The sequence below is a fragment of the Helianthus annuus genome, chromosome 13, assembly GCF_002127325.2.
Source record: "Helianthus annuus cultivar XRQ/B chromosome 13, HanXRQr2.0-SUNRISE, whole genome shotgun sequence".
NCBI lineage: Eukaryota > Viridiplantae > Streptophyta > Magnoliopsida > Asterales > Asteraceae > Helianthus > Helianthus annuus.
In genome coordinates, this window is record NC_035445.2 from 81139557 (window position 1) to 81211645 (window position 72089).

Sequence of the window (72089 nt, forward strand, 5' to 3'; positions counted from 1 at the left end):
TTGGATCCCGAGACGAGTCACACACTCTATGATGGACAATGGATGATGGTGGTGGATGATGGTGTTATGGTGGTGGTGGGTGGTGGGTGAAGTGTGAGAGAGGTGGTGTGCCAAGGGATGAGTTGAAATGTCTCCAAGCACTCCTATTTATAGGCTGAACAGAAGCTCGGGCACGGCCCCGTGCCCGCTGGGCACGGCCCCGTGTCCATCCTTGTCTCTCTCCTCATTAATTGTAATTCGCAATTACAATAAATGCGCCTGCAGGAGTCTGACCATGCCCCCATGTCCGTTGGGCACGGCCCCATGGTGGGCAATAGAAGCTTCTAAAGGTTTGTCTTTTCTGCTGCTTCTTGGGCACGGCCTCGTGCTCGCTGAGCACGGGGCGTGTTCAGTCTTCTGTGTTCTTGGTTTTGCTTGGGAAGATGCTGTTGAGGGGCCGGGCATTCCACTTTTGTTCCTTTTCTTGTATTTATTTTAGATTTTGTTGTCTTTTTGCTTCTTTTGTTAATTTGAGCTCATTTAATCCTGAAAATACAAAAGGAAGACAAAAACACACTTTTTCCAACATTAGTACTAAAAAAGGGTTAGTTTTATGCCATATTCGATATAATTTATATGTTGCATTTTGCGCATATCAGTTGTGGTTAGCTGTGAGTGGAGATAATGGAGCAATGAATATCCTACGATTGTTCATCGTGGAAATTGGTTGGGCAAACATGGCGCACGCTGATCGGTTGTAGGCAGTTGCCATTTGTACTAGCGCATTACCATGAGCTTGTCCATGTTGCACGTAAGTGGTTAGGTCTCATGCATGAGTCTTGGAACAGGCTGAGTTTTGGCGGTTAAGTTCCTCGCCTTTAGATGATTTTTTCAGGTGTGGCCCTGCTTTAGCGGTGCGCACGGTCGTGTGGGCTACTATAAAATATTCACCTTTTGATGTGACTTTTGTTGGTTAGCATATGGTGCGCTAACGGCGTTCAACCCATTAAAAGAGTTGATGTTGATGTGACGACAATCCCTACCACGCGTCCGTGTCATCGGGTTCTCCGTTGTCGTAATGTGCAGCCATTGGTGGTCATAGATGCATATGCGGATGTTATGCCACCTTAGGCGAATGTGAAACCGCTGGTGGTTATACTAGTCGTTGTTATTAATGATCCGGTTATAGCAATTATCGTTGCAATCGGAAAGAATGACATGCAATGCACCCCTGCAGAAGTGCTTGCTATGCTCAGTGACCTCAGGAGGGTGCTTAGACCGCTATTTATGTTCCCCACAATGTTTTTATAATTTTAGGATAAGTACTTGGTTTTTCATTAGTGGTTGTGCATCTATTACCAAGATACCCACTGGAATAGTAGTGGTTGAATACATCTATTACCAAGATGCCCACTCTTAGCGCTGTGTAATTTGATCATCTGACTTTGTTATTATGAAAAATATATCGTGTCAGAGTTGTTTTTTACCGTGATATGTAGTTCAAATGCGGTGGTAATATTGTGTACCGTAATATGCAGTTTAAATGTGATGGTATGTTGTGTTTACAAATGTTTATATGAACACTTGTAGATATCAGAAAGTGCTTTATAACCCGCGCGACGTTAATGAACACTTGAACAACAAAGTGCTTTCTACGCGCTTGGCGTGAGTGAACACTCATTGAGATAATAACATGCTTTATACGCGTTAGGCGTGAATGAGCACTTTATGTAAGCTACTACGTGCTTTTCCTGGACGCGCACTAGCATGTGGAATGCTTATAGTAGGTGGCATGTCTGTTTACCTCGCCGACTGTGGCGTGAGGGTTTTCTTCCATGTCGCAAACTGGTGTGGAGAATACATATCCGAATTAGTATTTTTCCTGTCGCATAGCGTGTGGAATACTAATTCGAATAATCAAGTATACTAGTTTTGTCGTGCGTTTGTCTTGACTACCAAATTGCATATGCGTGTCAAGTGGTATAGTCGTAGGCAAAATGATGTGACAAGTATAAATATTGTCTAGCGTATTGAAACATCAACATTATATAAGAACCGATGCGGGTTAATGTGTCGTGGATATCACCTTAATGGGCAGCCTGAGAAAAACTGATCACTTTTAAGGCGTAATGGCGCTATACCCTGCTAGTCCCCCAGTTTAGTGCTGCTAAAGTATGTTAGTAGCATTGAACTTGATAGGTAATAAAAAGAAACAACAAGTAAATATATAACTTTATGGCGTATTCCATCAAGCTATCAAGTTATGTGAGAGCACCGTATTTAAGGATGAGATTAAGGACCTGTCACCCGTAAGCCTTGTGCGTAGATGCCTAGCTAGGCCCGCGTGTTTGAATAAGGATTATTCGATGTATAGTTTAGCATGTGTAAATATTTTGATCATGTCCACTCATAGCTGTGTTGTCCCAAGCGGATTACCCGGTTCAACGATGTTAAGCATGTTAGGACTTAAGTGATGATATAGGCGCATACGACATGCCAGATAGCCGATCGAGCGTTGCCCAATGCATGTGTGGGCAATGAAATCTTCCGACGATCACGTTTGGGATTTCGTATTTTGCGGTAGCATTGTCATGTCAGGTTATATACAGATCATCATATAGATATATGTATATAGTCAAGTGAACCAAGGGCGTGCAATGAGATGCGAAGCGCGTGTGAACAAACAAAAATGTATCGCGCAACTAAATATAGCAATAAAATAGGATTGTACCTGGAATTGTGTTCCGAAATATATATATAGCTCAGCTTAGTGAACTGCAACTTAGGTCTATCCTTACCAAAGTATAGCTTGGTGAAGGCGTAAACGGCGACAAGAAACATCTTACAAGTAAGAAGGTTTGACAAGAAGTCGTCCAACCGAAATCTCATTGTTAAAGAAGGGTTATCAGGTGTGCGTGAAGGTCCATACTCTGTAAATTGTGAAAGCAATTTTGACCTTTAACGGTTACCTTGCACCATGCCAGTTTCTTTTTATTGCTGCTAAATAAATGTCAGTAACATTAAGCTTGAATAATAATATTAAGCAATGATACTAGTATTCGTCGTAAATATCGCTAGGTTAGTAGTCGTTAAAACGATGAACTGCTAACCGTGTCGTTGAATTAGTTTCATGTGCTAGACTTTAGCCAACTTGTTTTTATTGAAAGAAGTATGTAACACCGTCTTTCTAAATGATTCACGTGCTCTGGCCAAATAAATGGGTATTGTCCATATGTTTAATCAAATTGAATATATGCCCACGATGTGGAAGATGATGTGGATGCTGGGGTGGTTACACAACACCCCAAGTCCTGGTTAAATGAATATATGCTATGTTTAAAAGTAGTGCAACAACGGCTGTACGATCTCGTTCCATGAGGCATCGGCACATGTAAAATGTGGTGTAATATAAATAGGAAAACCTTGGACCATTATAAGTGACCTGGTTGAATTAAAAGCTTTAGTAACACAAATTAAAGTGATACGCTGGTGTATGTGCGACATACACAAGTGGGCGAGTGGCGACGTAGGCGCTACAGCGGTGGCGTGACTAAATGTGCCACAACCCCATTTATAATAATAGGCAAGAAGGTTGGAAGGTCTATCTTTATGTATGACAACTGAGAATTTCCATCGGGTACTCTCGTATTCTGTTGTAAGATAAGTTTATAAGCGTGACTAAGGGTATGACTTAGGACGGTGCTCACAGGAGATGGCGCGAGCAAGGAAAGTATCCGCCGGAGACGGTAGGGGAGAATGAAAAAATCTGTCGGAGTGGCGGGTAGAATGAAAGCCTCCGCAAGAGGCGTGGGTGGACAAAGATGTCCGTTGGAAATGTTCCTTGGTAAATAAAAGCTTCCGCCGGTGGTGGCGGGTTGAATAAAATCTTCCGCTGATAGTGGCAGGTAAAATAAAAGCTTCTGCCGATAGTGGCGTGTTGGGACGACCTCGTAGCCCAATCGGTAAGGTGTCTAAGAGTGTGCTGATTAAACAGCGAATCTCGCTTGAGAGTGCCATATAGTAAGGCGTATCGAGTTTCCGCCAATGCTTGAGAGGGGATTATCAGGCCAAAAATGGCAAAAGAAGTGCGCGCCAGGAATGGTGCGGCAAAGAAAGTCATCGCTGGAGTTAGCGTAATCATGAAAATTGTCCGATGCTGATTGTGGTGGTGTGGATAAAAGATTCTGCTTGAGTTTGGCACGTTGAGGAAAATCGTCTGCTAGAGGTGGCGCGACCAAGGAGGTTGTCCGCCAGGGGTAGCGCGACGAAGGAAGTTGTCTGCCAGGGGTGGCGAGACAAATAAAGTTGTTCGCCGGAAGTGTTGGTTTTGTGTATCCATAGTCCACGATATATGAATAATTTTGACCCTCCATATGGTGTTGCACCATGATAGTCCCTCAATTTATTGCTCGTGTTTATCGAGAAGAGATATAGAACTGTTTGCAAGGGGTTTTTATTTAACATTATTGTTAAATCATTTCTTTTAAAAACTTCTCTCGTGATAAAGCAGGAAGATGTTGTGGAACATACAAATTTTTAAGAATAAAGCAAACTTCTTCATACGTTGTTGTGTTGTTTGCATCGGAAACCCAAGAGGTGTATTAAAATTCTCAACAGGTTATGGAAAAGAGAAGCATGAAGTTTTAGAACCTGGTAAACCGGATTAGGTTGGTTCTTGTAATGAAACTTTGGTTCAACTGAAGAAACCCAGCTCCTTCGTTGTGTGAAGGCAGATGGTGCGGGGTAATGTCATCGGTTGACAATGATCTGCGCGGGTCTCGGTAATAATGCTTCAACGCGGGCGATGGAAGTTGTTAAACTGGTTCACATCTTTGTAAGCTTATCATGTATGATGTGTGTACCACTATATCACACATGACAAGGCATGCAGTAGAAGGATGTAGGGGCGCGCGAATCTACAAAGTTTTGTTTGAGGTTGGTATCTGTTTTGACTCATGGGACAGACATCAGTGCCGCCATTGCCAAGCCCTTGGTTAATAAAACCGGCTCAAGGAGGGCCGGTAAAGATTGAGGTGGTAGCCCGCCGAGGATGACGGGATGAGATAGCCGGAGGCGCATCTTGGGGTGCGCGGTGGCAGGCTAATGTACCCGTTGAGTATAGTCGGTGCAGTTTATGTCCACATGCATGTGGCGGAGAGGACACCACTACAGGTGGCGAGCTTCTATTACGCGTGCCGACGATGTGAAGCGGTTGCCCACCCCTGGTGGCGGGAGCATGAAGGTGGTCGTTGGATATGGCGCAAGTGTGAGGATATCCACCAGAGGTGGTGGACTCCTGATTTGGGTGACCCCGTGAAAGACTTTCCGTAGGAGAGGAAGTGAGTGAAAGGATTGTTCGTCGTCGATGACGTGTATCTATGCGTGCCAGTGACACCCGCTGACGGATGGCGAAAAAATGGGTGACAGGAAGGCGAGTGGCGTGAAGGCCTGTGGGCGTGAAGACTAAAAGGGCGGAGAACTCCTTTTTGAGGGGGTATAATCAATATGACGGAAAAACATGGATGCAAAGGTGTAAAATTGAGAGCATCTAGAATACCTCGTGCATCACGCCAATGTCAGGAGGACAGTCGCCCGCTGATACGGTGATCCGCATGAGTAGCGTATTGGAGGGCTGATGTGTGTAAAATGCAACATATAAATTACATCAAATAAGGCATAAAACTAACCCTTTTTAAGTACTAATGTTGGAAAAAGTGTGTTTTTGTCTTCCTTTTGTATTTCCAGGATTAAATGAGCTCAAATTAACAAAAGAAGCAAAAAGACAGCTAAATCTAACATAAATACAAGAAAAGGAACAAAAGTGGACTGCCCGACCCCTCGACAGCATCCTCCCAAGCAAAACAAGGAAGACAGAAGGCTGAACACGCCCCGTGCTCAGCGAGCACGGGGCCGTTCCCAAGAAGCAGCAGAAAAGACAAACCTGTAGAAGCTTCTATTGCTCACCACGGGGCTGTGCCCAGTGAACACGGGGGCGTGCCCAAAGTACTGCAGGCGCATTAATTGTAATTACGAATTACAATTAATGAAGAGAGATAGTGTAAGACAGGCACGGGGCCGTGCCCAGGCCTCTGTTCAGCCTATAAATAGGAGTGCTTGGATTTATTGCAACTCATCCCTTGGCACACCACCTCTCTCACACTTCATCCACCACCATCACAACACCATCATCCACCACCATCATCCATTGTCCATCATAGAGTGTGTGAGTCGTCTCGGGATCCAAGATTGATCGTAAGAGTTCTTGACAATCAAGGCCATGTTTGCCTAAGTCTCTTACATCACTTGGTGAAGACAAGTGTTTAGTATAATACTTTTTATTTTTAATCTTTTGCACTTCTTAATTGGTTTTGTATTAATGACTTTAATAACTAGTTGCATATGTTGAAGGTGATTCTTCCTTATCGTTTGTCCGTGGTGTCTTGGCATTATTTTACTGTCTATATAAAATAAAAGATTTTCACCATTCATATCTCCACGGTCTATATGGAGGTATGTTGGCTACCTGGTCGGGGGTTAATGGAACGGTTTGGTAAGGGTCTTGCCCTTGTTCAGCGTTTAGAGGTCCTGCAAGGGACCTGGGTCAAATTTAGTAGGACCTCCTTCAATACCCAAAGGTATTGGATGGCGGGGGTCCAAACTCTTTGATCCCCTCATAAGTTAACTACTATTAATACTATAACTCGGCAATTTAGGACTGTATCCCTGCTGACTCAGACTACTTAGTCGAGGGTAACGTCACCTCCAAAAGAGGGGCCTACCATAATTTTGCGTTAATAACTTAATTAATTATCTTTCAATAATCCGACCCTTTAGGATTGTATCCTTGCTGACTCAAACTACTGGGTTGAGGGTAACGTCGCCTTCAAAAGAGGGGCCTACTACAATAACTAAGATAATCTCTTAAACAAGTGCAAAAGTGCGAAAATAATCAAAGGTTATACTAACACACGAGTCGGATCCAAGTGATTCATCTTGTCTATCTGTTTTTATTTTTATTTTACTTTTCAGCATTTAGTTAGTTTTATTTTCTTAGTTTAATAATCTTTTTCTAACATTTTGATTTGATTAGACGTTGAGGATAAACCGGTACTAAAAGCTCTTGTGTCCTTGGACGACGTCGGTATCTTACCAACACTATACTACGTTCACGATGGGTGCACTTGCCCATATGTGTGTTTAGTGTTATTAAATATCGTGTTTTATAAATTTAATACTTGGCTAAAAAGTGTAAAAAGGGCTTAAAATATATATCTAAAATATATTACACTATACACGCATCAAGTTTTTGGCGCCGTTGCCGGGGACACAAGGATTTTAAGAAAGCTTAAAATCGACGGCCTAATCAGTTTTTCAAAACGCGCGCACATTTTTCTGCATTTTAGTTTAGTTTGCATTTACAGTAGCCTAAACACGGGGCCGTGCTCACTGAACGCGCCCCCGTGCTGCGTATTTTTAGTTAGATACCCAGATACAGAGTCTGAACACGGGGTCGTGCTCACTGAACACGCCCCCGTGTCCAACGAGACCAGTAACTTTAAATAAAAACGCCCAGATACAGATCCTGAACACGGGGCCGTGTCCACTGAACACGGGGCCGTGTCCACTGAACACGGGGCCGTGTCCAGCCTCTGTTTCCGTCTTTATTTTTGTTTTCTGGTCCCGAGACTCAGTTGTGGTCTGTTGAGTGATTCTTATGGATCAATACTCAGGAGGCTACAACTACACCTATGAGGAGGATGATTATATGAGAGACTATTGCTAATTGTGGAAACCCGCACTCGGTACAATATTGTAATTATTTCAACCATCCGCTTCATACAACCATTATGAGGAACCCAGGTACGAGCCATCGACTTCATACACATCCTATGAAGACCCAAGGTATGAACCTCCTCCCTCATACTCATATTTTGATGAACCAAGATATGAGCCTTCATACTCATACTTTGAAGAGTCAAGAAATGAGCCACCACCTTCATACACTTATTATGAGGAATCATGGCATGAACAACCCACCTCATATGAGTACTATGAAGAACAAAATTACGACCCTTATCCATCATATGCTTACAATGAAGAACAATGGTGTCACACCCCGACCACGTAGAACATACAAAACGTGGCGGAAATGTCGGGGAGTGTTGTAACAGAATTAATTGTTTCAAATCCATGGCAATTGAAGTTTCGTTTTATTAATCAAACATGAAAGTTTACATTGTTTTAAACAAGAACCAAAGAGTACATAACATAAATTAACTAGTTCTTGTCTCGTTTTAAGTCACTAAAGCACAGGTCCGCCTAAGTATGTCTTGATAAGTCCTATGCATCATATCCTGAAACACATGTGAAAATAGGTACGTCAGCATAAAAATGCCTGTGAGATACATAGGTTTTGTGAAAATAGAATTCATGACTTATGTTTAAGAAAATGTTTAGTCATGAACCTTGTAATTTGCTTTGTCTTGTAAATCATTTGGAAAGCGATAAGATCAGATGATGTGTATAAATAAATATAAGGTTAAATGAATAACCAAGTAAAATGAGTTTGTATAAGATAAGCTGTTTGTAAAACAATGTCTTGTGAAAAGTATGTTATTTGTATAAAATGTTATATGTCTCAAATTGATATGATTCAAATAATGCTACGATATGTAATACCATACAAGCACTTATATATAGGAAGTACCAGCGGCGTATCCACCATGCTTGTATCATATTACACACGCCTCGTTACTCAAATCATTTACCCAAATCAACCATCAATGTAAATTGTTCATGTACAAATCAATTGTCAAGTGTTATTGTGTAAACCATATCAAAATGTCCATGTCTAATGTATATGTTTCAAGCGAGTCATGTAATGTGTATATCAATGTCAAAATGTTTATGTCTAATGTAAATCATAATTTGTGTATATGAATGCCAAAATGTTTATGTATGGTAAGTGAAATATATCAACTAAACCATATGTAAATGCACAAAAACAAGATATTGAAGTAAAACATGGTTTAAATCAAAGTTAAGTTTTGTGTAATAAATGCATGCTATACTTATATAAACATCTATGCGGTATTGTGAAAACGCATACATTCAAGCCTTTGTGACTGTAGTGATAGACCATTAAAGAAATTAAAGGTCTATATGTGTTATGTTTATCGAATTCGGTCATTCCTTCCAATCCAAACAAACCCGGGATTTCAGGAATGGGAGTTGTCAAGTCCTATGTTACCATTACCTACTAACGAGTAGCGTAGCTAATGTTAATGAATGTACATTGTATCATTTGAACAAACCAAATATCATACCAAAATGTGAGCATGTGATGAATAAATGTACTAAGTATGTACACAATGGGCATACATAGCATAAAATGTAATGTAAAATAATGTACTAAGTACGCACACAATGGGCATACATAGCATAAAATGTAGTGTAAAGCAATGTACTAAGCATGCACACAATGGGCATACATAGCATGAAAATGTATTGTAAATCGATTGTACTAAGTATGCACACAATGGACATACATAGCATAAACACAAATGAAATCATGTACTATATATGTACTAACGAACATAATAAGCATATGGTATGAAAACATTGAAAGCATAAAGTAACAAGTAGGCACATGTGTTCCACCCCAAAACAGTTTGGAAAACAGTAAAAGAGGGGTTCAATGTACTCACCTGAGATTGCTTAGAAGTCCTTGTGTAATAATCACACAATGCTAGAGATCACGGAATATCAATCGGCACCTAATAGGTAGCTATATTAATATACCGGATCTAAATCGGAAGATTGGATAGAATGAGGGTTCGTAAACCAAACGAGTATAGAGACTCGTGTAATATGGTTTAACAAGGCCTACATTCTAAAATAAAACCTATCCTAAGTGCTTACGACCCATTACGACCCGTTTAGGTAGCTTATGCTACTTTAACGCGTCGTTCGCGTAAAACGCGTTCGGAACGCCTAACTAGCCCTATGATAAGTAAAATATGCCTTAACATGTCTAATATTGTTACCAAATCAGTTTAGATACCAAAAGTTATGTTACATATGCTTAAAATGAATTTTGGCGTAAAAAGGGTATTTTGGTAATTTACCTAAGGCATATAAATTACCTATCACACAACTACTTAAACGAAGCGACCATAAGGTATAACCTCGGAAGGTTATTCCCTATATACTATGGTCATCTAATGTGTTTGGTCGGATCCTAAGGATCGACCAAGTGGGTCGGGTTCGAAAGTATAAGCGATTGTTTAGATCGCTTACCTTACGACCCTATATAAGCACTAAACTAAAAGTGACGAGCTAAGCATGTTAGAACATGCTTAACTAAGTTTAGAAAACAGCTTTGGCATCAAAACAAGTGGTTTTGATACCTATGAGTAGTTTGGTTAAAAATACACAAGAATGCGTATTTTGGCCGAAACTACGACTCGTCACTGAGCCTAGATAACGTGGTGATCAGTAGGTGTAGTCACTAGGGACTATAACCATCGTGATCACACTCACGTTATGAAGTTCAAACGAACTTCGTGTTGACCATAGGCTGGTCAACGCAGAAAGTCAAACATAGTTTGACTTTAGGACTAGAAAGCGATTAAAAGAACGAAAGAACACTTACGAAGGGTCCCCGAAAACTAATCTCGATCCAGGAGCTCAGGTATGAAGCAAAGGCATCAACTTAGAGCTTTAGATAAGATTTTGTGGGTTTTAGCACAAATGGGGGGGTATGTATAGGAAAAGCAAGACCGTTAGGATCGTTTCTTGAATATCGTGCCTTGATCTCATTCGTACACTTGTTAAGATGTTGTGGTATCAAAATATGACCTTAACCCCAGAGATTGTGAAGAGGCATTGCCCCTTGGATGCTTGAAAGGCCAAATTTTGCAAGAAAAATGAGTTTCTGCATCTGCAGGGCTGACGCGGCCCGCGTGAAGATTTAGACAGGGCTTACGTGCCCCGCCTGGGAGTCCAGATCAGAAAATAAGTTTCAGAAATGACAGTTTAGGTCCCTGTTGTGGTTTAAGGCCATTACCGACATGTTTAAGGCCCGTAAACCATCTTTAAGGCCCTAAATTGATGCCTAAACATTGAGGACATGAAACATGCTCAAAAATATGTCAGATGTTGGTTCGTTTGGCCGTACGATCGCGATGTTCGGTTAATTACGACGGAATGCGCACAAGCGCGAAAAACGATCCAAATGACGCGACGAATGGATTTTTCTCATGCCAAACACTAAGGCATAATATAAGGATGCTTACATAAATTTTTGGATGTTCGGATGTATTCAGAACGTAAGTTATGCGCGAAAGTGCAAACTTGTGCACTTTTTGACACTTTTAGTCCCTGAATGACCCAAAAGTTTATTTTAGCACACCGAACACCTCAAAGCCTATTTCTAAGCTTTGTAAAGGATGTTTAAGGTGTGTTTAACTTATGGTCATGTTCCGTAATGTCTGTTTTAGTACGAATCGTCATACTTTCGCAGTTTGTCAAGATTAGTCCCTGTAAGCGAATAAACTTGTTTTTGCCATACCAAAGCCTTCAAAACTTATTTCTAAGTTATGTATAGGTTATTTAAGGTATTTTGAGTATATGATGATGTTCCAGAGTATTTGCCGCATTAAACTGGTTATATTTACGCATCAGTGCGCGTATAACCTTCTAGAAAGCGATTTAGAGCCCGAAATCGAACAAGACTTGATATGTGCAAATGATACACATATTTGTACAAATCCCAAGTATGAAATACAATATCTCATTGGTTCGGTATTTGTTTGATGGTCGCAGTGACCCAGGTGTCACAGTCTCCCCTACTTTAGGAAATTTCGTTCCGAAATTTATTCAGAGGAAACTTGTGAGAGTTTAAAACATGAAGTTGAAAAGATTCGACAACATTGGTTAGGGTTCTGAACTTCTAGTAACTTTAATAACATCATGCTAGCAATGTAAGAGGGATACTTATATACAAGTATATGAAGCGTCATTGGTGCGTCCACCGTACCTCCATTACATCGTTCTCATTTTGTTATTGTTGTTACTATCGGTTCTTACACATAATAAATCTTACTGGGTTTCTGTGCACCAAATTTCATAATTATGTACGCGTCCATAATTACACAATTCTTTGCATAGTTCACTCAGTCTATTTTATAATGTGTAGGGGAAAACCAAATGAACAAACCCTGTGATGAATGTGACTAGACCACCATAGGGTCCCTTTTATTAAATCAATAAATGACTTTAATAGACAACCAAGGAGTCTTTTCAGCTTATATCATCACATGTCATTCGTAACCAGATTTTTGAATCAATCTTTTTGACTCGACCCCTAAAAGGGTCTCTTATGAATCAAGGAGTGGTACTATATAATCCAAGGGTCTTAACTATTACATAGAAGCCCATTAAGGATTTAAGGTAGTACCCTTTTTTTTTGAATATCCTACTACGAATCCCTCATATGAAGATATGAAAAATTCTACGAGGATTTGGATAACGAATATCCAGAGTATACAAAAACACAAAATGCATAAAAGAAAACACAAAGTGCATAAACACATAGTCATATAACCACAAAGATTGTTTATTTGTTAATTTGTTTTGTTGATTGCGTACATGCATTTAAAGCACACTAGGAATCCATTCCGTGGATCTCATTTGGTACTTTAAACATTTCTAAGAATCTAACTATAAAGATAGAAAGATCTTTCAAAGAGAAAATTCGATTTCGATTATAAAGAACCGAAATGTTCGAATTAAGGTACACAAGGAATCCAATTATGGACTCTGATTTGAAAGATAATCATCCACAAGCATCTAATGTGAAGATAAAAAGATCCTATATGGATTTTAGAAGTCGAAGATGTTTTGAAATCTTGCACTGGATGTGCTTTAGTTAAAACATGAAGTAAAATGCTTATGAAGTTGAGATGCGAGATATGTCAAGGCGATATATGAAGCAGAATTTGAAGGTTAAGTCAATGTATGAGGATAAATATTTTTGAAAACTATGCATGGGGTTCTTAAAAAATTGTGATCAATGTTTTTGAAACTTTATGCATAATACTTTTGAAATCATAAAGTAGGTGTACTAGGTAAGTATATTTATAAAAATGCTTTAAAATCATGCGAGATGAATTTTGAAATTGTGTATAAGATTTTTGAAAACATGAATGATGCTTTTGAAATCGTATAGGTTGTTTTGAAAACTTATGTTATGCATGTTGAAGAAATCAGAACGTAATGGGTATGAGATTTGAAAATATCCTTGGTTATCTAACTAAGGATTCAAAGGTATAGAAGCACGATTATTCATAATGTGACTTTATTTCCTGTACTTCGTTTAATAAAACGAGTACTTAGAATTTACCAAGGAAATCATGAGTAAACGCAAAAATAGGAAGAATTTTCACAAAAGTAGTTTGCAAGGATCATAGTTCCTTAATGTAGGCATCATAGGGGAATGCCATTCATACATGTAACCATACTTGTATATCAGAATTGCGAACAACAACTTTTATTTATGAACGGGACAGATTGTTTCACATTACAAGTAAATAGAAGAAACAAAAGCATAAGACAACAACATCTTCTAAACAGCCAACTGCTCATCCGTGGGTTAGATTTGCCTTAGCAAACTTCGGGCAATTTCTTCGGAAATGACCCATCTCGCCACAGTTGAAACAAGAACCTGTTAGGAAACGACCTTGAGCGGGATTGTTGCCAGCTTGGTTTGGTGCAGCTGCGGCGGGGCAAACTCTTGCTGTATGGCCTATAAGTCCACAAGTATGGCATTTGCGGCACTTTACATTGACATGATGATGGAGGCTACATTGGTTGCACAAGGGTGCAGTTCCGCTGTATGGCTTCCTAGCAGGGGATTGAGCTGGTTGGTTGGGGATGGCTTGACCATTGTGAGCGACCACGGCGAAGTTCTGAGAAGCCTTTCACTTCTTTGACCTCTTAGGGGATCCAGTCTGTTCATCCATGGTCTTTGATTCCTTGATTGGTTTCTTGGCTGGTGGTGCAGGCTTGACTTCTGCTTCCTTTGGTGGCCCTTGAGTGGCTTCATTGTTGAGACGAGACATGGCAAAGCCTAATTCAACAGTCTTCAGAATTACTTCGCCTATCCGCTGGGCAAATTTGGCAGTCTGCTCGGATATCTGCGCATCGTTGTGATGAAGAGACATTCTGGAGGAAATGAAGGATATAGGAGGAAACAAATGAGTTGTTATCGGTAAATAAAACAAAATGACAACGCATAGAAATTGCGATCATTTGTTTGTTACCTAGGGCAAACAAATGAGACGGTGACTAATCAAAGTAAACGGGTCATATTAATGTATCGCGAAGACATGCTTTAGCTTATAAGTGGACACTCACCCCAAGAGTTCCCAGGTAAGAGTGACTGGTCCGATTATGTGGATTTGTACAACACTCTAGCCTTAGACAGAAAACTCAGAGTACAGGCATCCACTCTTCCAGATTGCACGTGTTCACACTATAAGACCCAAACTTTGACGAGGTTTTGAAAATTCAAAGGGGTTCAAAACCATATAATAGAGGGTTCAAAACCTAGTAATCAATCATCCTAGAACAGATGATTAGTTTTCAAAGCGGTTTTGAAATTTATGTTCTTGTTGTGGTTGTCGCCTAAGGATAGGTGACAGTATTGTTTTATGACTAAACGCAAGTAAACTCGCGTTAGGGTCCTAGAAAGGTTATAGACTAGGTCAAAGCATTACTAATAACCTAATTCCCTATAACCATGGGCTCTGATACCAACTTTTCTGTCACACCCCGACCACGTAAAACATACAAAACGTGGCGGAAATGTCGGGGAGTGTTGTAACAGAATTAATTGTTTCAAATCCATGGCAATTGAAGTTTCGTTTTATTAATCAAACATGAAAGTTTACATTGTTTTAAACAAGAACCAAAGAGTACATAACATAAATTAACTAGTTCTTGTCTCGTTTTAAGTCACTAAAGCACAGGTCCGCCTAAGTATGTCTTGATAAGTCCTATGCATCATATCCTGAAACACATGTGAAAATAGGTACGTCAGCATAAAAATGCCTGTGAGATACATAGGTTTTGTGAAAATAGAATTCATGACTTATGTTTAAGAAAATGTTTAGTCATGAACCTTGTAATTTGCTTTGTCTTGTAAATCATTTGGAAAACGATAAGATCAGATGATGTGTATAAATAAATGTAAGGTTAAATGAATAACCAAGTAAAATGAGTTTGTATAAGATAAGCTGTTTGTAAAACAATGTCTTGTGAAAAGTATGTTATTTGTATAAAATGTTATATGTCTCAAATTGATATGATTCTAATAACGCTAGGATATGTAATACCATACAAGCACTTATATATAGGAAGTACCAGCAGCGTATCCACCATGCTTGTATCATATTACACACGCCTCGTTACTCAAATCATTTACCCAAATCAACCATCAATGTAAATTGTTCATGTACAAATCAATTGTCAAGTGTTATTGTGTAAACCATATCAAAATGTCCATGTCTAATGTTTATGTTTCAAGCGAGTCATGTAATGTGTATATCAATGTCAAAATGTTTATGTCTAATGTAAATCATAATTTGTGTATATGAATGCCAAAATGTTTATGTATGGTAAGTGAAATATATCAACTAAACCATATGTAAAATGCACAAAAACAAGATATTGAAGTAAAACATGGTTTAAATCAAAGTTATGTTTTGTGTAATAAATGCATGCTATACTGATATAAACATCTATGCGGTATTGTGAAAATGCATACATTCAAGCCTTTGTGACTGTAGTGATAGACCATTAAAGAAATTAAAGGTCTATATGTGTTATGTTCATCGAATTCGGTCATTCCTTCCAATCCAAACAAACCCGAGATTTCAGGAATGGGAGTTGTCAAGTCCTATGGTACGATTACCTACTAACGAGTGGCGTAGCTAATGTTAATGAATGTACATTGTATCATTTGAACAAACCAAATGTCATACCAAAATGTGAGCATGTAATGAATAAATGTACTAAGTATGCACACAATGGGCATACATAGCGTAAAATGTAATGTAAAATAATGTACTAAGTACGCACACAATGGGCATACATAGCATAAAATGTAGTGTAAAGCAATGTACTAAGCATGCACACAATGGGCATACATAGCATGAAAATGTATTGTAAATCGATTGTACTAAGTATGCACACAATGGACATACATAGCATAAACACAAATGAAATCATGTAGTATATATGTACTAACGAACATAATAAGCATATGGTATGAAAACATTGAAAGCATAAAGTAACAAGTAGGCACATGTGTTCCACCCCAAAACAGTTTGGAAAACAGTAAAAGAGGGGTTCAATGTACTCACCTGAGATTGCTTAGAAGTCCTTGTGTAATAATCACACAATGCTAGAGATCACGGAATATCAATCGGCACCTAATACGTAGCTATATTAATATACCGGACCTAAATCGGAAGATTGGATAGAATGAGGGTTCGTAAACCAAACGAGTATAGAGACTCGTGTAATATGGTTTAAAAAGGCCTACATTCTAAAATGAAACCTATCCTAAGTGCTTACGACCCATTACGACCCGTTTAGGTAGCTTATGCTACTTTAACGCGTCGTTCGTGTAAAACGCGTTCGGAACGCCTAACTAGCCCTTTGATAAGTAAAATATGCCTTAACATGTCTAATATTGTTACCAAATCAGTTTAGATACCAAAAGTTATGTTACATATGCTTAAAATGAATTTTGGCGTAAAAAGGGTATTTTGGTAATTTACCTAAGGCATATAAATTACCTATCACACAACTACTTAAACGAAGCGACCATAAGGTATAACCTCGGAAGGTTATTCCCTATATACTATGGTCATCTAATGTGTTTGGTCGGATCCTAAGGATCGACCAAATGGGTCGGGTTCGAATGTATAAGCGATTGTTTAGATCGCTTACCTTACGACCCTATATAAGCACTAAACTAAAAGTGACGAGCTAAGCATGTTAGAACATGCTTTACTAAGTTTAGAAAACAGGTTTGGCATCAAAACAAATGGTTTTGATACCTATGAGTAGTTTGGTTAAAAAATACACAAGAATGCGTATTTTGGCCGAAACTACGACTCGTCACTGAGCCTAGATAACGTGGTGATCAGTAGGTGTAGTCACTAGGGACTATAACCATCGTGATCACACTCACGTTATGAAGTTCAAACGAACTTCGTGTTAACCATAGGCTGGTCAACGCAGAAAGTCAAACATAGTTTGACTTTAGGACTAGAAAGCGATTAAAAGAACGAAAGAACACTTACGAATTGTCCCCGAAAGCTAATCTCGATCCAAGAGCTCAGGTATGAAGCAAAGGCCTCAACTTAGAGCTTTAGATCAGATTTTGTGGGTTTTAACACAAATGGGGGGGTATTTATAGGAAAAGCAAGACCGTTAGGATCGTTTCTTGAATATCATGCCTTGATCTCATTTGTACACTTGTTAAGATGTTGTGGTATCAAAATATGACCTTAACCCCAGAGATTGTGAAGAGGCATTGCCCCTTGGATGCTTGAAAGGCCAAATTTTGCAAGAAAAACGAGTTTCTGCATCTGCAGGGCTGACGCGACCCGCGTGAAGATTTAGACAAGGCTTACGCGCCCCGCCTGGGAGTCCAGATCAGAAAATAAGTTTCAGAAATGACAGTTTAGGTCCCTGTTGTCGTTTAAGGCCATTTCCGACATGTTTAAGGCGCGTTAAGCCATATTTAAGGCCCTAAAATGATGCCTAAACATTGAGGACATGAAACATGCTCAAAAATATGTCGGATGTTGGTTCGTTTGGCCGTACGATCGCGATGTTCGGTTAATTACGACGGAATGCGCATAAGCGTGAAAAACGATCCAAATGACGCGACGAATGGATTTTTCTCATGCCAAACACTAAGGCATAATATAAGGATGCTTATATAAATTTTTGGATGTCCGGATGTATTCAGAACGTAAGTTATGCGCGAAAGTGCAAACTTGTGCACTTTTTGACACTTTTAGTCCCTGAATGACCCAAAAGTTTATTTTAGCACACCGAACACCTCAAAGCCTATTTCTAAGCTTTGTAAAGGATGTTTAAGGTGTGTTTTACTTATGGTCATGTTCTGGAATGTATGTTTTAGTACGAATCGTCATACTTTCGCAGTTTGTCAAAATTAGTCCCTGTAAGCGAATAAACTTGTTTTTGCCATACCAAAGCCTTCAAAACTTATTTCTAAGTTATGTATAGGTTATTTAAGGTATGTTGAGTATATGATGATGTTCCGGAGTATTTGTCGCATTAAACTGGTTATATTTACGCATCAGTGCGCGTATAACCTTCTAGAAAGCGATTTAGAGCCCGAAATCGAACAAGACTTGATATGTGCAAATGATACACATATTTGTACAAATCCCAAGTATGAAATACAATATCTCATTGGTTCGGTATTTGTTTGATGGTCGCAGTGACCCAGGTGTCACAAATGGTATGAACCATCTACTTCATATGAGTACTATGAGGAACCAAGGATTGAACAACCGGATTCAAGCCATGAGGATCCATATCCTTACTCTATCACCGACATAGCCGATAGGATAATAGAAAAACTCAAATTTATCGAAAGATGCATAAAATAATCTCGCGCAAGGGAAGAGGAGTCCCGTGCAAGTGAAGAATTAAAAAAGGAAGAAACGATAATTGAGGAATTAAAAATGGAAGAACAAATAAGTGAAAAACCGACACATGAGCTAAACAACGAGAAAGGTGAAGCCGATAACGTTAAATTTCAAGAAGAGTCTAATTTTGAAGAAATTAATCTCTTGTCACCTTATTTTGAAAATCATTGTTTAGTAACCACTCATGCTAAGTTTTTAAAAGAATTAAACACTAACACTAAAATTGAAGAAATGGTAAGTGTTAAGTTAACTAATGATCAAACTTCACTAGTAAAAGAAGATCCTTTTGAAATTAACATTACACCAGTTCCATGTTTCTTTCAAAATTCAATTATTAGTAATGTCACCATTGATAAAGATCTTTGTGTTAACATAATGCCTAACTACATTTTTGAAAAATTAAGTATTAGTGATTTTTCTCCACTTCAAATACCCATTTTCTATCTAATCGGAAAGTAATAAAATCAATCGGTGTGGTTGAGGATGTCCTGATTCAAACAAATCAATTGGTTATTCCAACCGACTTCGTCATCCTCGATGACGCTCCTTTAGTCTTGGGAAAACCTTTTGTAAAAACTCTTGAAGCTTTGAAAAACCGGAAATTTAATAATCTACCTCTTCAGTTAGGGGCATTCAAAAGGAGCATAGATCTTGAGCGTTCAATGAAATATCCTTTTGGCAACAATGACCCCCTAATTGAAGATGAAGATGAGCCACCCGATACAAGTGAAGAAGTTGGCCACTTTGTTGAAGAAGAGGTCGCCATAGAACAAACCTTTAAAGTTCTTGACCTAGATGAGCCACAAAATAAGGTGTCTTCTAAAGACCCACCCATTGAGCTCAAAGAACTCCCGAAAGGTTTGGAATATGCTTTTTTAGACAAAGATGGTAATTTACCTGTAATTATTTTATCTAAATTAAGTAGCGTAGAAAAAGAAAAATTAATCAATCTTCTTAGAAAACACAAAAATGTGATCGCTTGGAAGCTTGTAGATATCAAAGGAATAAGTCCTTCCATGTGCACGCACAAAATTTTAATGAATGATGACTACAAAACAGTAATACAACCACAACGTAGAGTAAATCCCAATGTGTAAGAAGTGGTTAAAAATGAGGTCATCAAACTACTTGACGCCGGACTAATCTATCCTATCTCCGATAGTCCATGGGTAAGTCCCGTCCAAGTAGTCCCGAAGAAAGGAGGTATGACGGTTATAACTAATGAAAAGAATGAATTAATACCAACAAGAACCGTCACAGGATGGAGAGTTTGTATAGACTATAGACGATTAAATGAAGCAACGAGGAAAGATCACTTTCCTTTGCCCTTCAATGATCAAATGTCAGAACGACTATCCGGTCATAAATTTACTATTTCTTGGATGGTTTTTCAGGTTATTTTCAAATTCCAATAGCACCTGAAGACCAAGAAAAGACGACTTTCACATGCCCCTACGGAACTTTTGCTTATCGACGCATGCCGTTCGGTCTATGTAATGCACCTGCAATATTCCAACGTTGTATGGTGGCCATTTTCCATGACATGATAGAAAAGACAATGGAAGTCTTCATGGACGACTTTTCTATCTTTGGAGATTCATATGACCAATGCCTCGATAACCTCGAACGAATGCTATCCCGATGTGAGGAAACTAACCTCGCCCTTAACTGGGAAAAATGCCATTTCATGGTAACAGAGGGAATAGTACTCGGTCACAAAATCTCAAGCGAAGGAATGGAAGTTGATCGAGCAAAAGTAGACACTATTTCTCGATTACCTCCACCCTCCTCCGTTAGAGCAATCAGAAGTTTCCTAGGGCATGCCGGATTTTATAGAAGGTTTATCAAGGACTTTTCAAAAATTTCAAGACCTCTAACAAAATTACTTGAAAAGGATGCACCTTTCATCTTTGACAAGGATTGCAATCAAGCATTTCTAACCCTCAAGGAAATGCTAGTCAATGCACCTATCATGATAGCCCCTGATTGGAAATTTCCTTTCGAAATCATGTGTGATGCAAGTTACTTTGCTGTTGGAGCAGTCTTGGGACAAAGAAAAGAAAAGCATTTCCACCCAATTTATTATGCTAGTAAAACACTTAATGATGCACAAGAAAATTACACAACTACTGAAAAAGAGTTACTAGCCGTGGTATTTGCTTTTGATAAATTCCGTTCTTACCTTGTTCTTTCTAAAACTATAGTCTATACAGATCATGCAGCTATCCGATACCTCTTCAAGAAACAAGACGCAAAACCACGTTTGATCAGATGGATTTTACTCCTCCAAGAATTTGATATTGAAATCAAAGACAAAAGAGGAGCAGAAAACACTGCTGCAGATCATCTTTCACACTTAGAAGACCCAACTTTGGAGGCAACCAGGGACGAACAAATCAACGAAAAATTTCCAACAGAATCCTTGGAAATGGTGGAAAGCAGACAAGAACCATGGTATGCCGACTACGCTAATTACTTAGCTAGCGGTATAGTCACCAAAGGATGGCCACATCATCAAAGAAAGAAGTTCTTTACTGATGTAAAGCATTACTTTTGGGAAGACCCTTATCTTTTCAAAATGTGTGCTGACCAACTCATCCGAAGGTGTGTCCATGGTGGCGAAGCACGAAGAATTCTCCGCCATTGTCATGAAGGTCCATATGGAGGACATCATGGTGCCGCTAGTACCGCACGAAAGGTATTTGATTCAGGATTTTATTGGCCAACAATTTACAAAGATGCGCAACATCTTGTAAAGACATGTGATGCCTGCCAAAGATCAGGTAATATTTCTTCCAAAAACGAAATGCCTCAAAACGGCATTCTCGTTTGTGAAATTTTTGATGTGTGGGGACTCGATTTCATGGGACCCTTCCCACCGTCAAAAGGAAACAAATATATACTTGTGGTGGTTGATTACTTGTCTAAATGGGTCGAGGCCGAAGCTCTCCCAACAAACGATGGGAGAGTAGTGGTAAAATTTCTGAAAAAATTATTCTCTTGTTTTGGAACACCTAAAGCTTTGATAAGTGATAGGGGTACCCATTTTTGCAATCATCAACTCGAAAAAATCTTAACAAGATATGGGGTCTATCACCGGGTCTCAACAGCATATCACCCTCAAACAAATGGACAAGCCGAAGTGACTAACAGAGGTTTAAAACGAATACTTGAAAAAACCGTAGGTTTAAATAAAAAGGAATGGGCTGATAAACTAGATGATGCTTTATGGGCCTTTCGGACTGCTTATAAAACCACTATAGGCACAACCCCATATAAGCTCGTCTATGGAAAAAGTTGTCATTTTTCAGTAGAAATAGCTCACAAAGCCTACTGGGCAATAAAAAATGTAAACCTAGACTTAGAAAGTGCAGGTAAAAATCGATTTTGTCAAATAAATGAATTAGACGAACTAAGGAATTTTGCATACTCTAACTCTGAAATTTATAAGGAAAGAATGAAAAATTTACACGACAAATATATTAAACCTAATGAATTTCAAGTAGGAGACCAAGTTCTGTTGTTTAATTCTCGACTTCGATTATTTCCGGGTAAACTAAAATCTAGGTGGTCAGGACCTTTTTCCATCACCCATATTTTTCCTCACGGTGCAGTAGAAATTAAAGCTCGAAATGGGATTCCATTCAAAGTCAATGGCCAACGGCTAAAACTCTATCGAGGATCCATTGAGGATGAGGAAGAAGAGATCTTGCTTCAAACGGTCAACGAATAAAAAGCATCCACATCATACCTGGTATGTTATGAACAAGTGAGTATACATTGAAACCGGTAAGTCTTCTAACCATATTTTCGGGAAAAAAAACAGGCACTCACACAAGCACACATAAAAAAAATTAAAAATTTTGCTCGGCACGGGGCCGTGTCCGCTGGACACGGGGCCGTGTCGACGCAACTGTCGGGATAAAACCCTCTTTTCATAACAGTTACATCATTCCACACGCCCCGTTTCCCCGAAAAAGCTCTGGTCCGAGGCGATTTTCTGCAGATTTTCGACGTTACCTCTAGATCTAACAACATCAAGGTATGATTCTATCATCATTAGTAGTTAGATTAGTTACTTGCATGTAGTTAAACATAAAAAATTTGGGGAAAAATCTAGGGTTCTTGAAGTTCATCCAGATCGAACCCCAAATTTTTGAAATAATATGTTAGTATTAGTTTAGATTAGTGTAATGGGAAGTAAATACACTTATATTGTTGATAGATTTGCCCGATTTCTCACAAAAACCTCAAACCCTTGTTTTTGAACCGAAAAAGATAAAATTGAAGGGGTAAACGGGTTGTTTTGGGAAAAACGGCAATTGGGGTTTCATTTTCGGGGAAAACCGCACCTACTTGGCCAAAAATTTTCAGATTTTCAGGACCGAGTCGAAAAATGAAGTTTTTGAGTAACAGACACCTGGACACGGGGTCGTGCCCGCTGAACACGGGGCCGTGTCCAGCTAACTGTTTGCAGTTTTTCACCGAAAATCTTATCGTTTCACGCTAACTTTTTGTGTATTCCTGCAGATGGCGAAGTTCACAAGATTCAATGCCACAGAGCTCGATGCTAGGGCTAGATATGAAATACTTCAAACAAGGCCCGAGAAATACCCGAGGCAAGCGTGCACGGACCTATTAACCTTGGTGAACCAGCTCGACCGATTCAACAACCTTGTTACCGGACCACTAAGGGTTGCCTTGACCACTCGACTTCGTTCGGTAAATCAATGCACTATGGAATTCTACAGTACTTTCACCTTCACTTCAAGGTGTGACCTGTTTGACAATGAGGGGGTTGCATTTCGATGTGGTGGGACAAGGTACTCGATCTCTATGGCGCAGTTTGGGGCAATAGTGGGACTGTATACGGAAGAAGATTCGGGAAATGAGGAAAACACCGGGGGATTGCGAGATCTGGATGAAAATGAGCGTCAAGCCACATGGGCCCAAATCGATGAAGGGCACTACAACTCGAGCAGCACAAAGAGTACTAAGCTGAGGGATCCGCTTTATCGCTACATCCATAGGCTCTTCACTTACTCTCTTAGTCAGCGACACGACAGTAGCGGTGTTGTTGGGTTAAAAGATTTGGTAGTCCTTCACTGCATCCACAACCGGAGGGCCCTCGATGTTCCATATCTCCTGCTTCGAAACATGCATCTGAACCGTCTTGCTCGTGCACCAACCCCTATCTTCTTTGGGGGATGGGTGTACCGCCTCTTCAAGCACTTCACGCATATTCCTAGGTCCTTTGAAAGGAGCCCATGGTCGGGACGAGTTGATATACACATTTGCCGCGCCATGAACCTAATTTATGAGGTGGAAGACGGGTCAGTAAGCTTTCAAAGGATGCAAGGCTATGCATGGAACCCACAGGAGGCCCTAGTCCTTCACGCTCCACCTCCCCACTACCAGTATCAACATCATGGTGATCCGGGGCAATCCTCCTCCCAAGGAGGCGGTTTTCCTAACCTTCAAAGTTTACATGATCTTTTGCAGGAAAACCTCATGTGCACCAGGAACACCTACAACCTTGCCAACAATACATATCACCGGGTCGGGGCTATTGAGCGAAGCATCACCGATATACAAGACAACATCGGGAACATCCGGAGTATATGGCGGGTCATGGGGACGGAGGTGATGACAGCGATGAGGATATGGACTAAGAGGTTGGAGGAGGAGCAGGAGCGGGTTGATGGCGAGCCCACAGGTTAAGGTCCCTTTTTATCTATCAAAACAATTTCCGGCCTGCGTGTCGAGTGTTAGACAATTTACTTTCCGTAACTCCTTTTTACTTTCTGCTTTATTTTTCTTTTACTTTATGGTTTGGATGATTAACTATGGTAATTTAGGATGTTTGGTATTGCTTGGTATGGTATTTAGTGGTAAAACAGGTACAATTGAGGCTTAGAGTGCTAATCATTAGCACTAATAAAGCCAGGACAGGAAAACCGGAAGAAGAAACCTGTTTTTCAGCCTTGCAGACTGTCCACACGGGGTCGTGTCCAGCCGACACGCCCCCGTGCCCATCTCCCAGACCTACTGTTTGGCAAATTTCTGCAGATTTTTGGTCAGACACGGGTCGTGCCCAGCGAACACGTCCCCGTGTTCAACTTCTGTAAGTTCTTGTTACTGGCACCTAAACACGGGGCCGTGTCTACTCAACACGGAGCCGTGTCCAGACTGCCAGTAACATAAAAATTTTGCTTTTAACACCATTTTGCACATTCAATCAACCTAAAAATTTATTTTTGGGACACATTGAGGACAATGTGTAATTTAAGTGTGGGGGGGATGCTAAAACCTTGAATTTTGCAAGTCCTAATAACAAGCCTTGCACAAAACTCTATTGGAACCGCTAATCACCCCAAAATTTTTTCAAAAAAAATTTCATTTTTTTTACTTGTCTAAGTTTAAGTTGGGAATTCTAAGACTAACAAGGTTATATTTTTATAAGTTTACAACCGATAGCGTCGTGATAAAAAGAACCAACATAAGAAAATTATGAAACGGCATGACAAGCTTAGTTAAAATTCGATTATATATACTTGATCACATAAAAACTCATTCCCACAAAAGTGAGTTTTGAGCCTTTATTGAGCATACAAATATACATCTTTACGCTAAATGCTCATTTTTCGTTTTCTTGTGTGAATAGCCGCTTGGTTCTTACGACTCTAGAACTTGCCACGACAATTCATTCCCGGTCCTTACCAACTTAAACCCAAGTAAGTAAATGATGGAGACATTAGGACTAACCCTTTTTCTTTCAACACCATTATTTTTGTTTTTCTTTTCACATACCCAAAAATTCCCCCTAGTTAGCCCCTTTGAGCCTAAACATTTTCATTTCTTAACCCAAAACCCTTTTATCCACCAAAAACCCTTTTTATTTTTACCTTTTATTTTAGTAACAAGCTCGGTCTTCGTGTGACAAAAAAAAATTATATATTTTACAATGAAGTTAGAAATAAACAAACAAAACTCCTCAAACAAAAGCTTGCTTGAATAAATACTTCATTGAAAATAAAAAGTCACAAAAACAAAATGTTTTACGAAAACCGACGCTTTTTACGACTTTCGCCCTTTTCTACTAACCACTAACCCAACCACCCACCTTTAGCCCAAGCCTAACCCTTCACCCAAAAAGTCCTCTTGATATTTACAAAGGTATAAAGTTAAAAAGGAGAAGGATTGATTGCTTGGCAAGCTTATGGTAGAAATAAGTTCCATGCTACTCTCGAGTGATTCACTAAAAATACACCTTCGGCCGAGTGTGAGTGATTTCTCCTGTGAGGTATGTGAACTTGTATATAAATGGAATTTTAGAAAGGTATGTTATGCCTTAATAAATAATTTACCTTATGAAAAGTTTTTAATAAATCATGACGAATAGGATTGTAAATAAGTAAAAATAAAACCTAAACAATCTTGGAAAATCCCGACACTCTATGACAAGCCCAAAACCTTCTCTTCTACCCATTCCATCTGGGAGTGTAAGCCACATATTAAAGAGTTTTGTTTGAGGACAAGCAAAGATTCAAGTGTGGGGATATCTGATGTGTGTAAAATGCAACATATAAATTACATCAAATAAGGCATAAAACTAACCCTTTTTAAGTACTAATGTTGGAAAAGTGTGTATTTGTCTTCCTTTTGTATTTTCAGGATTAAATGAGCTCAAATTAACAAAAGAAGCAAAAAGACAGCTAAATCTAACATAAATACAAGAAAAGGAACAAAAGTGGACTGCCCGACCCCTCGACAGCATCCTCCCAAGCAAAACAAGGAAGACAGAAGGCTGAACACGCCCCGTGCTCAGCGAGCACGGGGCCGTGCCCAAGAAGCAGCAGAAAAGACAAACCTGTAGAAGCTTCTATTGCTCACCACGGGGCCGTGCCCGGTGAACACGGGGGCGTGCCCAAGGTACTGCAGGCGCATTAATTGTAATTGCGAATTACAATTAATGAAGAGAGATAGTGTCAGACAGGCACGGGGCCGTGCCCAGCGGACACGGGGCCGTGCCCAGGCCTCTGTTCAGCCTATAAATAGGAGTGCTTGGATTCATTGCAACTCATCCCCTGGCACACCACCTCTCTCACACTTCATCCACCACCCACCACCATCACAACACCATCATCCACCACCATCATCCATTGTCCATCATAGAGTGTGTGAGTCGTCTCGGGATCCAAGATTGATCGTAAGAGTTCTTGACAATCAAGGCCATGTTTGCCTAAGTCTCTTACATCACTTGGTGAAGACAAGTGTTTAGTATAATACTTTTTATTTTTAATCTTTTGCACTTCTTAATTGGTTTTGTATTAATGACTTTAATAATTAGTTGCTTATGTTGAAGGTGATTCTTCCTTATCGTTTGTCTGTGGTGTCTTGGCATTATTTTACTGTCTATATAAATAAAAGATTTTCACCATTCATATCTCCACGGTCTATATGGAGGTATGTTGGCTACCTGGTCGGGGGTTAAGGGAACGGTTTGGTAAGGGTCTTGCCCTTGTTTAGCGTTTAGAGGTCCTGCAAGGGACCTGGGTCAAATTTAGTAGGACCTCCTTCAATACCCAAAGGTATTGGATGGCGGGGGTCCAAACTCTTTGATCCCCTCATAAGTTAACTACTATTAATACTATAACCCGGCTATTTAGGACTGTATCCCTGCTGACTCAGACTACTTAGTCGAGGGTAACGGCACCTCTAAAAGAGGGGCCTACCATAATTTGCATTAATAACTTAATTATTTATCTTTCAATAATCCGACCCTTTAGGATTGTATCCTTGCTGACTCAAACTACTGGGTTGAGGGTAACGTCGCCTTCAAAAGAGGGGCCTACTATAATAACTAAGATAATCTCTTAAACAAGTGCAAAAGTGCGAAAATAATCAAAGGTTATACTAACACACGAGTCGGATCCAAGTGATTCATCTTGTCTATCTGTTTTTATTTTTATTTTACTTTTCAGCATTTAGTTAGTTTTATTTTCTTAGTTTAAAAATCTTTTTCTAACATTTTGATTTGATTAGACATTGAGGATAAACCGGTACTAAAAGTTCTTGTGTCCTTGGACGACCTCAGTATCTTACCAACACTATACTACGTCCACGATGGGTGCACTTGCCCATATGTGTGTTTAGTGTTAGTAAATATCGTGTTTTATAAATTTAAAACTTGGCTAAAAAGTGTAAAAAGAGCTTAAAATATATATCTAAAATATATTACACTATACACGCATCAAGGGCAGTCCGAACTTGTTTGAAAGAGCCGTTGGTACTTTGCACATGCATGGTTTTTAGTTGTTGTAACAATAGCGGGTTGTGATGAGCATGAGGTGGCAGGAGCAAGATGGTCGTCCGCCGGAGGTGGGCGGGATTACCTAGTTATCCGCCGAAGATGGTATGACCAAGACTATCACCCTGGAGATGCGCGGAGCGTGATGGTTGCCCACCTGAGGTGGCGGGGCATATAAATGACCCTCGGAGGTGGTCGCGATGTGCTGTGTTTGGTGGCGAAAAGGAACACACGCCGGTGAAGAATGTAACAGGGTTGTTGATGGCGGGTGCGTAAACCACACCGGTGACGCGAAGGCGAGTGGCGCACGCGGGTGTGGAACGAAGGCAGTCAAGGCCTTAGATGGCGGAACAAGTTGGAGGTCCACCGTAGATGGCGGAATAAGATGGTTCACGCGGGCACGCACGTGTGAGCCGTCCACCGGTTCGTTTAAAAAACTTCCTTGTAAGAAAACGGTGTCTTCGTTCACTCGCCTGTCTGTGTGTTTGAAAAAAGGAGGCGCATACAAAAGGTAACTAAAAAAGAGAAGACGGGTGGGGGCTATCACATGCCTTTCTCGTGTTATAATAATAAAACTGGTAATCAGTTTTTTGAAGAATTAATATGATTGCGGGGGTGTTTGGCCTAGCTTTTATTTTTTTTGGCTTATGCTTATATTTTAAAGTAACTTAAGCTTATTTTCTTTCATTTGATAAGCTATTTTTAAGTGTTTGGATTAGCTTATATTCTACAAGTTGATAATTAATAATTAATCTTTAGTTGTTTGTTAAGTTATTTTGTATTATGGGAAGGGGTATAATATCATTGTGTGTAATGAGTAAAAAACCATATTCTTCAAATAAGCTTATTCAAATAAGATAAAAAACCATGGTCCCAGAAACTTCTTGGAATTAGCTTATATAAGCTAATAAGCATAAGCTTAGAAAGCTAAACCAAACACCCATTTAGTGCTTATTTTGTAAAAATAAGCTAAAAAAGCTATAAGCTTAGATAAAAAAGCTAGGCCAAACACTCCCTGCATCTAGAAAATATGTATGCACTTTTTTCAAAACTTAATAAGTGTATAATACTGAGAAGTAGGAATTTTAGATGTGAAACAAATCTCTCAAGATACTTAGCCAATAAAGGAGATCCGGTAATTTGAACCCCCATGGAACATATCCAGGAAGGTGTTTATTAGTGATATTATATATTTTTTGTTTTTTAGCTCTAAAAGAGAAGATTTGAAGGCTTAAACTTTGTAAAAACATGTATGATGAACGCAGATGTGGTGATTGAGTAGAGGAAAACGAGATGTGATTGTAGCCGGTCCCACGGATGGCGCCAATGTAAAAGAATGGACCTGTGCGGGTCGGTACTTCTACGGTGATGAATATGGATATGGCCACATCTCGTGTTCTCCGTCTCGTCCTAGGCCTGCAAATAAGAAGAAAAGAAAACGTGGCAATGCAGAGACGGCCGGTAGAGGAAGAATCCACTTTTTCCAGCTACAAAAGTGTTGCCCCATATTGGATGCCCTAATAAGGAGGTGGAGACCTCCTTATATAGGAGATATGGGAAACCCTAACCTCAATGGGCCAGACCCAGTTAGGGGTTGTCTCTACAAGCCCACAGCCTAGTGTAGTATGTAAACTTCAATGCGCTGGGCTTCGCAGGTTAGTACGTAATAATAATAATAATAATATTTAACATAAAAGTGATAAATAGCAGGAAAGTCCGACCGCCCGGGTCGGGTCCAGTACCATACCTCGTCAGGTGACATTATTTGAGAAATCCTTGTCGTGCTTGGAGTAAAGAAAAAAGAGAGATGCCATGTACGCTTGTATAATAATGCATAATATGATTTTGGAAGACGAAGGAAAAGCAATATGCCAGAACTACGTACCGGAAGACGTTCAGGAGTATCCACAAGCAACAATGGAAGAAAGAATGAAGAATGCACATGAATTGCGATCTGAAGCGGCACATAATGAGTTAGCGCTTGATTTGGTCGAACACGCGTGGTCGATTAATTATACTTCAAACGAGGGTGAGCAAGAGTCAGATGACGAGGAAGACGAAGATGATGGGAATGGCGAAAGCGAAGACAAGAATTAAAAAAAAATATTATTAGTTTTAAAAATATTATGTGTATTTGTTTTATTATTTATGTAATTTTTATTTAGTGGATAGAATATAACTAGTAATAAGACCCGCGCGCGTTGCAGCGCGGTACATCGCAAACATCGACTGGATTAGTTCAAGTGTTATGTAATGCGTTAACCATATGAAAACGCGTGTTTCGACGTATCTGATTGAACTTAATGTAACATATATAAGCATTGCGATAGTATCAAAAGATAAAGTAAATCAAATTTATACCGTACAATCTTAATGTATTACATGTGTCCTGACTCATACATAGAAACCTAACAGGTATAAAGGAAAAACTGACACATGTAATCAAATGAGATTCATTAGAGCTTTTTCAAAAAAGAAACAATAATTTGACACCATTGATTCAGGAACAAAATTTATGAAATGTACATAAAGTAAGCTCGAATACGTATTATATTTGATATGATTCGTTTCACAAAAAAAAAATCACGTTGAAACGTAGAACAACTCAAATTTATACCAATACATACATAAAAATATGCACGTAAAAAATATTTTTTTAAACAAAAACGTATTATATTTGACCTTACTCGTTTTCAAAGTAGAACACTTCAACAAAATAGAATAGAAGAGAACACTGCAATGATTATTAATGCCTTATTGATCAAAGTTTATTTGACTCTAGATATGTATTTTTAATAGAAACATAATTCACAATATATAAACCTTTTTTCATAAGAAGAATTATTTCAGTGAAACTTGGTGATAATTTTTGAATTTGAAAACATCAAATGTTAAGAATAATATAGAAAACATTAAAGTCATTAGGTGAACCAAACGTACAAACTAATTCTTCTATTGGAATAAATACAAAAAGGCTCATTCTATTCCCACCCCCCTATTTACTAATTACATCCCCTATCAAAAACATCACATCCATCAATCATTTGGTTTTTGTTTTTAGCCTGTTTTGTCTTTTTATTGTCTTTTTTTATTCATTTATTTAATTATTAGTTATTTAGTATTTGTTTATTATTTAATTAGTTAGTATTATTATTATATTTATTATTATTATATTTATTATTAGTAGTAGTAGTAATGATATAGTATTTATTATTAGTTTTTATTGTTATAATTTATCAAATTATATTTATAGCTGTAACAAAAGCTATATAAAAATAAGTATTTTTTTACAAAATTATTATCATTTAATAATTTACATACCGAGGTTTAATCTATACTCCCCCCAAATGTAACAGGTTGTGCTATCCAAGACTTATACATATTTTGACGTGATTCAAATATATTCTCCCAGCCAGCTGCATCATTTTCTCTCATTAATTTCCATAGGTTGTTTGTGCTGGCAATTGGATACTCCCCTTGCAATTCTACCATTATAAAATGGTTACCATTCACGTGTGCAATTGTCCTCTCATCTAGAGTTGATTTTAAATAGTTTAATGCCCAAAGATATTTCTCCTCTGTTTCTTTACGCATAACTGCAAAAGCTATGGAGATTGTCTTGTTGGTAGAAGTTACACCAACAATTTCAAGAAAAGGCAATTTATACTTGTTCGTATTGTATGTGACATCCATAAGCAACACATGTGGAAAATCAAGGAAGTACTTGTATGAGATTTTAGGAACAAAGAATAAGTCTTCCAACATGTTTGAAACTCTATTGGTAGAAATTTCAAAAGTATACCCTTTATCATTTAAATGAGACATTAGCACCTCCATCAAAGATTTCCCTTTATGATCCGTTGCTCGAATTTTATCACGTGCGTTATATATGTTTTTAATTGTAGAGACATTAGTTTTATCACGCTCCTTCATAACACCTAAAATATCTTTTGGGAACACACCCTTCCCCGTCAACTCTGCCACCAATTGGTGTTCATTAGGTGTCGATCGTTTGAGGATTGGGTGTCCCTCCATATATTCTCCGGGTGGATGATTATGCTCACCAGGTTTTACTTTTAACATCCAAGAACCATTCTTTTTTGAAAATTCCCCTACCATTTCAAACGGGCAATTTATCTTTCTAGTGCCGGTCTCTCTACTTGAATCTTTATCTGATTTATACACACCACCACAATCACACATAAGTACAACTTTAGACACGTAGCCATTTTTAGCTTTCGATCTTTTAGTCACAATAGCGTAACCAAGACTACGTCCGGTGTTTCTAACCCATTCCATCAACTCTTCACGAGACTTGAACACCTAAAAGTGAACTAATATTAGTTACAAAATATTAGGTGAACAAGCTTGAGTAGTTACAAAATATATATTATCCAAACAAACTCATTTAAACTAAAACAAGACCCTTAACCTAGCTAGATTATATAACTAAGTTGAAACTTGAAACATGGGAATTAAAAACTATACCTGATCTGTTGAAAATCCAGACATCTCTTTAACTGTAGAGAGCGAAGGCTACTACCGAAGCTCCTCTTTTAAAGGGTCATAAAGCTTAAAGAAAGTAGGATCTCCTCCTTAGTTTTCACAGGTGAGGGAACTGGCTGTGAATCCTAAATCAAAAAAGAAGTAAGTGAAACTAATAGCATAATTTTTTTATATAACAATGTAAGAAAGAGTTAAAGGTGTACGACTATACATGAATGCATTTCAATAATTTGAGGCACCAATAATATGAGGCACCAATAATATGATCATTTTACACGTTTTTTTTTTCAATTTTAATAATAATAATAATAATTCATTACTAATAGTAAATAATAATAATAATAATAATAATAATAATAATAATAATAATAATAACAAAAAGACACTAAAATATAATAAAAAGACAATAAAAAGACAAAAAAGACTAAAAACAAAAAGCAAAGAATTGATGGATGTGATGTTTTTATAGGGGGGTGTAATTAGTAAATAGGGGGGAGGGGGTGTGTATAGTATCACCCATACAAAAATGGCCAAGACCCGAGGGATTACCAAAAAAGTTGAATTGAAACGGAGAAAGGTAAGATTGAACTGACGTTGAAAGGATTCAAAGAAAACCTTATAAACCACTATAGCACCATTTACTTTTGTTTTGGTTTCTATATTATCATTATCAATATTTAAGTAAAGTAAAGTCCGTGGATTGATGTGAAATCCACCGACATTTACTTTTAAGATTATATAAATTTGTTTTAAAAATAAAAAAAATTAATAAATAGGGCATTATCCCACTACGCTCATATCTTCACAATGGTCCTTTGCTGACAAGGATGTCACGTGACGGACAACGCCCAAGGATGGGACATTATTCACCCCAACGACTACGCATAGTGTTAGTGTCTTGCCATAATATATTATATGATTTAAGCTTTTAATTTGAATGGTAATACATATAAAGTTATTTCTTCTTTTTACATGCAACTATACTACATACTTTTATGTACAGTGATATAATAATTTGAGTAAATAAGTATACTGTATACTTAAGCATGTATCAAAATAAATTAAGGTAATTTACAACATAAATTATAATGTGCCATAAGCCTATTATCTCATTAAACATCAAGACCCAATTACATGAGTAAATAACTTTCAAGTAACAATAACAACTTAATTGATAAGTGATTTTATATGAAAACCCAACACAACTCAATTTACGGTTTTTACAAATTTAAGGGTTATAAACTTTTACTAATTTCTGAAAACCGAAATAATAAGTAAATCAAAAGAAAAAAAACTAAACCAATGCCTTAGTTATTGCTTTTCAAGACCGCAAGACGAGTTTTATGGTTCGGATATGATTATATTTGTAAAAATAGTTGAAGTTAACCATTACCAAACTTAACGTAAGGGGTTAAATGTGTCATTGGACATAAAAATATAGAAGTCAGTGACGTACCTTAACTTTTAACTAGAGGATTGAAAATTTAAAAGAAAAAAATAAGAGGGAGAGGGCAGCTCCCATACGACCCAACTATGATTCGCCCCTAATAGAAGTTATACATAAAGTTCACTAAAATTACTCACATTAAAAGTAAGTTTTAAACATTAGGGTTTTATACAAACATAATTTTAGTTAATAATCTGTAAACACTTATGTCATGGTTTCGGTTAACAACCGTTACAAATAATCAAGCAATTGTATTATGACACATTTTATCTAATAAGAATTATCAAGTGTGTTCGTGGGTTGATGGGTCTAACATAACCCGATCCCGGAAATTATACACGAACCCGAACATAACTTGTACCCGAAAATCTTATCAGACACATGAACCTGAACACAACACAAATATTCACGGATTGATCCGAACACGACCCGTTTCAACCAAAATTTTGTATTCTTAATTTTTTTCACATATTAATATTTTACTTTTATAAAATAAACAAAGAAAAAGAATACAAATGTATATTAAACAATTACATTTTAAATAAAACATTTTATGTCATTTTTTTTAAATTATAATCATGGCATAAAATATCCAACCAGATTACCTTATCACATAGAAACATAATTTGAAAAATCTAAAATATCACATGAGTGGGTTAAACAGGTCAACCCATCAGGTCTGACACGAACCCAACCCATTTAACTAAACAGGTTCGCGAGTTCAACCTGAAACTGTCCCGACCCGTGCCGTGTTACAAATTAAGATATCCTAAGTCAGAGGGTCATCCTTGCAATAAACCAAAAGATCAAGGGTATAGCCATGAACCTATATAAACCAAAAAACCATTATCCTCTCAGAAAGATAAACCCCTTGTGTATGGATTCAGAGCCAGAGAAAACCCCCCTCTTCTCCACTGAAAGTTTCCATCTTTGATTGTTTTTCTTCATTACTTTCATCATCCAGTGGTACATTGATGCTTGTTAATGGAGGCAGCTGCAAGCAAATTGCTTTCTTCATCTTTATCTTTGCCCCCAAGAACTCAACTTAAGCAATCTCCCCATCCTCCTTCAGGTCAACTTTTAGTTATGTTTGTTGTTTCCGATTGTGGGTTTTGTGTTTAAATTATGCATTATTAGTAATTGTTAGGTTTGGGTTCTTGATTGTCTGTTGTTTTGTTCATTTTGAACTGTGTTCAAGTGTTTGGCCCACCAAGTGTTTGATGTTTTGCCTGTTTGAATTTTGAAATTGCTGTTGCTTCCCTTTTTTTATTTGTTATTTACAGTGGTTTCTTTACCTTTTATGTAAGTGAGAACAAAGAAAGAAATGCACCCATAGTAGCATTTTGAGGGAATTTTGTTGTATTATTTATTGTATATCAGATGGACAGTTGGTAACTGACATGATTCCAATTACTACGTTATACTCGATACACGTCAAATTGTTGTTTTAGTTGATTGTAGAACAGCATACTTGGTATGACATAAGGTCGTTCTTACTGATGGCAACACTCTATTGCAGCTCTAAAGTTATATGAGCCAACGGCTCCTGCACATTCTTCTATGCTTGCGACGTCTTTAGCTCAACATTTCCCTACTTCTGTGCTAATTCAAGAACAACGTCCCGAAAGCAGGCCGTTATTGCAGACAATAAAAGATGACAAAACATCGCAGGCGATAATAGATAGCAGGCAGTTAGGAGCATGTGAAGTGGACGCTATAAGTTCCGATCGATACCTTAAAGAATTCCAATCCCAACTGCTACAGTGGCCTGGTTTATGGTATGTGTAATATTTATAATACCTTAAAAACAAAAGGTCGGTGGCACCCATTTCTACCCTCAAAGTTTGATAAAATGGCATAAGTAACCCTTTAACTTTGTAAATGTCACTTTGAGCCCCTCAAATTTCAAAAGTTTCGAGTTTACCCTAAAATTTCTTACGTTTTTATTTTTATGTACATGTCGGTATAAATTCGAGTTCGTCCACGCTTTAACGTAGTTTTTGTATGGAAACGAGTCGGGTCAATTATATAATGTTTTATTTTTATGTACGTTTTGAGTTGGACTACGTTTTGACATAAATTTTGTTTGGAAGCAAATTGGGTCAATTATAATACGTTTTCTTTTGACGGTATAAATTTGAGTTACAATACGTTTCGATGTAAATTTAGTTCGGAATGAGTCGGATCGATTGTAGTCTATACTTTATCACGCCGCTTACGATGCCAACACACGTGTTTATCTTATGTACGTTTTGAGTTGGTCAACGTTTCGACATAAATTTTGTATGGAAACAAGTCGGATCAAATATAATACATTTTCATTCAACGGTATAATTCGGATTACTCTACATTTCAACGTAAATTTAGTTCGGAAACGAGTCGCGGAGTCGGGTTGATTGTAGTCTATAATTTATCATGTCGTGTATGACGCCACCGCAACGCGCGGCGGGTAAAAAAACTAGTTGTAATAATAATGAAACTATGTTATCATCTGTCTCTTGTGTCAGCCATAACCATTTAGTTCTAAACGGGTCAGTTTGGCCATTATTCGCTTTTCACAGGTTACCTTCCTCGGAGAAAAGAGAAAACACACTTTCCTCTTCGGTCACGCAGCCTGTTCCAAACGGGACTGAAACAAATATAAATATCGAAATGGAGAAAGTAATTGCTCTTGCTAAACAGGCTCTATCAGCTTCGAAAGAAGCAGCTTCACTAGTGGATAATGACGAATCATTTAAGGTTGACGTTGATAACTCTAAAGTCAACTCCACTTTGAGGTCGGGCTTAGGCTTTTTCTTCTATATGTGTTATAATTATCTCGGAAGACTTATTTTTAAATAGGTTTAATGTATGGTGCTTTTCAGCTTAGGATCTACAAGTTCAGCTGAACTACAAACCAAAAAGGTCAAATTTGTAAAGTCAACACGTCTCCTAGAAAGACAATCTAAGAGACGGAAAGGGTCAAAGTCAAACGTTATTGTTCGTGAGAGTACCTCTTCTACGAAAACAGATCTGCCCGAGAAGAAAACATCGTATAAAGATGCGAATCTACACGATCCTCTTAGAACGTTCTTAGCACGTCCAGTAACAAGAGAGCTTTTGAATTCGAAAGAAGAACTTGAACTCATTGCCCATATAAAGGTATGTTAGTCACGAGATCCATATTATAAATTTATTAACTTAGTTTAATCCAATGTTTTGAAAACTGGACCTGACCTGCCGGTCAGACCGGGAACCAGAGGTCTAATCTAGCCGGTTCACCCTATCAGACCGCTTTTGAGTCGAACTGGCCGGTTGGACCGGGAACCGGCGGTCGGACCGAAAAACCGGCTGGTTGAACCAGATCTTTTAGGGGTTGAACCGGTTTTTTTATTAAAAATTTTCAATTTTAACCTATTTATTTTTATAATATTTACTGCATCACCCGGTTCTCACATCTGATTCGACCGGCCCGACCAGTGGACCGGTATGGAGACCGGTTTGACGTCCAGTCCGGTCCTATGAATATTGGTTTAATCACAAACAGAATCAACCAAACTTCAATTTATATTTCAGTGTGGGATGAAGTTAGAAGAAGTCAGGTGTCGGTTACATACTCAATATGGTCGTGAACCAACACTGGTCGAATGGGCTGAAGCTGCGAGTCTTAATTGCCAAGATTTGAAAAGTCAAGTTCACCTTGGTAATAGTAGCCGGGAGAAACTAATATGTGCGAATTTACGTATGGTTGTTTATATAGCAAAGCAGTATAGGGGACGTGGACTTGACCTTCAGGACCTTTTACAGGTACTTAATCCTTAATCCGTATGCGGAAAAACAAACCTTTGGACGAAAGTTGCAAAACTGGTCAAACCTCAGGGACGGAAATGGCATTTTACTCTTTTTAATATTATGTAATTAGTGTATTATTATTCATTTATTGAATAGTCAAACTAAATTATTTACAGGAGGGGAGTATGGGCCTCATGCGGAGTGTACAAAAGTTTAAACCTCAAGCTGGTTGTCGATTTGCTACATACGCTTATTGGTGGATACGACAGTCAATCAGACGAGCGATATTTCAAAATTCCAAACTTATCCGTTTGCCAGTATGTGCTTCTTTTTGTCCATTTTATTCCATGCGAAAGAGACGACACGTTTTTAGTTATTTTGATAACATGCAGGAGGGTGTATATACTATGATGTACAAGGTTAGTGAAGCAAAGAGATTGATCATACGCGAAGGAAATCACGAGCCGACACAAAAACAAATTGCGGATCAAGCTGGAATGACTGTCGAGAAGCTGCAAAAGTTGAAGTCGATACAAAAGATAACACTGTCTTTGCAAAAACCCATTTGGGCCAACGATAGTACTACATATGAGGTAATTACCAACATGACATGCATACATATGGATCTGTATATAGGGCTGTAAACGAACCAAACAAACCGAACGAACACGAACAAGACCTTGTTTGTGTTCATTTTTTAAGAAATATATGTGTTCACGAACTGTTCATGAACACTTACTCGAACGAGCTTTTAGGTTCGTGTTCGTTTGTTAAGGAAAATGAACTTGTTCGTGCTCGTTTGTGTTTGTTTGTTAACTTTAGGCAACGAATGTTGATGAACACAAATGAGCACAAACTAATGTTCATGAACACAAATCGAAACAAATGAACACAAACAAGCGTTCATCAACAAAATATTTATTACATTGACACTTATTAAATATTTTATTTGTCGGAATTTTGAAGTATTCAAATGAAATATAAAAACTAAAATCGCTATCGAACACAATCGAACACGTTACTGAACATAAATGAACGAACGCGGCCTCTGTTCATGTTCGGTCATTCAACTAAATGAATGAAATTTTTTGTTTGTGTTCGTTTATGAACGAACACAAACAAACTTCCCGCCGAACAGTTCACGAACTGTTCGTCGAACGTTTGGTTCGTTTGCAGCCCTATCTGTATATAAATTGAATATTTTTATATAAACAGGAAATCACTCCGGATACTACAATGGATAGTCCGGATGATTGTGCATCGAAGCAACTAATGAGGAACCATATCAACAACCTTCTTGGGGTTCTGAATCAGAAAGAACGGAAAGTAATAAGATTGCGGTATGGAATAGGATGTGAGGTCCGGAAATCGTTAGCTGATATAGGAATCATGATGGGGGTGACAAAAGAACGGATTAGACAAGTGGAAAGCCGGGCTTTGTTTAAACTGAAGCAGTATTCTGAAAGCCAAGGACTTGACGCTTATAAGGATTTGCTGATTTGATCTTTTGTATCCTACAGATAGTTAAACCATATATGCTTTTGATCCAATACCAACAAAGGAATTGTACTTGAATGTAAGTTGTTCAGCGGCGAATTGAACTTCAAGGTACGAATCTTCAATCGCACCAGAAAACGAACCCTTTTGAATGTATGTAACCGAACTTTTCATACTTTTGTGTAACAAGAAGTTGGTCTTGGTTGAATCAAACTCTTCCTCTCCATGAATATAATGTTTGATTAGTATGTTGTTATTTTGTATAATTTACAATCTTGATATTTAATTATTTATAGATCATGGATAATTCATTTGTTAGATGTGTCATTCAATAGCTTGGTTTGTTTTTGATTCACTTTCACCACACAAAACACACACAATTTGGCTTTCATGTGCATTAAACCATCATCTCACCATCAATCTCCAATGGGCTCTCATTACTTTTTTTAACGACAAGGAACGACGTGTCAACCACCGTGACACCGGGCGCTGTGGCCAAGGTCGACTACTCGACCGCCATCAGCCCCTTGGCTCTCCCAGATGCACGGAAACCCGACCTCCACCCGCCCGAAGGCACGACAGTGGAATAATCGGTAAAACCTCGCCTCCCATCCAAGACGAACCGGCGCCATCCGTATTCTCCTTCACCTGGATGCCGCAGAAAATAATGGGAGAGTGGGAGTCGAACCTGGGTCACAAGGAACACCAAGTCTTTCCACAACCACTCCACCACTACTTCATTGGCGGCTCTCATTACTTGGCTCATTAATCCAATCCTCACTATTCAAGAACCACCTTCTGTGGCGGTGACTCGAGTCTGGATGTGGTCAACCCTGAAGTTGACTCCTTCCTCATGGTTGGAAACCGAGTTCTTTCTCAATCGATTGATGTGGTTAATACTCCTTTCCATGTCCCAAAAAGATGTCATATACAAGAATGTACAGCATAATCAACCTGTCTAGAGGCCTCGTAAAATACCTATAAAATCAATAACTTTTTGTGGTTTATCTCACAAAAGTAGTTAAAAACAGTTTGTATGACTTTTGGATTAAGATCTGACCTATGGGAGTTTGATGGAAAAGTGTTTGATGTAATCGTGCAATACTGATACAGTGATGGCAACTTAAATGGCTTGGAATAAATATCTTTTTCAGTAATTTCTATTATCAATCTGTGAAACCTCTTCATGTGTATATGCCACTCTTGAAAAAATAAGTTGGTATCTAATTTTTTAGACTAATTTACATTTTTGCTCTCTGTAGTTTGAGACAAACTACAAATTTATATCTAGATCATGATATATATATATGGGTTTTGTATAATTGGTCCGCTAGTTTAATAGATTTGTATTGGTCTGACCAGTCTGATTAGTGATTATATCACGATATATATGGGCTTTGTATAATTGGTCTGCTAGTTTAATAGATTTGTATTGGTTTGACCAGTCTGATTTATGGTTATATAATTATGAAGTAGCGAGTTGGGGATGGTGTTAAAAACATAGATTCTGTGATGACAACGCCTTTTGTGTTGGCTTCTTGCTTTTGTTCCTTTTCTTATTGTATGTTTTTCTCCCAGTTTCTTGCGGCGCTCTTAAAATATATATAAAGCTGGGTTGCCGTTCAAAAAAAATTATTATAAATTCATTATTAATAATAATAATTTAGTATAAAAAATCATCAATTCATAAGTAACTTCATTATAAAAAATCTAAAAACACATAAACGTATAAACTAAATTTAAAAAATTTTAAAAAAGAAAAGAACAAGAAAACACCTAATCAGGCACCAACCACCTCCGTTTGTTGCTATCATTCGCTATTAACACTTTTCCCACAAACGAGTCGACACGATAGTTGGCTCGTCTATGACGAAACTCACTTGGACATCTGTCAAACCTCACGCACTCACCATTGAAATTGTCTTATAACCATGAACCATAAATTTTAATAAAAAAATTAATAATTTACAAAATAAAACAAAAAAAAAACTGAGTTAAATCGATAAAACTGAACCAATAAAAACTTTCAAAAGATAAAATAAAGGGGTGTCTTGTTCCCACACCCCCTATATCTTATTTTCACATCCCCTAATGTATACGGGCCGTATACACTTATACGGCCCGTATAGAATGTTTTTGAATAGGAAAATGCGCAGAGAATGTTTTTTTGAATTTATTATATACGGCCCGTATATAGTTATACGGGCCGTATACATCGGTATACGATTTATAAAACGTATACGGCTCAATGGATTTATTTTGGGAGGTTTGTGATGTTACCACATTTATACGGGTCGTATAACTGTATACGGGTCATATATAATGGTGTTTTTTTCAAGTATTACGTTTTTTCCGGTAAAAACACAATCATTCTAGGGTTTCTAAACTCTTCATCAACTTTAACAATGTCGATAAACGTTGATCGGAACACGCCGGTTAAATCGGAGCACAGGTAGAGTAACGTTACCGATCAGTCCGTTGATGGAAACCTTAGCGATCGCAGAGATCTTCGTGTTGGTTATTTATCGATTCCGAATAACTAGCAGAAGAACCCGACACAAACAAGTTCTCCACAGTTTGTTATTCAAATCTCTATTCGGTCATCTTTCCAAACTACAACACATGATAACTTTAAACTTTATATTGTGTGATTTGACCAGGAAATGATTGGAGGTGATTGCTACTTTTAATAAGCTGTCATAGTTGTCAAATTCGATTTCAACAAATCTTTTCCTTTTCCTTTTCCTTCAATTTCTAGAACATTCTCCGTAACATGAAGACGTGCCGGGTTCTTCTACTAGTGGTATTTTAATGAAGTATTGAAGATTGAATGTGCAAATCGCAACCGTTTTTTACTACAGAAACGGTGGCTATGCGAAATACAAACCGCAACCGTTTTTTACTACGGAAACGGTGGCTATGCGAAATACAAAGCACAATCTTTTGTGACTATGGGAAACACAAGTTTTCTTTTTGAGCTTGATGGATGTCTGTTATCTCAGTTGAGGCGTGCATTGTTTAAATATGAATATAACTAGATGTTACGTGTAACTTCATTAAACCAAGAACAAAGCCGATTTCGAAACACATGTGTTCGTATCAGCGTTGTTTATCACCCTGTGTGAGCATTGGAAACCCGACAAACAGTCTTGACAACTGTGACAACTTATCTATCTGTGTGTGTCACATCCATCCTGTTATAGCAATCGATATGATTAATTTTACAAATTTTTTACTAATTAGCGTTGTTAACTACCAAAAGAATGCATACACAAATAGTTCTAGTGGACGAAGCAAAGAGACCTTTGCTTTCTGCAATTCAAGCAGGCACAGATGTAAAACGTACTATTTCAAAACACATGTAGACGAAAATAATAAAACAAGCAGGCATTGATTTTGCCAAGATTGAAGGAAAGAATCTGGCCATAAGCGTTGTGGATTCTTAGCGTTATTCGAATGTAAGTGGATCGAGTGATACGCTTATCTATTCTGGTCAAGGTGGGCATGGTTTGTTCGGGAGTAAATCACCACCCAAAGATCAACAACTTGTGAGTGGGAATGTGGCTATGAAGAATAGTATGGATAAGAAATCACCGGTTTGGGTTATAAGGAAAGTTGCCTCGTTGAAATCGAAGAAAAGAGTAACTAGCAGAAGACGTGTCGGGTTCTTCTGCTAGTTATTCGGAATGTTTCGAAACATCACAGAAGACGTGTCGGGTTCTTCTGCTAGTTATTCGGAATGTTTCGAATCATTACAGAAGACGGATGCGGTTTGCATCTTCATTGCTTCATTAAAATTACAACACACGATAAAATGCTTGGAAAATTGCATCAACTCTCCTATATCAACATACTCTTCTCCAGACGCTTAGTTGTTATGAATGACAACTTGAGGGGTCTAGTTAACTTTCAGCTTCAGATTCAGGAAGCAGCTGATTTGTCAAAAAACATGGTCAACATAGTAAAATGTGAGCTTTTACACCAACCATATCGAGATACTTCGTGTTAGTTGCTTCTCTTGTTAAGTTTCTGAACCAACCGAAATCCACAAATTCCAACAGTTTCTTCGTAGATTCCGTCTGGTTTCAAAGCCGGTTGAGGATTACGAGTGTTCTACACTCATTCAAAGCCGGTTGATGATTACAAGGATCGTTCTAATAGATTAAAGAGAATAAACCATTTTTACCAATTTTTACCCATAGTATACGGGCCGTATAATATTATACGTCCCATATACAATCATCGTATACATTGTATACGATCGCTTAAATTTTTTTCGCATGCTGTATACGGTCGTATAATAGTATACGACCCGTATTTAAAGGTGTCACACCCCGATTTCCACGTGTCTCACCGGTGGGCCCGGTGGGGGATTACCGTGACGATGTTGGCAACAATATAGTCAAACCACACAATTATATAATGCACAGCGGAAGCTTAAGATAAATATATAAACTTCAACCTCTGGTTGTAATATCAAATGTATTACAGAAGTTGAATATATCCACAGCGGATCAAAAATCATAAATATTGTTCATTCAGATGCAGCATCGAGTTTGCGAGACTATGTACGATGCTTAGGACGCCTATACCAGCCCATTTCGTATAGTACCTGCACTTAATCTTTTTGGGGAAAAATACGTCAGTTTACACTGGTAAATACATTCAACTGACACATTTGAAAATGTTTATTAAAATTGATTTGAATGCACAAGGCACAAACTCTTTTATAACTTGGGAAAATTATTAAAATCTTGTGAACGTTTTACATGTTCTTTTATGCGTTCAGTAGCCCGGGTCGTGCCGGGTTAAAGATTTATAGACACACCACATTGCGTAAAACCATATTATAAAAACCAACGGCTACGTCTTTTAATTTAATGTCGACAATATATACCGGGTGTACGCCTACACCGGGATGTCGATGGTCGTGGCCATTTCGTAAAATGATGCCAAGGATATCCGGGACAACGGTCATTAAACCCCCCAAAGGCTTTTAAGAAACAAAACTGTTTAAATGAGCCGATCATATTATTTAATTAACCACCTAAGCGATGGAAAAATATAATGCTCAATCAAGCGGTATTAACATACCGTAACCCAAGCCCATATAGGGGAAATAAGTTAAAGTATTTACCTTTGCAAGTATATATATCCTTAGTTCGATTAAATCGCCGATAGCTTTTACCGGGGCTCCTAATCTGGAACGAAGGTTTTAATTAACCTCTTAGAATCCTAACGGGTCCTTATATTAGCCGTAGCCTAGACCGGTTGGTTCCGATATATATAGATAAGGTTTAATCGCGCGAAAAGGCGAAAACCGAGAATGGAGCGTGATTCTGACCCAACAAGTTCAGAGACTTGTTTTATATGGGTTTATGGTTCACACTCTGGATTTTGGGGTTCAAATAATATAATTTGACCCGTATCGGCTAAACTATGAAAACTAGTTTCATAAGCCGAACCGTGCGCGCAATAGGCGAAACGGTTAACCATGAGAGTCTTACGCTTATTTCCTAAGTCAATATGCCTTAAGAGGTTGTGGTATCAGTAGGATACCTTCCGTGATGCCCGTAACGAGTTTAAGTTAATATTACGCCCCGTAGGGGCTTTTCGGTCATTTTAAAGACTTTAAAAGAGCTTTTCGAGTTCTACAGGAAATCTGAGTTTCCCGACAGCTTATAAAGCTTAAAATACTTTATTTATTATTTGGAACCAGTAGCAACTGGAATCGGGTCAAAAGACCTTGTAGAACTCATGTTTTGGCCGAAAAGGGCATATTCGGTATTTACCGAACCGTAGCCATAACCGCAGGTTATGAGCAAGGTAAAAATTATTAAAAATCTTTAAAATTCCCAAAATATTAATTTATAACAGTGGGTAAAAGTTTTGGTGACGAAATCTTGGTTTAGATGGGCGTTATGCTAATTGCGCCGTTTATTACTAAAGTTTATTTAAATTACACTAATTAGCATAACTCTCATTCTAGACCTCGGATTGACGTGAAACTTTAAGGACATGCTTATAATTTAATAAGAAAGGTAATGGTCCGTTCACGTGTCCGAAATACTCGTTTTATTTTCAAAATGGCGTTACGGTCAACTTTTAGGCGATTAACGGAAACACGTAAAAGACTCGGATAACTCATGAACCGATCACAGAGGTTTATACCAACATGTGACCTGGTCCTAAGAGAGTCCTAAGGTATATCTATACCTCACTAAAACGGGTCAGAACTGAAGTCAAAGCAAAAGTCAAACTTTTGCGACATTCGGCTCCGAACCGGTTCAATATAGCAAATGGTCGATTCAAACGAGCGCAAACAAGTTTATATACTTATTATCATGTTTTATGAACATCAAAACAGGTTTCATAACGTATACATTACAGATTATGTAGAAAACGGCAAAATGACTTTCTGTTGACTTTTTAAGTGCGCGTTTGACTCGATATTTGACATAGTTAGACTGGTGATCAGAGGGAACCCTTTTAGGGGTTTATTACCCACATAAATACCAGCTCATAACTACTTTTGATCCGTCATAAGACTGAACCATTTGCAAGTTATTGTAATGACAACCGTTAGTTACGACGGTTGTGTTTATAAGCTATAACTATGAAAATGCAAGACCATATTGATTGTGAACGACTTACAGAAGTTATTTCTTGCTTATAGAGCAGAGATGGATGCTTGGGAGCCTTAGAATGATCAGAGGTGAGTTGTTTGAAGTGTGGTGAACTTATGAGCCAAGTGTGGCTATTTATAGTGTTCAAAAGACCTCAAGATCATCACAACTCAGTCTACATTTGATCATGGATCATGGGCAGGTGTCCCTAAGTGATATGGGTCGAGCATAGGGTGCCCATGCCTCATTTATTGGTTGTTGGTCGTTCAAAGGCTCCAAGAGGCAAGTAGTTACAAGTTTCTGCATCTGGGCGTCCCACGCGGCCCGCATGGGAGTTCCATGCACTTTTAATGCGGGTCGCCTGAGTTTCAAATATCAGGCGCGTAAAAGAGGAGGCTCGCGGCCCGCCTCAACTTAGGCCAAAACATCACGCGGGTCGCGAGAGGTTATGTTTTCAGAAATTTTAAATCTTTTGTCATGATTACGAAATCCTGGTAATTAATAACGAAATCTTTCGTAATGATTTACCTGACCTTTCGGGTTTGAAGGGGTAACTTTGCGGTTTGGTCCTCGTTTAATTACAACTAGGGACCTCGTGTTATTTACCCGCGTTGTTAAGTCCCCGGTTTGTTTATTAATTATTCAGAAAGCCTTAACTTTCATTATTGACGCTTTTAACCCTTCTCCTGCGAATTCGATCGTAACTTTCTCGTTTCATAACGAAACTTCGCGAAATTTATATATTATATTTTAGTGAGTGTATAATACCGTTACAAAGCCTTGGGAACGTCAAAGGGTCACTCAGAGGTATAATTAAACATGTTGACACGGTTAACCCCTGTAGCTTGTAATCTTTCACTTTCTTTCGCGTTTCGCTTCTGTACGATCTATGATTCATTCGTTTGAAGGTTCAAGCATTATTTAGGGTTACTATACAGTATATTTACCCCTGTTGACATTTATAACCCTCAAATTTATATACTTTCAAGGTTTGTCAAAATTAGTCCTTTATTTAATATCAATGCCACGTGTAAACAAATGACACGTGTTAACACATTATTGGACACAAAAATTCGAGGTGTTACATCCTCACCCCCTTAATATAAATCTCGACCCGAGATTTACTCAAATAAATAGGGGTATTTTTCTTTCATTGTGTCTTCGACTTCCCACGTATATTCGGGACCTCTACGAGCATCCCATTTGACTTTTACAATCGGTACGTGCTTTTGTCGAAGTTTCTTCACCTGTCGATCTTCAATCAACAAAGGTTTTTCTATAAACTTTAAGCTCTCATCTATATGCACATCTGTGTGTGGAATCACCAATGATTCATCGGCGAAGCACTTTTTGAGATTGCAGATGTGGAACACGTTGTGAATTCCATTGAGCTCTTCAGGCAAGTTCAACTTATAGGCGACTGATCCGACACGTTCAATGACCTCAAAAGGTCCTATGTACCTCGGACTCAGTTTGCCCTTCTTGCCGAAACGCATCACCCCCTTCCAGGGTGATACCTTAAGCAACACTTTTTCACCTACTTCGAAGTGAAGATCCTTACGTTTCGAATCAGCGTAGCTTTTCTGCCTATCGCGGGCAGCCTTGAGACGTTCCCGGATCTGGACAATCTTGTCCGTTGTCTGGAAAACTATCTCCGGTCCCGATAATTGGACCTCTCCTACTTCCGCCCAACAAACAGGCGATCTACATTTCCTACCGTATAATGCCTCGAAAGGCGCAGCCTTTATGCTGGTGTGGTAGCTATTATTGTAGGAGAATTCGATTAGGGGTAGATTCTTATCCCAGTTACCGCCTAAATCGATTGCACATGCACGAAGCATGTCTTCTAGCGTTTGGATAGTACGCTCACTTTGACCGTCCGTCTGTGGATGGTAAGCCGTACTGAAGTTCAAACGCGTGCCCAAAGATTGCTGGAAACTCTTCCAGAAGTGAGACGTGTACCTGGTATCCCTGTCGGAGATAATAGTCACAGGTATGCCGTGTAAGGCTACAATCTTATCAACATACAGTTGGGCTAGCATATCGGAGCTATATGTCTCTTTGATGGGTAAGAAGTGAGCTGATTTAGTCAGCCTATCGACTATGACCCAAATTGTATCGTTTCCTTTCCTGGTTTTGGGTAACTTGGTTATGAAGTCCATAGTTACGCATTCCCACTTCCACTCGGGAAGCTCAGGTTGTTGTAGCAAGCCAGACGGCTTTTGGTGCTCGGCTTTGACTTGAGCACAAGTCAAGCACTTTGCTACGTGGGCGGCCACAGACTTTTTCAAGCCTATCCACCAATAATTTGCCTTTAAATCTTGATTCATCTTGTCAGCACCAGGATGGACTGAATATTTGGAACTATGGGCTTCCTGGAGGATAACATCTCGTAGTCCTCCATAAATTGGAACCCATATACGTCCGTTCAATCTAAGGATTCCATCCTTGCTAAGAGTCAACTGCTCCTCAGTTACTCCTAACTTTTCATTAGGATAATTAGCTTCCAACACAGCCTCTCGCTGTGCAGCTAAAATCCTTTCAATTAAATTGTTCTTGACCTCAATGCTCTTGGCATTGATTCGAATAGGTTTTACCCTTTCTTTCCTGCTTAAGGCATCAGCGACTACATTCGCCTTCCGGGATGGTACCTGATCTCGCAATCATAGTCATTCAAGGTTTCCATCCAACGGCGCTGCCTCATGTTCAACTCCTTCTGGTTGAACAGGTGCTGGAGGCTTTTGTGATCAGAATAAATCACAAATTTAATACCGTAAAGGTAATGCCTCCACAATTTTAGTGCAAATACAACGGCACCCAATTCCAAATCATGAGTGGTGTAATTCTTTTCGTGCACCTTTAATTGTCGTGAAGCGTAGGCAATAACCTTGCCCTTCTGCATAAGCACACACCCCATGCCCGTGTGTGATGCATCGCAGTAAACTACGAATTCATCTGTACCCTCTGGTAATGTCAGCACAGGTGCGTTGCTTAGCTTTTGCTTCAGTATTTCGAAGGACTCTTGCTGCTTTGGGCCCCAAATGAACTTTTCTTTCTTCTTGGTTAGGGAAGTCAAGGGCGCAGCAATCCTCGAAAAATTTTCAATAAACCTCCTGTAGTACCCTGCTAACCCCAGGAAACTACGGATTTCGGTAGGCGTCTTTGGCTCTTGCCAGTTCATGACTGCCTCTACCTTAGCGGGATCCACTTGGATACCACGCTCACTCACAACGTGCCCTAAAAACTGAACCTCTCGTGGCCAGAATTCACATTTCGAGAATTTGGCGTAGAGTTTCTCACGTTGTAGTAATTCGAGAATGCAACGGAGGTGCTTCTCGTGGTCAGCTTGGTTCTTGGAATATATAAGGATATCGTCGATGAAGACTATGACAAATTTGTCCAAATACGGCTTGCAGACGCGATTCATGAGATCCATGAACGCAGCCGGTGCATTTGTGAGCCCAAAAGGCATCACTAGGAACTCGTAATGACCATAGCGAGTCCTAAATGCTGTCTTATGTACATCCTCATCTCTGACCCTTAGCTGATGATAGCCCGACCTCAAGTCGATCTTTGAGAAATAGCTTGCTCCTTGCAGCTGGTCGAACAGATCATCGATCCTTGGCAAAGGATATCTGTTCTTTATGGTAACTTTATTTAGCTCTCGATAGTCGATGCACAACCGCATCGATCCGTCCTTCTTCTTTACAAATAGGACTGGTGCTCCCCAGGGAGATGAACTAGGTCTGATAAAACCTTTCGCCAGCAGTTCATCCAACTGGGTCCTCAGTTCCTTCATTTCCGTTGGAGCTAGCCTGTAAGGTGCTCTAGCTATCGGAGCCGCTCCAGGAATGATGTCTATTCTGAACTCCACTTGTCTATCTGGTGGCAAACCAGGTAGTTCTTCAGGAAAAACTTCGGGGTATTCAGAAATGACAGGAAGATCCTCGATCTTCGGCTTAGGTTCTTCTATTATCACCAGAGCCATGTAAATTACACAGCCTCTGTTTAAACACCTTGAAGTTTTGAGCATAGATACGTCCTTGGGTAACCCGTACTGCGTATCTCCTCGAATGGTAAGAGATTCACCACTCGGAGTCTTTAAAACTATCTGCCTTTTGCCGCAAATGATTTGGGCCTGATTATGGGATAACCAGTCCATGCCTAGCACAATGTCAAAACCCGCTAATTTGAAGGGAAGTAGAGATAGAGGAAAAGAATGGTTCTTAATGGACATTTCACATCCCTCTAATACGGTGGAGACGGTTTCTATCGTGCCGTCTGCTAACTCTACCTCGTATTTCATATCTAGGGTTTTGATCGGCATATTTAACAGTTGGCAAAATTTCTGGTCTACAAAGGATTTATCGGTGCCAGAATCGAATAGTACTCTTGCAAATATATTATTTACGAGAAAAGTACCTGTAAGCACATTGTCGTTCTGGACCGCTTCCTTTGCATCCATGCGAAAAACTCTCGCATTTGACTTCTTGGTCTCTTCCGCCTTCTTGGCATACTTAGGGCAGTTACTCTTGATGTGCCCCTTTTCATTACAACCATAGCAGGTTGCATCCTTGATCTTTTTGCACTCCACAGTCTTATGATCCTTGGACTTGCATAGTCCACAGGAAGGAGTCTTTGATTGCGACTGTGAATTTGATGCAAATCTGCACTTCCCAGAGTGGGGTTTCTTGCAGATTTTGCAGTTGGGCCTTTCACCAGCTTGCCCATCATTCTTCGCCTCCGACCCTCTTTTGCCTTCACCGTTTCCACGGTGCTTCTTCCCTGGTCTTCGTGAGGTATCATCCTCACGTTTTCTCTTCTCAGCCTCCTTGATCCTTAGTGCCCTCAGACGGACAACATCTAAAGTTAGAGACAAGGAGAGGTCAGTAACTGACCTGAAGGTAGTCGGCCGAGAGGCCTTTACGCTAGCCTTTATTGCAGGCTCTAATCCCCCAATGAAACGGGCGATTCTTCTGGGTTCTGGTGTCACAAGGTATGGGACCAGACGAGACATCGTATTGAAGCTCGTCAAATATGCCTGGCAGTCCAGGTTCGTCATCACCAGTGACAAAAAGTCAGCCTCGATCTTCTCAACCTCATGCTGAGGGCAGTAGTTTTCCTTAATGAGAGCAATAAATTCCTCCCACGTCATTTTGTATAAAGCAGACTTACCAGATGCCTGCACCAACGCCCTCCACCATGCCAGGGCCTCGCCCTTAAATGACTGGGACACATACTTCACCACATCCCTCTCTGCACACCCGCTGATGTCCACAATAGTGTCCATCTCATCCAGCCAGGTGATACAATCCACAGCACCTTTCTCCCCTGTAAATTCCCGGGGCTTACAAGATACAAAGTATTTGTAGGTGCAACCCTTAGCATTGGATGCATCAGTATATTCCCTATCGCGATGAACGCTGTTCTCAGTAGACGAGTGTTTGTCGTCATCTTTCTTGGGTTGAGAGGGTGGTTTGGAGTGTGTCTTTGGTTTAGAGGGTGGTTTTGACACTGTTCTGCCTTGGGACTCAGTATATTGACGATCAAGAGCTGCCTGAACAGCATTGTCAATCAGAGCCTTAAGCTGTGCGCCTGTCAGATGCACTGGCGCATTATCGTAGTCATCATCATTAGTATGGCTATTCTCTCCATTGGGATCCGCCATCGTAACTTGAATCTGTTACAGAAGATAACAAAATTTTATTCAGGAGATTATTATATAATTGTCTTTTGTGACAATTTGTCAACCATGGTAACAGAGACCATATTTGGTTAACTTTTTACTTCATTACATATTAGGATTTGAATATATCCTATTTCAGCTATATCAATAATAGTGGCGGCATAAAGCCTAATCACGAGGATGTTTTATACTATTAGCCGAGATTTCAGAGAATCAAAGGCACAGAGATTTGAACCGTAGTCCTTTTATCTCTTTCTGACAGGGAGTCATAGACCACCACTGCCTTTTGTCTTTATAAGACAATTATTACGGCCCATAGGCACTTACACCTCTAATGGATGTTTTGATATGGTTGGCCCGTAGGCACTACATCACTAATGGATGGTTTAATATGATTGGCCCGTAGGCACTACATCACTAATGGATGTTTTAATAGGGTTGGCCCGTAGGCACTACATCACTAATGGATGTTTTAATAGGGTTGGCCCGTAGGCACTACATCACTAATGGATGTTTTAATATAATTGATCACCTTCATTGGTGATTTAACCCACGATTTATAAATCATTTAGTTGGGTTTTGAAATCCTTAAAGGATTACTGTATAAGAATGACGTGCATGATTTTAACGAATCACATCTGCCATGAATGTCAACGTGCTTGCAGCGGTTAACAGGGAATCTGAATCTTTTAATTAAATCCTACCATCTTGACCGGATCTTAAAAGACACCAGGCTAGGTTTCACTCGTAAGATTCTTTATCTAGGCAGATCAATTTAAAAGGAATGGTTTTGATTTATTTCTTACATATTAAAACAAAACTCATAACATACATTCCAAAATCTCAAATACAATTACATATTGCCCTAAACGGGTCTTTCAAATAGTACATACCTCCATAGAGGTTTAAAAATAAGTGACAAGTCCACGCAGGGACTAATACAAGATAGGTGTCCATGCAAGGACTAAAAGATAAGTCCACGTAGGGACTGAAATACGATAAGTGTCCACGCAGGGACTTATTTCAAAGTAGAAATTACATTAGTACAACTATTAAGGGCTAGTGGTCACGTTTCTTCTTTTTGCCCTTTAGTAGGTTCGCTAAGCCTTTGAGAAATCCTCGGTGGCTCTTTTTCTCTTCTTCGAACTCTCTCTCCACACGATCTAGTCGATGGAGTATCTCTTCTTGTTCAAGAGGAGAGAATCGTGGTTGTGGCGCGTGTTGCGGGGCTGGGGGTCTGGGAGGTATTGGATACCCATGAGCTGAGTAGTCCGATGGTCCCATGTTCCCATGAGCTCCGTCGGGGTAGCGCGCATTATATCTAGCCGACACCACATATGGGTCGCGCTCATAATTATAGTTGTATTGTGCTTGTGATGGTTCGAACGGGTTGTACGCCGTTGGACCCGTGTAAGCAGGTATGGGTTGGTCATACCCAAATGGTGGCGAATTTGGTGCAGCTGGTGCGGAGTTCGCCTCCTGTATAGGACTTGAAGATCCTTCTTCTTGTAGTGGCGGATAGTGGCTACTACTAGAGTGTCGAGGGGTGCTGAAGTGGATACCCCCTCCTCCTCGTGTGGACATACGAGCATTTGTCCTCCTATGCCTTGGCGGATCAGGCATTACTGGTTGCGCCGGTGGCGGAGGTGGTGGCGTAACTGCCTCAAAGCGTGAATCCTCAGAGGGATCCTGTGGATGTCGCGGTTGTTGTGATGTCTGTTGAGGTGGCGTGTAGTACCACTCATGTCGGTCAAACAACGCTTGGAAACTGTCTGGCCCCTGATAGGGTGTGCCATGGAAGGATGACCCATCAGAGACTTCTATCGGATGCGTGGGCGTACCACGAGCAGGTTCAGTTGGATCAGTATCTTCATCCATATGGTCTTCGGAGAAGTGATCTTGTGGCCCTAATGGAACAAAGCCTGAAGGTTCCTGTATGTAGTCAGCCGGATTAAACTGACCTATGAAGTATGGAGTAGGGTCGTCGTAATTTCGGTGCGATACCGAACGTTGTAGAGGTATGAAGGAAGGTTGTGGGTTGTTGGGATCATTTTCTGAGTTTGGCCCAAAGGAGTGCCGATAAGATGGCGTCGAGCTGTGCGAGGTGGAATGCCTCGCAGGTTCATACAGATCTCTTCGTCGTTGTGGTTCTTCACTCCGTGTCATTGAAGGATGTCTTGTACCTGATGGTCCAGCTTCGTTATCGTGATGTGTCACGACTTCTCCTCTGCCTCTTCTTCCCCTTCCTCTTCCTCGGAATATAACAGGTGGCATTTTCCTGCTTTATAAAACTTTAAATTCCAATAATAAAAGAAAAGACAACATTGGAATAACAATTCGAATTTGTCCTAAGTTCTTGTCTAGACTCAAGTATGTGCAATTGTGTCATTGAGATTAAACACAATGCCTAATGTGTTTAATTCACTCAATGTTGGCTCTGATACCAACCTGTCACACCCCGATTTCCACGTGTCTCACCGGTGGGCCCGGTGGGGGATTACCGTGACGATGTTGGCAACAATATAGTCAAACCACACAATTATATAATGCACAGCGGAAGCTTAAGATAAATATATAAACTTCAACCTCTGGTTGTAATATCAAATGTATTACAGAAGTTGAATATATCCACAGCGGATCAAAAATCATAAATATTGTTCATTCAGATGCAGCATCGAGTTTGCGAGACTATGTACGATGCTTAGGACGCCTATACCAGCCCATTTCGTATAGTACCTGCACTTAATCTTTTTGGGGAAAAATACGTCAGTTTACACTGGTAAATACATTCAACTGACACATTTGAAAATGTTTATTAAAATTGATTTGAATGCACAAGGCACAAACTCTTTTATAACTTGGGAAAATTATTAAAATCTTGTGAACGTTTTACATGTTCTTTTATGCGTTCAGTAGCCCGGGTCGTGCCGGGTTAAAGATTTATAGACACACCACATTGCGTAAAACCATATTATAAAAACCAACGGCTACGTCTTTTAATTTAATGTCGACAATATATACCGGGTGTACGCCTACACCGGGATGTCGATGGTCGTGGCCATTTCGTAAAATGATGCCAAGGATATCCGGGACAACGGTCATTAAACCCCCCAAAGGCTTTTAAGAAACAAAACTGTTTAAATGAGCCGATCATATTATTTAATTAACCACCTAAGCGATGGAAAAATATAATGCTCAATCAAGCGGTATTAACATACCGTAACCCAAGCCCATATAGGGGAAATAAGTTAAAGTATTTACCTTTGCAAGTATATATATCCTTAGTTCGATTAAATCGCCGATAGCTTTTACCGGGGCTCCTAATCTGGAACGAAGGTTTTAATTAACCTCTTAGAATCCTAACGGGTCCTTATATTAGCCGTAGCCTAGACCGGTTGGTTCCGATATATATAGATAAGGTTTAATCGCGCGAAAAGGCGAAAACCGAGAATGGAGCGTGATTCTGACCCAACAAGTTCAGAGACTTGTTTTATATGGGTTTATGGTTCACACTCTGGATTTTGGGGTTCAAATAATATAATTTGACCCGTATCGGCTAAACTATGAAAACTAGTTTCATAAGCCGAACCGTGCGCGCAATAGGCGAAACGGTTAACCATGAGAGTCTTACGCTTATTTCCTAAGTCAATATGCCTTAAGAGGTTGTGGTATCAGTAGGATACCTTCCGTGATGCCCGTAACGAGTTTAAGTTAATATTACGCCCCGTAGGGGCTTTTCGGTCATTTTAAAGACTTTAAAAGAGCTTTTCGAGTTCTACAGGAAATCTGAGTTTCCCGACAGCTTATAAAGCTTAAAATACTTTATTTATTATTTGGAACCAGTAGCAACTGGAATCGGGTCAAAAGACCTTGTAGAACTCATGTTTTGGCCGAAAAGGGCATATTCGGTATTTACCGAACCGTAGCCATAACCGCAGGTTATGAGCAAGGTAAAAATTATTAAAAATCTTTAAAATTCCCAAAATATTAATTTATAACAGTGGGTAAAAGTTTTGGTGACGAAATCTTGGTTTAGATGGGCGTTATGCTAATTGCGCCGTTTATTACTAAAGTTTATTTAAATTACGCTAATTAGCATAACTCTCATTCTAGACCTCGGATTGACGTGAAACTTTAAGGACATCCTTATAATTTAATAAGCAAGGTTATGGTCCGTTCACGTGTCCGGAATACTCGTTTTATTTTCAAAATGGCGTTACGGTCAACTTTTAGGCGATTAACGGAAACACGTAAAAGACTCGGATAACTCATGAACCGATCACAGAGGTTTATACCAACATGTGACCTGGTCCTAAGAGAGTCCTAAGGTATATCTATACCTCACTAAAACGGGTCAGAACTGAAGTCAAAGCAAAAGTCAAACTTTTGCGACATTCGGCTCCGAACCGGTTCAATATAGCAAATGGTCGATTCAAACGAGCGCAAACAAGTTTATATACTTATTATCATGTTTTATGAACATCAAAACAGGTTTCATAACGTATACATTACAGATTATGTAGAAAACGGCAAAATGACTTTCTGTTGACTTTTTAAGTGCGCGTTTGACTCGATATTTGACATAGTTAGAGTGGTGATCAGAGGGAACCCTTTTAGGGGTTTATTACCCACATAAATACCAGCTCATAACTACTTTTGATCCGTCATAAGACTGAACCATTTGCAAGTTATTGTAATGACAACCGTTAGTTACGACGGTTGTGTTTATAAGCTATAACTATGAAAATGCAAGACCATATTGATTGTGAACGACTTACAGAAGTTATTTCTTGCTTATAGAGCAGAGATGGATGCTTGGGAGCCTTAGAATGATCAGAGGTGAGTTGTTTGAAGTGTGGTGAACTTATGAGCCAAGTGTGGCTATTTATAGTGTTCAAAAGACCTCAAGATCATCACAACTCAGTCTACATTTGATCATGGATCATGGGCAGGTGTCCCTAAGTGATATGGGTCGAGCATAGGGTGCCCATGCCTCATTTATTGGTTGTTGGTCGTTCAAAGGCTCCAAGAGGCAAGTAGTTACAAGTTTCTGCATCTGGGCGTCCCACGCGGCCCGCATGGGAGTTCCATGCACTTTTAATGCGGGTCGCCTGAGTTTCAAATATCAGGCGCGTAAAAGAGGAGGCTCGCGGCCCGCCTCAACTTAGGCCAAAACATCACGCGGGTCGCGAGAGGTTATGTTTTCAGAAATTTTAAATCTTTTGTCATGATTACGAAATCCTGGTAATTAATAACGAAATCTTTCGTAATGATTTACCTGACCTTTCGGGTTTGAAGGGGTAACTTTGCGGTTTGGTCCTCGGTTAATTACAACTAGGGACCTCGTGTTATTTACCCGCGTTGTTAAGTCCCCGGTTTGTTTATTAATTATTCAGAAAGCCTTAACTTTCATTATTGACGCTTTTAACCCTTCTCCTGCGAATTCGATCGTAACTTTCTCGTTTCATAACGAAACTTCGCGAAATTTATATATTATATTTAATGAGTGTATAATACCGTTACAAAGCCTTGGGAACGTCAAAGGGTCACTCAGAGGTATAATTAAACATGTTGACACGGTTAACCCCTGTAGCTTGTAATCTTTCACTTTCTTTCGCGTTTCGCTTCTGTACGATCTATGATTCATTCGTTTGAAGGTTCAAGCATTATTTAGGGTTACTATACAGTATATTTACCCTTGTTGACATTTATAACCCTCGAATTTATATACTTTCAAGGTTTGTCAAAATTAGTCCTTTATTTAATATCAATGCCACGTGTAAACAAATGACACGTGTTAACACATTATTGGACACAAAAATTCGAGGTGTTACAAAAGGGTAAAAAATGATCTGGTAAATTTTTTTCATATGGTGTATACAGGGCCGTATAATAGTATACGACCCGTATTCTTAGGGTAAAAAATGGTTTATTTTCTTTAATCTATTAGAACGATCCAAAAAACGAAGAACAAAGTCAAATGTGATCAAACTTGGACATCAGACGTAAATCCTTGAAGCAAAACAACGATCAGGTTCTGTAACGCCCCAAAATCACGAATTTTAATTTACTAGTATGTTTCTTTGTGTAATGGCATAAAATAAAATAACTAAGCTATTTAATTTTGTTAAATAGTTAGTCAAGTAAATAGAGAATGAAACTTAGTGCCTTTGGTGACAAAAGAATAAATAAGAAGGACTAAAAGGGGAAAATTGAGTTCAAGTTTCATATAAGCTAGAAGTTCAGTAAGTGTGTGTGTGTGTTGGAGGTGTGTGTCGACACCCACAAGGAAGAGATGAAGAAACCCTCAATTCAGCTCCTTTTGTCCAAATTGAAGGTGGATTCAAGCTAAAACTCATGCATGAATTTGAATCCTTGATCATCTAGCCCTATAAATCACTTGGTAAGTTATAGATTCTCATTTGATGATCTTTTTAGAAATGGGTTATGATCAAATCCGTAATTTGGTATGAAATTAAGCATGATTATGTGTTAAAATCATCATATAGAACATGTGTTATGCATGATTTTGATTAATTCTATGTTTGGAAGTGACACCCATTTGGGATGATGAAGATGGTGACATGGGTGTGTCACCCATGTCTAATCCTAGTGCAAATTTGATGAATTATGTGGTGTGTGATGCATATATGTTAGTTAGTTTAAAGTATAGTATGAAATTTATTTCATTATAGTTGTGTTGATAAGATGAATGCAAGAAGTGGGAATTAAAGCATGATTGAGTTGTACATTATGCTTAGAAAGTAGTATGCACACCAAGTGTATGATGAAATGTCTAGGTGAAGTTAGGATGTGGGATTGTATGAAATGGCTTGACATATATGAATGAAATATGATAATGATGTAAGTAGTAGTAAACTAACTTGAAGAATTTGCTTTATATGGAACTCGTAAAAGAATTTGGGTTGATGTAACGCCTCGAAAATTCATGTTCAATAATATATCGACACGTGTCATGGATTTTAAACATGTAAAAGATTAAGTTAGAGGGGCTAAAGTTGACAAACAAGGAATCTGAGTGAGTAAAAGGATTCAAAATGTCAACAATGAATAAATATATCTTTCAATAACCCTACATGATATTTATACCCTTAAACGATTAAATATTGGATCATACGAAACTAACTGTAAAAGAAAGTGAGGAATTACAAACTACAGGGGTTAAATGTGTCAACATGTTTAAAGTGTACCTCTGAGTGATCTTTTAGCAAACCCGAAGCTTTGTAATGATTAATTATACTCACAAGATTGTGTGATAAAAAATTCACAAAGTTTAGTTATCGTATGAGAAAGTTATGATAAAATTCGTATACGGGGGGTTAAAAGCGTCAACGTTGAAATTTATGACTTTTCGGTGATCGTATGAATAACCGGGGACTTAACAAAGTTGGTTTATGACTTGGGGTCCTTAAAAGTCAAGTTTGGGGGTTAAAAGTGCAAGAAACCATGTTAAAATTAAGTTTACAAGGACCAGGGACCTAAATTGCAATTGTTGAAACTTTGTTGACCGGACATGACCCTCATACCAGGCGCGTAAACCCCCTGGGGACCCTTACGCGGGGCGCCTGAGGTGCCCAGATGCAGAAAAAAGTTGGCAGCTGCCTGTTCCAGCAAGTTACACCGACTTAGAAGCTTGTTTTTCGATTCTATGGGCTTGTTTGATGGTTTATGATGGCCTAGGGACACTTGGGATGATCAGGAATCATCCCATAGATTTATTTGGCATGATCTTGGAGAATTTAAACCCCTATATAAAGACCCATTTGTTGCAAGACTTGGACACTTGCATTCAAAGCTTCACAACTTCACTTCTGGAGATTTTTGGAGCTCAAGCACCCTTCCTAGTGATCATTAGTCGTGGATAGGACTTTGGTAAGCATCATTAACCTTCCTTAATTCAGTTTTACTTAGTTTATTAGCTTAAATTCAAACCGTCGTAATTAAGATTTGACTTCGTCATTAATCTTAATTTGTCCCGTCAAATTTCAAATTGAAAGTACCTATGAGTTGGTAATTATGTAGGCAATAAGCCCTTAAAAGGGCACCCTCTGATTCCCACTCTAACTAGGTCAATTGTCGAGTCAAAGTTAATCTTAAAAAGTCAACAGGAAGCTTATTTTCAAATTAATGCATAATTAGCAATGTAGAAGCTATGCAACATGTTTTGTCATTAATATAACTTGGTAATTAATGTAAGAACATGTCTAAACATGTTCAAACTCGACAATTTTCAGATTAGGCTCGGTTCGGGACCGAAAGTCGCATACTTTGACTTCTGCTTTGACTTTCAGTTCTGACTCGTTTGAGCATAGTTTATAAATGTCTAAGAGCTTTATTAGGACCAAGTTACCTATAAGTATAACCCTCTGAGATTATACAACTTGGTTCATTAGTTATCCGATTCATATGCATATTTCCGTTAAATGCTTAAATGTTGACTATTATGCCCTTTTCACCCTAAAATGTGATTTTTGAAAAAGTGAAAGGATAGAAACCTTCACTACTTATTTATAAACTTGTCCCTAAAATTTGACATCAGTTTGAGGTCTAGATTAGGAGTTATGCTCATTAGCGTAATTGAGAAGCTTTTTATTAATTAAACGACGTAATTAGCATATAGCCTATCTAAACCCAAATTTTTATATCAAACTTTTTACCTACTGATATAAAATAATATTTTGGGATTTTTGAGATTTTTATTTATTTTTAGGCTGAGCATAACATAGAGTTCTAAGCTTGATTCGGTTATTGCCGGTTTTGCCCTTTTGGGCTATAAAATGAGTTTTACAAATCCTTTTGATACCAAACCCTTTTCTACTGATCCAATATGATAAATAAAATATTTTGAGCTTTCTGGAATAATAAAAATATCAGCGTTCCTTTGAAAACCCGGAAATAGCTCCAAATCGTCTTTTTAAGCGTTTTTAACGCATAGTATGTATTAAAACTATTTTAAACATATAAGGCTTGATTCCTACTGATATTTTCAGTAAATTTTTATATTTTAACAGTAAGCAAAAGTTTTAAACTCAGATTTCCAGTTTTGGCCTTTTAGGCTTATGTGAAATTACCAAAATGCCCCTACGGTGCATAGTATGGTTATAATTAATAAATTTCACATATATATGATACCCTACTGTTATAACTTATTAAATTAAGTATATTTACTAATTAAATCAGACCTGTAATTCAGGTTACTATTTAAACTCTTTTATAACCTTTAAAATGACCAAAATGCCCTTACGGGGCATAGTTTGAGTTTAAAATCATTATGGGCATAATAGAAGATATCTTACTGATGTCACAACATATTTAAGGTATATTAACTTAGGAAACCTGCATATGACTCATTTGGTTACCCGTTACGCATTTTCGTGTTCAGATCGGCTTATGTGACTAGTTTGCATAATTTAGCCGAAACGGGTCAAACCATATCATTTTTGTCTCAAAATCCAGAATGTGTTTAAGTTACCCATATTAAACAAGCGTACAAGCTTGTTGGGTCAAAACCACATTCTAAACTGGTCTTCGCTTTATCATGCGTTTGAACCGTGTCTTCCTTTTGAAAACTAACCGGTCTAAGTCTAAGCTTAATTAAAGACCCGTTAGGATTCTAATAGGTTATTAAAAAACCTTCGTTCTAGATTAGGAGCCCAGTAAAAGCTACGTGCACTTGCTGTATTTGATTTATACTTTGCTCAGGTAAATACTATTAACTTATTTTCCCTATACGGGCTTGGGATACGGTACTATAAAAGTACCGCTTGGTCGGGTGTGTAGTCATTTAAATCGGATTGTGATTAATGTATTTACATAACCCGTTTAATATGTATTATTTGGTGTTTGGCCTTTGGGGGTTAAATGACCATGTCCCGGATATCCTTGGCATCATTCAAAGAAATGGCCACGACCTAAGCACGGGGTGTAGGCGTACACCTCACAGCTGCATATGTAAAAACTGGTAGCCCACTTAAAGGAATCAACCTTGTGGGTATTATACCTGTGGCGTGTCAGTTAATCTAGATCGGCCCTACAAACCGGCCCTGATGGACGACAATGGAGTAAAACTGTATACAAGATTATTTTTAAATAATTGTCCCAAGTTATAAAAGATATTTTTTCCGAAGTGCATCCAAATCAATTTTCCTAAAACGTTTTCAAAATGAGTCAGCTAAGTTGTATTTACCAGTGTAAACTGACGTATTTTCCAAAAAGGCTAAGTGCAGGTACTATACGTAATAGGCTGGCTACTCCAGGCATCAATAATTAAGTCTCGCAAGCTCTAGATGTCAAAGTCTGTTGAACAGTTTTCCTCTTTATTCGATCCGCTTGTGGATCTGTTTCAGCCACTTTGTGATACTTAATATTACATTTTATTCGGTTGAAATAAATCTATCTTTTGCTTCCGCTCTGCATTTATAATTTGTGTTGTTTGACTATGATGATATCAAATACGTCACGATACTCCCCACCGGGCCCACCGGTAATACGTGAAAATATCGGGGTGTGACAGTTGAATGTATTTTTTTGGTCAAGATTATGCATTAGGGGCTTGTACATTGTGCTTGAGCGGATGATGCTCCCCATGTGTTCTATTAATTACTTAATTGCGATTAAGAAGTGAATGTGTACTAAATATATAGCATATGACCTTACAAGTAAAGAATGATGTTATGATTATGTTAAGTTGGCTAACATAGAATGTGGTTGTCAAATGTAGAATCATGAAAGCATAAGTATGTGTAAATTGATTATGTGTATATTGTGTATGTAACTAAGTGATCATGTATGAAATGAATATGATGAAATTATTACGGTCTACCATATTAACATGGACGTGTGATCAAAAGTTGGAAGTTATATGCTAGAGGGTTGACTTTCTGAAAGTAAACTAAGTATTAATAGCATGGTTAGGCATTTTGACACAAATGTAAGAATTGAGAGATCATGAGATATGTGTTAGACCAATTATGTGTTATGTGTGATAATGAATTTGGATTTCGAAGATATTGAACGATGTGGTTGAAAATTCATGTCGTATGCGTGTTAGTGAAATTCAATGTAGATAAGAGTTGGAAAATGTATGTTGATATGAATGATTGATGTGTGTAAAATGCAACATATAAAACACATCAATTAAGGCATAAAACTAACCCTTTTTAAGTACTAATGTTGGAAAAAGAGTGTTTTTGTCTTCCTTTTGTATTTTCAGGATGAAATGAGCTCAAAATCACAAAAGAAGCAAAAAGACCACTAATTCTACCATAAATACAAGAAAAGGAACAAAAGTAGACTGCCCGGACCCTCAACGGCACCTCCAAAAGCAAAAAGGAAGAAACAGAGTCTGAACACGCCCCGTGTCCAGCGAACACGGGGGCGTGCCCAGGAAGCAGCAGAAAAGACAAACCAGTAGAAGCTTCCATTGCCCACCACGGGGCCGTGTCCAGCAAGCACGGGGGCGTGGTGAAAGTACAGCAGGCGCATTAATTGTAATTCACAATTACAATTAATGAAGAGAGAGAGTGTCAGGCGGGCACGGGGCCGTGTCCAGCAGACACGGGGCCGTGTCCAGCCTTCTGTTCAGCCTATAAATAGAGGAGCTTGGCTTCATTCTCTCTCATCCCTTGGCACACCACCTCTCTCACACCTCATCCACCACCCACCACCACCATAACACCATCATCCACCACCATCATCCATTGTCCATCGTAGAGTGTGTGAGTCGTCTCGGGATCCAAGATTGATCGTAAGAGTTCTTGACAATCAAGGCCATGTTTGCCTAAGTCTCTTACATCACTTGGTGAAGACAAGTGTTTAGTATAATACTTTTTATTTTTAATCTTTTGCACTTTTTATTTGGTTTTGTATTAATGACTTTAATAACTAGTTACTTATGTTGAAGGTGATCTTTCCTTATCGTTTGTCCGTGGTGTCTTGGCATTATTTTACTGTTTATATAAAATAAAAGATTTTCACCATTCATATCTCCACGGTCTATATGGAGGTATGTTGGCTACCTGGTCGGGGGTTAAGGGAACGGTTTGGTAAGGGTCTTGCCCTTGTTCAGCGTTTAGAGGTCCTGCTTGGGACCTGGGTCAAATTTAGTAGGATCTCCTTCAATGCCCATAGGTATTGGATGGCGGGGATCCAAACTCTTTGACCCCCTCATAAGTTAACTACTATTAATACTATAACCCGGCTATTTTGGACTGTATCCCTGCTGACTCAGACTACTTAGCCGAGGGTAACGTCACCGCCAGAAGCGGGGCCTACCACAATTTGCATTAATAACTTAATTCATTATCTTTCAATAATCCGACCCTTTAGGATTGTATCCTTGCTGACTCAAACTACTGGGTTGAGGGTAACGTCGCCTTCAAAAGAGGGGCCTACTACAATAACTAAGATAATCTCTTAAACAAGTGCAAAAGTGCGAAAATAATCAAAGGTTATACTAATACACGTGTCGGATCCAAGTGATTCATCTTGTCTATCTGTTTTTATTTTATTTTATTTTCAGCATTTAGTTAGTTTTTATTTTTCTTAGTTTAAAACAATTTTCTAACCTTTTTGATTTGATTAGACGTTGAGGATAAACCGGTATTAAAAGCTCTTGTGTCCTTGGACGACCTCGGTATCTTACCAACACTATACTACGTCCACGATGGGTGCACTTGCCCATATGTGTGTTTAGTGTTAGTGAATATCGTGTTTTATAAATTTAAAACTTGGCTAAAAGTGTAAAAAGGGCTTAAATATATATCAAAAATATATACACACTGACACGCATCAAGTTTTTGGCGCCGCTGCCGGGGACACAAGGATTTTAAGAAAGCTTAAAATCGACGGCCTAATCAGTTTTTCAAAACCTTTTTAAAACGCGCGCATTTTTCTGCATTTTAGTTTAGTTTTTGCATTTACAGTAGCCTGAACACGGGGCCGTGCTCACTGAACACGCCCCCGTGCTGCATATTTTTAGAGTAGATACCCAGATACAGAGTCTGAACACGGGGCCGTGCTCGCTGAACACGCCCCCGTGCTCAACGTGACCAGTAACTTTAATTAAAACGCCCAGATACAGACCCTGAACACGGGGCCGTGTTCACCCAACACGGGGCCGTGTCCAGCTTCTGTTTCCGTCTTATTTTTGTTTTCTGGTCCCGAGACTCAGTTGTGATCTGTTGAGTGATTCTTATGGATCAATACTCAAGAGGTTACAACTACACCTATGATGAGGATGATTATAGGGGTAATTATTGCACTAATTGTCGTAACGCACGCTCGGTTCAATATAATACTTCATATCAACCATCCAATTCATACAACCATTATGAGGAGCCCAGGTACGAGCCATCAACTTCATACACATCCTATGAAGACCAAAGGTATGAACCTACTCCCTCATACTCATATTTTGATGAACCAAGGTATGAGCCATCATACTCATACTTTGAAGATTCAACATATGAGCCACCACCTTCATACTCTTATTATGAGGAACCATGGCGTGAACAACCCACCTCATATGAGTACTATGAAAAACAAAGTTTCGACCCTTATCCATCATATACTTACAATGAAGAACAATGGTGTGAACCATCTACTTCATATGAGTACTATGAGGAACCTAGGATCGAACAACCGGATTCAAGCTTTGAGGATCCAAATTCTTTCAATCTCACCGAAGTGACCAATAGGATATTAGAACACATTAAAACTATCGAACGTTGCATAAAAGAATCTCGCGCAAGGGAAGAGGAATCCCGCGCAAGAGAAGAGCTAAAAAATGATAATAACGTAGAGATAGTTGAAAGTGTAAAAATGGAAGAACAAGAAAGTGAAAAACCGACAAATGAGTTAAACAAAGAAAAAGGTGAGTCCGATAATGTTAAAATTCAAGAAGAGTCTAATTTTGAAGAAATTAACCTCTTGTCACCTACTTTCGAAAACCATTGTTTAATAACCCCTCATGCTAAGTTTTTAAAAGAGTTAAACACTAGTGCTAAAATCAAAGACTTAGTAAGCGTTAAGTTAACTAATGATCAAACCTCGCTAATAAAAGAAGACCCTTTTGAAATTAACATTACACCGGTTCCATGTTTCTTTCAAAATTCATTTATTAGTAATATCACCATCGATAAGGATCTTTGCGTTAACATAATGCCTAACTATATTTTTGAAAAATTAAGTGTTAGTGATTTTTCTCCACTTCAAATACCCATTTTTCTATCCGATCGGAAAGTAATAAAATCAATCGGTGTAGTTGAGGATGTCTTGGTTCAAGCAAATCAAATGGTAATCCCAACCGACTTTGTCATCCTCGATGACGCTCCTCTAGTCTTGGGAAAACCTTTTGTACAAACTCATAAAGCTTTGAAAGACCGGAAATTCAACAATCTACCTCTTCAATTATGGGCATTCAAAAGGAGCATAGATCTTGAGCGCTCAATGAAATATCCTTTTGGTAACAATGACCCCCTAATTGAGGATGAAGCTGAACCGCCCGATACAACCAACGAAGAGGACCACTTTGTCGAAGAAGAGATAGCCATAGAACAAACTTTTAAGGTTCTTGATCTAGACGAGCCACAAAATAAGGTGTCTTCTAAAGACCCACCCATTGAGCTCAAAGAACTTCCTAAAGGTTTGGAATATGCTTTTCTAGGCAAAGAAGGTAGTTTACCCGTAATTATTTCATCTAAATTAAGTAATATAGAAAAAGAGAAATTAGTTAACTTACTTAAAAAACACAAAAACGCGATCGCTTGGAAGCTTGTAGATATTAAAGGAATAAGCCCTTCCATGTGCACGCACAAAATTTTAATGAATGATGACTACAAGACGGTAATTCAACCACAACGAAGAGTGAACCCCAATGTTCAAGAAGTGGTTAAGAATGAAGTCATCAAACTACTCGACGCCGGACTAATCTACCCTATCTCCGATAGCCCGTGGGTAAGTCCAGTCCAAGTAGTCCCAAAGAAAGGAGGTATGACGGTAATAACTAACGAGAAAAATGAATTAATACCAACAAGAACCGTCACAGGATGGAGAGTCTGTATAGATTATAGGAGATTAAATGAAGCAACTAGGAAAGACCACTTTCCTTTACCCTTCATTGATCAAATGTTAGAAAGATTATCCGGTCATAAATTTTATTGTTTCTTAGATGGTTTTTCAGGTTACTTTCAAATACCGATAGCACCGGAAGACCAAGAGAAAACAACTTTCACATGTCCCTACGGAACTTTTGCATATCGACGCATGCCATTTGGTCTATGTAATGCGCCTGCAACATTCCAACGTTGTATGGTCGCCATTTTCCATGATATGATCGAAAAGACAATGGAAGTCTTCATGGATGACTTTTCCATCTTTGGAGACTCATATGACCAATGCCTCGATAATCTTGAACGAATGCTATCCCGATGTGAGGAAACTAACCTCGCCCTTAATTGGGAAAAATGCCATTTCATGGTAACAGAGGGAATAGTACTCGGTCACAAAATCTCAAGCGAAGGGATGGAAGTTGATCGAGCAAAAATAGAGACTATTTCTCGATTACCTCCCCCATCCTCCGTGCGAGCAATCAGAAGTTTCCTAGGACATGCCGGATTTTATAGAAGGTTTATCAAAGTCTTTTCAAAAATTTCAAGGCCTCTAACAAAATTACTTGAAAAAGATGCACCCTTCATCTTTGACAAGGAATGCAATCAAGCATTTCTGACCCTCAAGGAAATGCTAGTCAATGCACCTATCATGATAGCGCCAGATTGGAAATTTCCTTTCGAAATCATGTGCGATGCAAGTGACTTCGCTGTTGGAGCAGTCTTGGGACAAAGAAAAGAAAAACATTTCCACCCAATCTATTATGCTAGTAAAACTCTTAATGATGCGCAAGAAAATTATACAACTACAGAAAAAGAATTACTAGCGGTGGTATTTGCTTTTGATAAATTTCGTTCTTATCTTGTTCTTTCTAAAACAATAGTCTATACAGACCATGCAGCCATCAGGTACCTTTTCAAGAAGCAAGACGCAAAACCCCGTTTGATAAGATGGATTCTACTCCTCCAAGAATTCGACATTGAAATCAAGGACAAAAGAGGAGCAGAAAACACTGCTGCAGATCATCTCTCACGCTTAGAAGACCCAGCTTTGGAGACAACCAGGGACGAGCAAATCAACGAAAAATTTCCCACGGAATCCTTGGAAATGATAGAGAGTAGACAAGAACCATGGTATGCCGACTATGCTAATTTCTTAGCTAGCGGTGTAGTCACCAAAGGATGGCCACATCATCAAAGAAAGAAATTCTTTGCTGATGTAAAGCATTACTTTTGGGAAGACCCCTATCTTTTCAAAATGTGTGCTGACCAGCTCATCCGAAGGTGCGTCTATGGTAATGAAGCACGAAGAATTCTCCATCATTGTCATGAAGGTCCATACGGAGGACATCATGGTGCCGCAAGTACCGCACGAAAGGTATTTGATTCAGGATTTTACTGGCCGACCATTTACAAGGATGCTCAAAACCTTGTAAAGACATGTGATGCATGCCAAAGATCAGGTAATATTTCTTCCAAAAACGAAATGCCTCAAAATGGCATTCTCGTCTGTGAAATCTTTGATGTGTGGGGACTCGATTTCATGGGACCTTTCCCACCTTCAAAGGGAAACAAATATATACTTGTGGCAGTAGATTACTTGTCTAAATGGGCAGAGGCCGAAGCTCTTCCAACAAACGATGGGAGAGTGGTGGTAAAATTTCTGAAAAAGTTGTTCTCTCGTTTCGGGACACCAAAGGCTTTGATAAGTGATAGAGGTACCCATTTTTGCAATCATCAACTCGAAAAAATATTAACAAGGTATGGGGTCTATCACCGGGTCTCAACAGCATATCATCCTCAAACAAATGGGCAAGCCGAAGTGACTAATCGAGGTTTAAAACGAATACTTGAAAAAACCGTAGGAATAAATAAAAAAGAATGGGCCGATAAATTAGACGACGCTTTATGGGCTTTTCGAACTGCTTATAAAACCACTATAGGCACAATCCCATATAAACTCGTCTATGGAAAAAGTTGTCACTTGCCAGTAGAAATAGCTCACAAAGCCTACTGGGCAATAAAAAACGTAAACTTAGATTTGGAAAATGCCGGTAAAAATCGATTTTGTCAAATAAACGAATTAGACGAACTTAGGAATTATGCATATTCTAACTCCGAAATTTATAAAGAAAGAATGAAAAATTTGCATGATAAATATATTAAATCTAATGAATTTCGGGTTGGAGACCAAGTTCTATTGTTTAATTCACGACTTCGATTATTTCCTGGTAAGTTGAAATCTAGGTGGTCAGGACCTTTTTCCGTCACCCATGTTTTTCCACACGGTGCAGTAGAAATTAAAACTCGAAATTGGACACCATTTAAAGTCAATGGCCAACGGCTGAAACTCTACCGAGGATCCATTGAGGATGAGGAAGAGGAGATCTCACTTCAGACGGTTAACGAATAAATTCGTACCCGACATGTTACAGGTAAGTGTACGTTTAAAAACCGGTAAATCATTTTTCGGAAATAAGGGGCATACACACGAGCACAAAAAAAAAAATTCAAAAACTTCGCCCGGCACGGGGCCGTGTCCGCTGGACACGGGGCCGTGTCGAGGCGACTGTCGGGATAAAACCCTCTTTTCTTATCAGTTACACCATTCCACACGCCCCGTTTAGCCGAAAACTCTCTGGTTCGAGGCGATTTTCTGCAGTTTTTCTACGTCACCACCGAATCTAACAACGTCAAGGTATGATTCTATCTTCATTAGTAGTTAGATTAGTTACTTGCATGTAGTTAAAACATCAAAAATTGGGAAAATCTAGGGTTCTTCATGTTCATCCGGATCGAACTCAAAATTTTTGATGAAATTTGTTAGTAGTAGTTTAGATTAGTGTAGTAGAAAGTATCTAGGCAAGTATTGTTGATAGATTTGTCCGATTTCCAAATAAAACCCCAAACCCTTGTTCTTGAACCGAAAAACACGAAATTGAAAGGGTAAACGGTTTGTTATGGGAAAAATGACACTTAGGGTTTCATTTTCGGGGGAAACCGCTACTATTGGGCAAAAAATTTTTAGGTTTTCGAAACCGGGACGAAAAATGGAATTTTTGGGTTACAGACGCCTGGACACGGGGCCGTGTCCGCTGAACACGGGGCCGTGTCCAGCCCACTGTTTGCAGTTTCGCTTTAATTTCCTGTTTTCATACTAACTTTTTATTCTTTTCAGATGTCGAAATTCACAAGGTTTGGCGCAAATGAACTGGATGCTAGGGCACGGTACGAGGTTCTACAAACACGACCGGAAGAGTACCCAAGGCGGGCGTGTACTGATTTGCTAACCATGGTGAACCAACTTGACCGCTTCAACAACATTGTGAGGGGTCCACTGCACGTCGCATTGACTGCCCGACTTCGGTCGGTCCATCAATGCACGATGGAGTTCTATAGCACCTTCATCTTCAACTCGAGGCGCGAACCGTTTGATCATGAGGCGGTTGAATTTCGATGTGGAGGGACCACCTATAGAACCTCCATGGCGCAGTTTGGAGCCATCATTGGGCTATACAATGATGAAGAAGCGGGAAATGAAGAGAATACAGGGGGGTTACGAGACTTGGATGCAACCGAACGCCAAGCCGCATGGGCTCAAATAGGTGAAGGAATCTACAACCCGAGCAGCACAAAGAGCACCAAACTGAGGGACCCGTTATACCGCTACATCCACAGGCTCCTCACGTACTCGCTGAACCAACGCCATGACAGTAGTGGCGTTGTGGGGTTGAAAGATTTGGTTGTCCTTCACTGCATCCACAACCAGAAGCCTCTTGATGTTCCTTACTTCCTACTGCGAAACATGCACTTGAACCGCCTTGCCTCTGCTCCTACACCAATCTTCTTCGGGGGATGGGTGTACCGTCTTTTCAAGCACTTCACGAATATCCCAAGATCCTTCGAAAGGAGTCCATGGTCGGGACGGGTCGATTATCATATTTGCCGAGCCATGAACTTGCTTTATGAAGCGGAGGACGGGACGGTGAGCTTTCAGAGGACGCAAGGCTACGCATGGAACCCGCAGGAGGCTCTAGTTCTTCATGCACCACCTCCACATTTTCAATACCCACCCCAAGGCGATCCGGGTCAGTCCTCCTCTCAAGGAGGCGGTTTTCCTAATTTTCAAAGTTTACATGATCTTTTGCAGGAAAACCTTATGTGCACCAGGAACACCTACAACCTCGCCAACAACACATACCACCGGGTTGGAGCTATCGAGCGCAGCGTCAATGATATACAAGATGATATCGGTAGCATCCGGGAGTACATGGCGAGGCAAGGGGGTGGAGGTGATGGTAGTGATGAAGACATGGAGTAGGAGGCTGGGAGGAACAAGGGGCTGGCTGGTGATGAGCCCACAGGTTTGAATGCCCTTCTTATCTATCAAACAATTCATGGCCTGCGTGCCATTTGTCGAACAATTTACTTTCCCGAACTACTTTTTATCTTTATTTTGTTTATGTTTGGATAATGTTTAACAATGGTAATTTAGGATGGTTTGTGCTTGGTTGGTTGGTACTAAGTGATTAAACAGGTGCAATGCAAGGGTTAGAGTGCTAAAACATTAGCACTTGCAGCCCTAGGATGGAGAAACCGGGAGAAAAAACCTAATTTTTGGGCCAACAGACTGTCCACACGGGGACGTGTCCAGCCGACACGCCCCCGTGTCCATCTCCCAGATCTGCTGTTTGGCCACTGACCTGCAATTTTTTGCCCGACACGTGGCCGTGTTCACCCGACACGCCCCCGTGTCCACCTTCTGTAAGTTTTCGTTACTGGCAGTTCACCACGGGGTCGTGTCCGCTGAACACGGGGCCGTGTCCAGACTTCCAGTAACATAAACCTTTGCTTTTTAACACACTTTTATACATTCTAATCAACCAAAAATATTATTTTTGGACACATTGAGGACAATGTGTAATTTAAGTGTGGGGGGGATGCTAAAACCTTGAAATTTTGCAAAATCCTAAACACAAGCCTTACACAAAACTCTATTGGAACCGCTAAACACCCCAAATTTTTTCAAAAACTTTTTCATTTTTTTTATTTACTTGTCTTGGTTTAAGTTGGGAATAACAAGTTCTAAAAAGGTTATATTTTTACAAATTTACAACCGATAGCGTCGTGATAAAAAAGGAACCAACATAAGAAAATTATGAAACGGCATAACAAGTCTAGTTTAAAATTCGATTATATATGCTTGGTCACATTAAAAACCCATTCCCACAAAAGTGAGTTTTGAGCCTTTATTGAGCATAAAAATAGACATATTTAGATTAAATGCTCATTTTTCGTTTCTTGTGTGAATAGCCGCTCGGTCCTTACAAATCTAGAACTTGCCACGACGATACATTCCCGGTCCTTACCAACTTAAACCC

At 39.0% G+C, this 72089-nt stretch overlaps 1 protein-coding gene across 1 annotated transcript; it reads left to right on the plus strand.

The window, feature by feature from the left end:
* The first annotated feature begins 34847 nt into the window (after nt 1-34847).
* LOC110898332 (RNA polymerase sigma factor sigF, chloroplastic) lies at nt 34848-39579 on the plus strand. Its single transcript, XM_022145102.2, has 8 exons — nt 34848-35072; nt 35520-35778; nt 36562-36777; nt 36865-37141; nt 37556-37786; nt 37948-38088; nt 38164-38364; nt 38987-39579. Exons 1-8 carry the CDS (start codon nt 34985-34987, stop codon nt 39272-39274), a joined length of 1701 nt encoding a protein of 566 aa, XP_022000794.1. The 5' UTR covers nt 34848-34984; the 3' UTR covers nt 39275-39579.
* Nucleotides 39580-72089: the final 32510 nt, after the last annotated feature.

Coding starts and splice junctions, on each gene's coding strand:
- LOC110898332 (XM_022145102.2), top strand. CDS start 34,985: ATGGAGGCAGCTGCAAGCAAATTGCTTTCTTCATCTTTATCTTTGCCC. Junction 35,073..35,519: donor ATCTCCCCATCCTCCTTCAG/GTCAACTTTTAG, acceptor ACTCTATTGCAG/CTCTAAAGTTATATGAGCCA. Junction 38,089..38,163: donor CCAAACTTATCCGTTTGCCA/GTATGTGCTTCT, acceptor GATAACATGCAG/GAGGGTGTATATACTATGAT.